General features: G+C 45.0%; 1 protein-coding gene across 2 annotated transcripts; it reads left to right on the top strand.

Annotated features, from left to right (window-relative positions):
- The first annotated feature begins 7229 nt into the window (after window positions 1-7229).
- Window positions 7230-25492, top strand: FXYD1 (FXYD domain containing ion transport regulator 1). 2 transcript variants are annotated; one of them, XM_083369569.1, is made up of 9 exons: window positions 7230-7313; window positions 11842-11895; window positions 16068-16106; window positions 18103-18177; window positions 19175-19211; window positions 22210-22259; window positions 23628-23665; window positions 24052-24080; window positions 25111-25492. In XM_083369569.1, the coding sequence occupies exons 2-7, from the start codon at window positions 11844-11846 to the stop codon at window positions 23648-23650; spliced, it is 276 nt and encodes a 91-aa protein (XP_083225695.1). In that variant the 5' UTR covers window positions 7230-7313; window positions 11842-11843; the 3' UTR covers window positions 23651-23665; window positions 24052-24080; window positions 25111-25492. The 2 variants fall into 2 exon arrangements, with proteins under 2 accessions (XP_083225695.1, XP_083225694.1); XM_083369568.1 differs by lacking the exon at window positions 24052-24080 and having other exon boundaries at window positions 25107-25492.
- Window positions 25493-53833: the final 28341 nt, after the last annotated feature.

The following is a 53833-nucleotide window of genomic DNA, read 5'->3' as shown; positions in this document are numbered from 1 at the left end:
CTGCTAAACACATTTTTAAAAAACACACACACAACCCTACCAATTCACCTACGGAGGAGAGGAGAACCGATGTTCACGCCACAGTTTGCAAACCACATTGACACCCCGTGAGCATCCAGTAAAACGATTGTTTCGTTTTTGGCTCTGCAAACTAGCCATGGTGGGGATAACCTCTGGCTTAATATGTATCCAGCCTGCTAAACACATTTAAAAAAACACACACACACACACACACAACCCTACCAATTCACCTACGGAGGAGAACCGATGTTCACGCCAGGCAAGTTCATTCGGGTGCCTTTCCCCAGCCTACCTTACAGGGTGGACGCTAGGAAAAATAGGCAGCTCTCTGGGGCTGCCTCGTCCTCCCTGCAGGCTCTGAATCGAAGGGAGGAGGAGAATCAAATACATTTGGTTTTAGGTTTTATTTGGGAACCCGCTTGTAGAACAAGCCCGCAGCGCCCCGCTTCCAGCCCACGTCCGGCTTCTCCCCGCGCCGAGCCCGGGGACCGAGCCGGGGCCGGGCCGGGCGAGTGGGAGGCGCTCGGAGGCGGGGCGGGAAGGCTCGCCTGCAAAGGGACGGAGGGCGCGGGGCACGGGCTGTGGGCGAAGGGCTTCGCGTGGCCAGCCAGGAGCGGGACCCTTGGCCCGGCGCACCCGGGCTTGCGTCCGAGAGGCGGATTAACTGCAGGGGGGAGAATCGCCCAAGGCGCTCACAGCTCCGGACCTCCTTGGCCGGAGTAAGAAGTAAGAAGTAAGTCGGGGGCCGGGGGCGGGGGGAACGCGGGCGTCGGCGAGAGGACTTGGGGTTCCCCGCCCGCAAATGCCAGAGTCGGGGGAGAGGGGCAGCCCCCCCCTCGCCACCCCTTTTTCCCCAGGCCGATAGAGCGCCTGCACGGGGAGGAAAAGGCGAGTCTCCAGCCTGGCCGAGGCGAAAGCTGCTCTTGGCCGAAGTTGGGAAGCGCCCCCGAAGGAGCGCAAGTGGGGCGTGGATGCCGAAGCTGGGAGACGCGAGGTGGGGCTTTTCGGGAGCTGGGGAGTGGGGAGACTTTCCCGGCTTTAGGGACCCGCGCCTGCCAGTAGCCTGGGGGAAGAAGGGGCGGCTGAGGTCGGTCCCTGGCAGTCCTCGGGATCTTCGTAAGGAGGAAAGGAGGGGAGCGCCTATGGAGCCCGTATGGAAGACTTCGGGGGTGGGTGGGTGGGTAGGCTTTTGAAGTTCAGCCGGGTGAGGAGGGGGCGTGGAGCCCTTCGCCCTGCTCTGCGTCGGACAGTAACTTCCAGAGCTTCGGAGCACGACTCCAGTCTCGCTTTGCAAAATGTGCTGCTTCTTTAACGAGGGCGGGTCGGGTACGAGACTCCAGAGACCTGCTGTCTGCCAGAAAAGGCTTGCCCGGTTGAATTCCTGCCTGCCTGCCTGCCTGCCTGCCTTTAGTCACGGGGTTGGGGGAGGGTGGAAAAGCCTGGGAGCTGCTCGACAGAAAGTGGTGGCGGCACGTCGTGGGTGGGGGGGGGGGCACGGGGGGGGGTAGAGAAGGAGAAGAAGAGGTTTATGGAAAGCGCTGGGCGCGCCCGCGTCCGCTGCAATGTCCGGTTGGGTTTCCAAAACAACGGAGGCTTCTTCTGACGGGTTATTTAGCATCGTTCCCCCGGCCCTGCATTCCGCACTTGACCCAACGGGGAGGGGGGGGGGTCATTCGAGGCCAGGCTGGCTTTGGTTAGGACTTCTCATACGATGTGACATTAAAAGGAAAAAAAAAGGCCACCCAGCAACTTTAAATGGAAGTTTGCCTTTCCGAGTGTGCAGATGCTGGGCCCGCTTTTCTGGAGAGTTCAGGGGAGATTTCCTTTTGAGACTCTAAATCAGGGGGTTTCAAACTTGGCCCTTTTACGACTTGTGGACTTCAACTCCCAGGAACCCTCAGCTGTAAATCCAAACCTAGGCAGCACGCCAGATCCCATTTGCTTTGGATAGGGGGTCCTCCACCGTTCCAAATTACAAGAGCACTAGAAAAAGTGACTTGTGACCCTTTTCCATAGTTACAAAGTTGTAGCGCCTCCCCCCACCCCGGGGTCACGTGATCAAAATTCGGACCCTTGGCAACCGGTTCATACTTACGACGGTGGCAGTGTCCCCGGGGGTCACCTGATCTCCTTTTCCCACGTTCTGACAAGCCAAGTCAATGAGGAAGCCACATGGTGTTACTGTGGTGTTAACTGACTTATGATCTGCAGTGATTCGCGTAACAACGGAGGCAAGCAAGGTTGAAAAAAATGGGGCAAAACTCACTTAACAGGTGTTTCACTTAACAACAGGGATTTTGGCCTCAATTGCAGTCCTAAGTCAAGGACTACCAGGATTTCTCTCTTATCCTGCTTGGGAAACAGGTATGGCTGGTCTGCTGTGAGGCAACGGCCACCACCGCTGAACGTCTTTGCTTAATGGAAGTGTCTGAAGAAGGAAAAGAGATGAAATTGGTCAGGGGTCATAAAACAGAGGTCTTCAACCTTTGGGGCACCATGGAGAGAGGTTTTTCCACGGACCAGAGAGTGCGTAATTTTGTGTGCTGCCTGCATCCCGCGGATGGGGTTCTGCTTGTTTGTGCGGGCTGGTTGCTGGCATGCTGCGGCCCGTTACTGGTCCACAGACCAGGGGTTGGGGACTCCTGTCATAAAGGGTCCTGTTGGGGAAATGGGCGGGGTCTCTAGAAAGTTGCTTGGTGATTTCCAACTACCAGCCATGATCCCTGCAGACCTGGAGTTTGGTAGGTATCCTGAGAAATCTCCTCGGGATGCTTCGGCAAAGAAGTTGCTGCGGAAAAAAATATATCTCTGCAGCCAAAAGGTTTGATTCACACAGTGCATCAAGGTCTCATTTGCTTACCCCATGATTTATTGAATAAGCCAACATTGTCTGGATTAATATATTGAGCTAAACCATAAACCAAGGCTTACAAGCCACTCTTACAAAAAAAAAAAACAACCTCTGGTGAGCTTGTCTAAATGAAAAGCGGTTTCTTGAAATCGTCTGTCAGAAAGCTGAAAAAAATGTGTCTCCCTCTACAGCAGAGATCCCCAACCTTTTGGGCACCAGGGACTGGTTACATGGAGAGAGGTTTTTCCGTGGACCGGAGGGTGCGTGGTTTTGAGCGCTGCCTGCATCCTGTTTGTGCAGATTGGTTGCTGGCATGCCGCGGCCTGGTACTGGTCCACAGACCGGGGGTTGGGGACCGCTGCTCTATAGCCCAGTGAAGCTTGAATAAAATGGTTACCAGTCCCCTTTTTTATGAGTGGAGAAATTGAAACAGGGAGATAAACGTTGGCTTGAAACCACCTATTGGCTGGATTCACAAAAATCTCTTAACCCAAGTTTGGTAAAAGCAGATGGCTGCGATGCAAATTTTGGTCTTGGTTGTGCATGTAAGTTGAGGACTACCTGTATGGTGACAATCTTTTCCACTCCTGTCCTCATTTACTAAAGGTTTTTGGGATACCTTCCTGAAGAGGCGACTCTTGATGCCAACTTGATTTGATTCTAATTAACCAGACTGCTCCTATTGGCTTCACTCTGTTGGCTTCATCAGACACCAACCTCTAGCTTGCATTTAGATGGGAAGAGCAGGTTGCAGTTGGACTGAAAAGTAAAAAAAAAATTCTTCTGGAAATAGGCTTTGGCAAACCATTTCTATAAATCTACTCCGAAAGCAGTGGTGGGATTCAGCCGGTTCGCACCACTTTGGCAGAACCGGTAGCTAATTTTCTGTTGCCCAGGCCAAGAATGGACTTCTGGAAGCGGCATCCCCACAGAGAACTGGTTGTTCGCATATTTGAATCCCACCACCGCCTGAAAGCCATCGTTTCTATGCCTGGCATCAAGATATTTCAACTTTTTTTTTTTTTTATAATCCTAACGCTGTGGGCTTGAAATGCTGCGAGCTTCTGCAGTGCTGTTGACACTCTGGATCCTGAATGCGATTGTTTGTTCTAAACTTTCTACATGCCTGGATTGGCCCCAGCTACTGTTTCTCCCCATGCCAAAAAGTGTTTTCCAGTCAAGGACCTCTGTGAATGGTGGATAAGAAAGAGGTTAAAGTGTTGTGCTCTAACTGGCCGTGTATCTACTCTGTTGCTATGTGCCTCCTCTAGGAGGGCTGGTACTGAACCCCGGCGTCACTTGGGGGCTGGATGTCACAGGGACTGAGAAGGGGGAATATTTATAACTTCCAACATCTTGCCAGGTTTGATATATTTAGACAGCATGCTGGCCAATAACAAATCAGAGGCAGTGGGGCTCTGGAACAGGGTTTCTGGCTACTGTATGCTTCCTTCAGAGCTTTTCTTAACACGTCTTTCCATTCCAATAACTCATGAAGAAATAAAGTAAGGACCATGGGCCAATAAAGAGACAAATCCATTCCTTGTCCCCAAAATTATTTGACTCTTTGGGTCAAGTCTTTAAGGGGAAGAAAAACAAAAACAAACGTGGTTCAGCTTGGAAGCCAAGCAGGGTCAAGCTTAGTTAGGGTTTGACTAGGAGGATGCCAGAGAATTAGACAGTTGTTGGCTAGACTGAGAAGTTCAAAGGCGTCCTGGAAGAAGGAAACAGCAAACACTTTTTCATCTCATTACCAAGGAAACTGCATGGACGCGTCCGTGAAATCACCAAGAGACAAGGAGACTATAACTAGCATTATATGTTAGCACTGCTTTGATTTTCAGAGAAGACTTGGGGGGGGGGGGCTAAACTGTTCTTGGAAATGTAGAGATCGTAGTTGGCTTTCCATTTTTTTTAAAAATAGGTCAGGGAAGTCAAAGAAGCTGGGCACCAGCCTTGTGATCTGAATCCTTCCATCTCGGCCATCCTCAAGTGCCTAAAAGACCTGCATCTCTTGGCTTTCCTGCTCTGTTTTCTATTCTGCCCTCGATTCTTTGCAAAACACCTGTGCGAAGCTCACTTTCCACCTTCCTTCTTAACAAAGTAGAACAACAGAATAACAGAGTGGAGGGCTTCTAGTCCAACCCCCTGCTCAAGAGCCCATACCCTTTCAGACAAATGGCCGTCCAATCTCTTCTTAAAAACCTGTTGGAGCATTCACAGCTTCTGGAGGATTCACAGTGTTGGAGCATTCACAGCTTCTGGAGGCAGGTTGTTCCACCGGTTAATTGTTCTAACTGTCAGGAAGTTTCTCCTTAGTTCCAGGTTGCTTCTCTCCTTGACTAGTTTCCATCCATTGCTTCTTGTCCTCCCTCTTCTTTGTGGCAGCCCCTGAGATATTGGAACACTGCTATCCTGTCACACCTGGTCCTTCTTTTCATTAAACTAGACATAAACTAGACAATTCCTTGAACCGTTCTTTGTATGTTTTAGCCTCCAGTGCCTTAATCACCTTTGTTACTCTTCTCTGCACTCTCAACATCTTCCTCCAAGCCTTCTCTTTCACAAAGTTTGCTTATAACACGATCCTTTCTGACCTCAGTGGAAGTCAAGTCCAGATCTAGCCATGCCTTCATGTTTGTTTCTTCTCCTGGATTGCTCATTTTTTTCTTTGTTGTCTCTCCCGCCCACTGCCGAATGTGGATTGCAAGCTCCTACCTACGTGTCCTTCTCTTAAATTGGCAAAGACTCATGTGTGTTTATGGGACATTGTTGAGATCTCACTTGTGGAGTACAAACCCTGAACTTGTGGCCAGGTTTTTAAAAGTTTATTTTAATTTTTTTATCCCGCCTTTATTATTATTAAAAATACCTCAAGCTGGTGAATGTACCTATTACTCCTCCCTCTTACTGTTTTCTTCACAACAACAATGTGAGTTGGGCTGAGAAAGTGGGACTGGCCCAAAGCCACCAAGCCGGCTTTTGTGCCTGAGGCAGAACTGGAACTCACCGTCACCTGGTTTCTAGCCTAGTGCCTTAATCACTAAATCAGACCGATAGCCCATCCTAACTGGATCCTCTTAAAACCAACTCCAGCCTGGTCCAGCAGATTTTATAGTGCACATTAACTTTCTCCCAAGTTGCTGCACTCCAGATGTGCTGGATTGCAGCTCCTACAATCCTAATTCAATACAGACAGGATTGGGGGAGGCTGTTGTATAACATCAGAATAATAAGGCTGGTTGCTCACAGTTAATAATGGCTAAACTACACACTGCCTCTGTTCTCAGTGGATACTTAACCAGGTCATTTACAAATCTGTAAGCTGCATCTTCACGGCACCATAAACATGGTTAGAGGTTTGTTTGTTTGTTTGTTTTGTGGTGGTGCAGATTCAGGCTGGTAGAAACCTGGAGAATGTGTAACCTAATAAACAGGCCAAGCATGCTGTGTCCTTATAATCCTTGTGTTAAATTTCTTTACCCTTTTGTGCCATTCTGAGTAGTCAGGTTTCTCGACCGCAAAGTTTTGGTTTGTTCCCGCAAATATGTGTTTCTTACGAAAGAGTCGCCTTGGCAGAGCACAGCAAGGAGGGTGGGCTACTGGGCTTGGATCCTGATCCAAACGGTCACAACTTCCTCTTCTCCAAACTGTAGTTGCCAGTGGTCAACTGATACCCTTTGGTGGCATCACCTCAGAGGGGGCAATTTTTATGGAAGATGCATTGCAGAGAATCCTTGGCTCCTGTGGGTGTTATATAAATGCAAGATCCATACAAGATGAATGGTAAATTGCAACTAGTTCCTTAGATCACGTTGAAGCAAAAGGTGGAAAATTCCTTCCTTCCTTCCTTCCTTCCTTCCTTCCTTCCTTCCTTCCTTCCTTCCTTCCTTCCTTCCTTCCTTCCTTCCTTTTCCTTCCTTCCTTCCTCCCCAGTCCTCACTTTCCTTTCTTTTCAGATACCACTCTATCAAGAGTGACCCCTCTAGATATTATGCCCTCCAGCTAGTTAAAAACATGTCATATCTCTGAGGGATTAATTTTCAAGGCTGCATTATTGAGGTGGGTGGTGGTTGCATACATCAGCCCATCCCAATTCCTTCCCCCCCCCATTGCTTTCTTCCTCTTATTGCCTGTGTGTAGTTTGCTTGTTTTGTCCTTCACATGTTCTTTTAGCAGGCCTTGCTCTGTCCCCCTCCCACATCTGTCCCAAAGCCAAGGCAGACGAATTTAGCTCTTCTGATCTCTCTCTCTCTCTCTCTCTCTCTCTCTCTCTCTCTGTCTCTCTCTCTCTCTCTCCCTCCCTCCCTCCCTCCCTCCCTCCCTCCCTCCCTCTCTCTCTCTCTCTCTCTCTCTCTGCCACAAGTCAGTGCCTGGAGTTTCCCTGGAGTTCCTACAAGCTGTTGATTTTTTCCCTCCAAAGTATCCAAGAGAGTCCTGGGTAGGTATATAGAGCCCTGCAGAGTGGGGAGCTAAATGTTTTTTTTTGGGGGGGGGCTGAACTTGGGGGAAATGAGATAATAGCACCTCTGGCATCACGGTTGGGACAGTGAGTCTGGGAAGGTGAGTCAAGGCGCGGGTGTCAAAAAATAGCCGGATTGCACAGCTGTTGTAGCCGAGTTGGCAGCCTGGGAAAGGAACAAGAAGGGCAGAATCGGATCGGTTGCTCATATTGTAGATCTCCTAGACATTATAAGGGAGCTTGGTTAATCTATAGCAGTCAAAAATCAGAAGGAGTTTGGTAGCAACTTTTCGCACTAACTAATTTTTATTAAAAAAGTATAGGCTTTGGTGAGTCACAGCTGACTTTATCAAGCTGACTGTCACTAATAACTCTAGTCTGAAAAAGAGACTACTAGACACCTGCTGATATTTTATAGATCTAATAACTTACAGTCGATCCCAAAGATGCTTTTTCATGAGGCAACTGGACTTTCTTGATTTTCTTTGAAGACGTTTTGCTTCTCATCCAAGAAGCTTCTTCAGCTCTGATAACTATGACCTGGGTGACTGAGGATCTCCATATAGACGCTTACAGTAGATCATTAAGAGTTTCTGAATTGATGTTGTTCTAACCTATTTAGGCTAGATAGCGCTGGTGCTTGGATGCCCTCTTCATACTAATGTGGTTTCGTGTTGTGGAGCACGTTATACAAGTTTGAACATTGTGGCTTATTAGCACCAACCCAAGTTTTCCAGAGCAACAATCATCCCAGTCTTTGAAAGAGAAGCTGATGGGTGGTCTCACCCACTCACCCACTCCAGAAATGAGTGAGAGCAGGATGGACCTTTGAATTGATTTCATGTACATTAACGCTCCGTTAGAATTAATAGAATGACCATCCAGCCATGAGCTTAATTATTTCTCCCTTTTAGCACCTTAAAAAAAAACTTTAAAAACATACAGAATATTTTGCAAACACAAATGTTTGATGCTTCCTTAACAGTTTAGAATAAAGATTAAAATGATTCTTAAACTCTTCAGGCATATATTTTTTTTTTTGGCTCCAGCTGGAAGTTAGCAAGTCATGCTGGATTTGTGTCCTGGTAAAATCTTCCCATTTCTGACCTCACGATGCGAGAAGAGAGGCGAACCGGATTCCAAGGGAAAGTAGAATGTCGCTTTTCTTTTTCTATCCAGTTTTGGAAGGAAAATAGTATCTAACTCCGAGCAGGAGGCCCAGAGCTCCGAATATATAAGACGACTGCTTTTTGCACAGGGAAATATTAAGCCTGTTTTCTGTTTGTGGTGAAAAACCTTTGGGGCCACAAGTGAGCCAAAGGATGGGAGTGTTTCTATTTCCTTTCCTGTTGATTAGCAATAGAAGCCAAGCCTGTTAGCCAAAGGGATGTTTACTGAAAAAAAACTGGCTTGCAGAGTGATACAGAATTTGGATAGGAAAAAAAGGAGGGGAGACTTTCCATACCTGGACCCATCAACCTCCCTATCTTTCTCTTGAAGGAAGTAAGAACAACAACAACAACAACGACAACAATAAAGTTGGAAGGGACCTTGGAGGTCATCTAGTCCAACCCCCTGCTCAGGCAGGAAACCCTATACCAGTGACGGCAAACCTTTTAGAGACCGAGTGCCCAAACTGCAACCCAAAATCCACTTATGTATCATCGGGTGCCGAGTGGGCATGGCCCATTGGGTGGGCGTGGCTCATTGGGTGGGTGTGGCTGCAGTGATAAAGGCAGACTGGGTGGGACTAAAAAGTTCTATCAATTCCAACTTTGCGAGAACTTTTTTTTATCGCACGAGAAGTTGAAATTGATTGATTTTGTACACGGCGGTGGAGGCCTAAAGCGAAAAGTTTTTATAAAACCCATCTAAAGGCCTAGGACTGGGGCGACAGCACGCGTGCCCACAGAGAGGGCTCTGCGTGCCACCTGTGGCACCCGTGCCATAGGTTCGCCACCACGGCCCTATACCATTTCAGAGAAACGGCTGTCCAGTCTCTTCTTAAAAACCTCCAGTGTTGGAGCATTCACCGCTTCTGGAGGCAGGTTGTTCCACTGGTTAATCGTTCTAACTATCAGGAAGTTTCTCCTTAGTTCTAGGCTGCTTCTCTCCTTGATTAGTTTCCATCCGTTGCTTCTTGTCCTGCCTTCAGGTGCTTTGGAGAATAGTAGATAGATATATCTTCCAACAAAATAGATTTACCATCACACTTTTTAATAATTACTATGTTTTGATCCTGTGCCTTTGACTGGGACCCTGCAGTCGTAAAATGGGGCAAAACTCACTTAGCAGCAGAAATTTGGGACTCGGTTGAGGTCGTAAGTCGAGGACTACCTATAACGAGTGGGAAACGCGGAGGTTTCAGTGTACATTTTTCCCAGTTTGAGCTCTAACTGAAGGTCAAAAAGTGTGGGTCTCCAGGGCAGGAGTCACATGCTCTGTGGGAAAGATTTATTCAGTTGCTTTATAGTTTTGGATGAATTTAAAAATATGTTTGCTTGTAAATGTAACATTTAAAAAAAAGCCTGAGAAACAGAGTTGGTTCTTTCCTTTTAAAATGTTTCTCTTTCTTTTTTTTTCTTTGCTGGGAACTCAGTTTCGTAAGGAGAAGCTTTAGTTCAGAGCCCAAAATACAATCTTTCTGTTGGTGGGGTTGTCATTTGGCGGAATAGCCTCCCTCTGCAAACGCGGCATTGCAACTCCAGTTGTCCCTGGCTGGCAGGGATAGACTATTTTATTGTGGTTGTGGTTAACTCAGGGAATATGTTGCAACTTTGTTTTGGTTTTTTTTATAATAAATCTCTCTTGTTTTTCCATCAAAGCACCCCAGACTATTCTACGATGCCTGGAGTACTTCCCAGCTCAGCTTGTGAAGTTGCGCTTCTTTTTATTTCAACAATGCTGATTCCACCCTCCCCCTCCCCCTCCGTCCCGACTAAGCATGGTCTGTAGGCATTTGCCATCTGGAAATTGCCTGGTGGGCAACAGCTGGCAGAAAGGAAGCTGGTTGCCACATCCCTGAGCACCGTGGAGACAGGTTATCATCTGCAAACATTGCAGAAAGTTTTCAGCACTGCAAACATTTCACTGCCACAGTAATTGGCCTTTGTCCTCCCCCTCTCCAGGGCCAGCTGGGTCATTTCAGAATGTGAACTTAGCTGGCCCAGCACCAGCTGTTCCAAGCTTGCTTTGCTCTCCTCCCCTCTGTTTCCTTTCCACCTGGCTGTTCTAATCTCTTCCCCCCCCCCTCCCTTCTCCATGCAGAATGCCTTCAGCTGTTCCAGTGGCTGTCTCGCCCTCCACCTTCTGCCAGATCCTGCCCATTTTTTTTCTTCTTCAAAAATACACTGTCTTCAGATAACTATAGCTTTATTTTGGAATTTTGCTCCTTTGCAGACTCCCAGTTTTAAAAAAAAAATATCCCGAAAGCTCCCCCTTCTAATTTGACTTTCACTGGTTTATTTTGATGTTTGGATTGTTGCTGTTGACAGCTGCAGTTCGGGCTTGGGACTTGGCAAAGCTCCTGGGTTGAGCAGGAGATCTAAGGGATCCCAGCACCCCATGATGTGTTTTCTGGTACTAATAGTGCAGTGATATGGGGAGAGTTACCTGTTGGGTTTGGGGTGATTGCTTCAGCTGAGAAGCGATGCTAAAGGCCCAGAAACTTATCAAGACAAAAAAAATCATAATCCTGTAGTAATTCTAGATTTGTAACTGTAATTACAATCTGGAATTACAATCGTCATTGCAGTCATAAATCGAGGCATTATGTGACCTGACCGGATTATCCAACATTTTTTATTCATTAAATTTTCCCCAATGGGTGTTTTTTTTTTTTTGCTGGAAACTGAAAGTAAACACCAGAAGCAGACAAAAAAACCCCAGTTTAAATGATTATCTTGTGACAGTGGGATGCTGCAAATGGCTGTAAAGTTAAACCGGTTGCCAAATGCCCAACATGTGATCATACGAGTGGTGTGTGTGTATGTTTGTGCTTGTCATAACATAAAAAATGGGTCATAGATAGCTTTTGGGGGGTTGTTAAGTTGACTGGTTATAAGTCAAGGACAACCTTATTGATTGCACTTGTTGGGAATGTGCCAGAAAAGAGCCAGTTTGCCTGAGTTTGCATGCATAGAGGCAGTATGGTCTAGTGGTTAAGGCAGGGGTCTTCAAACTTGGCCCTTTTATGACTCGTGGACTTCAACTCCCAGAATTCCTCAGCCATGCTGGCTGAGGAATTCTGGGAGTTGAGGTCCACGAGTCATAAAAGGGCCAAGTTTGAAGACCCCTGTAGTTCAGCAACCCCTGGAAGGCCACAAGTCTCCCATCTAGCCATAAGGGCTGAACAATTTGCTATCTCCAGAGTGGGAACCCAGATTTCCTAGAAAGCAACAAAAAGCACAGAATATGGATTGTTTCACTGTTGGGTTGCATGCTCCAACTCGACCCCATCCAGGAACCTGACTGTCCTTTTTGTATTTTATCTCCCCTCAACTTGTAGACATGTGGATCCTTCTTCCTCTTTGTGGAGTCTTCATAGCAAGCTCAGCCGCAGGTAAGGTCAAGTCTGGACTTCAAGGACTTACGACAGAAAGAACGCTACCCTTTGGAAACACACATATACGCACAAACAAATATATCCCACTGCATCTTGCCTAGCACAAAAACTGAAGCATAAAGATGCCATAATCCGAATTCTGGATTGGCTGAGCTTTTCTAAATCCACCTTCTGCAACTTCATACTTTCGGGAGGTTAAGATATGAAGGTCGTCCTTTACCGAAGCTTCTTAGCAAGTCTCCATTTTAAATGGAGCCTTGGTGGAGCAGTGGGCTAATGCCTCCTTAAGTAACACCAGCTGCCTGCAATTAGTGCAGGTTCGAGTCCCACCAGGCTCAAGGTTGACTCAGCCTTCCATCCTTCAGAGGTAGGTAAAATGAGGACCCAGATTGTTGGGGGCAATTAAGCTGACTTTGTAATAATGCCGCTTGGGGGGCTCCAAAAGCCCTAATAAGCAGGCATAGACATAGAATGAAGGCTACTGCTAAGCTTGTAAGCCGCCCTGAGTCTTCGGAGAAGGGCGGGATATAAATGGAATTAAAATAAAATAAATAAAAAATAAATGTTTATGGAGATTCTCAGTCATCCGGGTCATGGTTATCCCAAAGATGCTTTTTCACGAGGCAACCGGACTTTCTTGTTTTTCGTTGAAGACGTTTTGCTTCTCATCCAAGGAGCTTCTTCCTCTCTGACTCCCCACCATCCAGTCAGAGCAGAAGAAGCTTCTTGGATGAGAAGCGAAACATCTTCAACGAAAAAGAAGAAAGTCCGGTTGCCTCGTGAAAAAGCATCTTTGGGATCTCCGCTTTATATAATGCATATCATATTCGGAAAGTTCTAGGTCAGCGATGGCGAACCCTTTAAAGACCGAGTGTCAAAACTGCAACCCAAAACTCACTTATGTATTGCCGGGTGCTGGGTGGGAGTGGCCCATTGGGTGGGTGTGGCCCACTGGGTGGGAGTGGCCCATTGGGTGGGAGTGGCCCATTGGGTGGGAGTGGCCCATTGGGTGGGAGTGGCCCATTGGGTGGGTGTGGCCCACTGGGTGGGCGTGGCTGCGGTGGTAACGGCAGACTGGGTGGGACTAAAAAGTTCAATCAATCAAATTCCAACTTTGCAAGATCTTTTTTTTTCCCCACGAAAAGTTGAAATTTATTGATTGATTGAACCTTTTTTTTTGCACACGGCAGCAGAGGCCTAAAGTGAAAAGGTTTTATGAAACCCAGCTGAAGGCCTAGGACTGGGACGACGGCGCACGTGCCCACAGAGAGGGCTCTGCGTGCCACCACGGTTCTAGGTAATACCCATTGCCTGCCCTCCTGTGCTTTTGAACTGTTGGGTGTCCACTCCTCCCCCAGCACAACTCCTGGTGACACATAACCAAATTGTGCCTTGTGACACCGTGAGACAAACCCTGACCTTGTGTACTTGAGTCCAGACATTGGATGCAGATATGGAAGTCACGTGGTTTGTGTTGCAAAGCATAGTGATCCCCCAGCCACTCATGGACCCTGCAACCCCTTATTCATAGATAACCTCTCTGGCTGGGCTTTTGAGAATTACAATTCAAAAACTCTTACCAAGTGCAAGCTTGTAGAATATTGATCTGATCTTTAAGGGCAGACAGGATTTTTTTTCCATCAGTCAGTTTAACTTTATATCCTGAAAAATCTTGCCCACCTTTGGGGTTGGTATTTTATTACCTGTATAATATTTATGATGGCGAATGAGTTGGTGGCAATAAGAGTGAGTTTCTGACTCCCCACTGAGAAATGATGGTTATAATTTTGAAAGTTCAGTTTTTATCCCCATACAATTAATAATAAATTGTACAAAATACACAGACTGAATGGCTAGGATTACACATCATGCAAAGCCGTGGTTTGTTTAGGTTATAATTACGATGCATTCCAGACCTGTAGCGCATGGTATATCCAAGCCAATGTATTCAGCTTTGTCAACTTTTAGATGTGTAAACGTCAATTCCCAGGATCCCCTGCTAACATGATTGTGGCTAAGAATTCTGGGAACTGAAAAGCACATATCTAGAATTAGTGGAAAAGAATATCTGTAGTTCAAAGTTGAATTGTGGAGTCCTCGGTGCTGGCTGAGCTGGGTTGTTTGTTAGCAGACATTTCACTACCCAATTAGGTAACATCTTCAGTTTAGAAGCTGACAAAGTTGGAAAATCCAGTGCTAATCCAATCACTCAATTATGATTTAGATCAATGAGTTAAATCCAGTCACTGAGCCAAACGTGTACATTAAAATGATGCTGTGAGTTAAAACTGGGTTATCCAGAATTAGTTGTATCCTAGCTATTGTAAGAGGGGTTGAACAGAGCTACATTTCAATAAAGCAAGCATGAGATCTCGTTTAAAATATTTATTTATTTACAGCATCTGACTTCAGTACTGCTTTTGACTCCCCTTAGCTAGAACAGAGGGGGAGAATTCCATGTGCCCACCACCCTTCTCTACTCTTCAACAGCGAGACATTAGTTTCTGATGAATAAGTCAGTAGAACACATGAAAAGGCAATTTACATGGACGCAGTGCCTGTTATTCAGCGAAAAGAAAAATGTCTTAAGAACAGTGATTAGTTGTCAAATAATAAAATATATCAGCCCACAGAGTGTTCAGGGAGAAAAAGTACATACAGAAACGAAAGGATCTGAAAGGGAGTCAAGCTATTTTTCAAAACGCCCGAAGGCAGGACAAGAAGCAACGGATGGAAACTAATCAAAGAGAGAAGCAACCTAGAACTAAGGAGAAACTTCCTGACAGAACAATTAACCGGTGGGACAACCTGCCTCCAGAAGCTGTGAATGTTCCAGAAGTTTTTAAGAAGAGACTGGACAGCCATTTGTCTGAAATGGTATAGGGTGTCTTGCCTGAGTAGGGGGTTGGACTAGATGACCTCCAAGGTCCCTTCCAACATTATTATTATTGTTATTATTGTTATTGTTATTATTGTTATTATTATTGTTGTTGTTGTTGTTATTATTATTATTATTATTATTTATTATGCAAGATCAGCTTTTGAAAATAAATAGGAAATGAATACAGGTAGTCCTTGATTTATAACCACACTTGTGCCCAAAATCGCCATTGCTAAGCAAGATGGTTGTTAAGTGGGTTTTTCCCCATTTTGCGACCCTTCTTCTCACGGTTGTTAAGTGAATCGCTACAGTTGCAAAGTGATGCCTTTCATTGCTAAGCGAATCCGTCTTCGCCCATTGACTTTGCTTGTCTGAAGCCAGCTGGGAAGGTTATAAATGGTGATCACATGACCCCCGGGACAGTGCAGCCGTCACAAATACATGCCAGGGGCCAAGCAGCCGAATTTTGATCATGTGACCATGGGGAGGCTGCGACGGTTGCAAGTGTGAAAACTGGTCACGGGTTCCTTTTTTCAGTACTGTGTTCACTTTGAACAGTTACTAAACAAATGGCTGTCAGTTGAAAGGCCATCTGGGGAATTCTGGGAGTTGAAGTCCACATAACTTAAAGTTGCTCTGGTTGGGAAACACTCAGTGGTGGGATTCAAATAGGTGAACAACCGGTTCTCTGTGTGGATGCTGCTTCCAGAAGTCCATTCTGGGCTTGAGCAACAAAAAAAATTAGCTACCGGTTCTGCCGAAGTGGTGCAAACCAGCTGAATCCCACCACTGGGTAACATTGATTTAAGAGGTGAGGCACGCAACACCAACTCTGCCAGACAGGGAGTAGGAGAAGATGAAGAATATAATAATTGGGTGGATTTGTATAGAACAGCTTCAGTTCTTATTGTAGTTGTCCATGGTGGAAGCCTTAGTGCAGGGGGGTAGGCAACCTTGGCTCTTTTATGACTTGTGGACTTCAACTCCCAGAATTCTGGGAATTGAAGTCCACAAGTCATAAAAGAGCCAAGGTTGCCTGCCCCTGCGTTAGTGATTGAACATATGTGCTACTGGGTTTCAAAGGAGCTAAAACTAATAACCTGCTTACGCTTTTTTTCTAATCAAGATTGGAAAAATAGATTTATTGTCATTTTTCTACTAGTTATCTATTTTTCCAATCTTGATGACAGCTGCCTCGCCTTAACTGGTTGGGGAGCATAGTTAAGGCTGTCTCTGGGTTGTTGTTTTTTTAAAATAATTCATCTCCTGCTCTTTGTTCACCTTTCAGAGTCCCCCAAGGACCAGCCTCCCGACCCCTTCAATTATGGTAAGTTAATCGTTACTGAAAGCTTGTCTGGGGCCTTGGGAGTCAATGCAAATTGCTGCAACTGGCAGAGTTACTTCCGTAGGAATAAAACACAGGGAAAAAAGGAAAAGCTCTGAAGGATTCCCCTATTTTTATTGATTTGGAAACAGGCAGATATTCTGAGGACCACAGTGATGCTTTAGAAGGATCGTTAACTCTTTTTTCCGGTCTTTCTTTGGAAAACTCCCTCCTGACTTCTGCTTAAAAGCCAGTGTTAGATCTTTGGATGCAAGACACCGTTTTCTGTGTCTCCTGAGAAAAGTACATCTTCCTTCCCTTGTCCTTACCACTTTCTACAGAGGGACGATCGAGAGCATCCTGTCACATTGCATTACTGTCTAGTTGGGAAGCATCCCTGCTTCAGACAGGAAGGCGGTGCAGAGAGTGGTGAGGACAGCAGAAAAGATTATCGGTAGTTCATTTCTTTCTATCCCGGACATGGCATATAAGCGATTCTTGAGCAAGGTCCGTAAGATTATCTGGGACACTACTCATCCTCTTCGCAACCTGTTTTCCTTGTTGTCTTCTGGGAGGAGGGGGCTTCGTGGTATCATAAGCAGAACATCCAAATTCAGTCACCTTTTATGTCTGTGAATGGGTAGATATATATATACTTTCTTTTGAGAGCAGGCAACAGAATTTCATTTTTAATGTGGGCCAGTGTGTGCTCACAGTAAAGAAATGACAATAAAGCTTCTCTTAATCTTAAAATGTAAGGAAATGCCTTTGAATTCTTTTGCCCCTCCCTTCTTGCTTTGGGAAGCTAATAGGGCAACAATGCAGAGGAAAATAAGTGGGGAAAGACATCCACAATAATTTGCTGATTTGGAACTGAAATAGAACACCTCTGGAATCCATTTTTATTTTTTATTTATCCCGCCTTTGTTATTGTATAAATAACTCAAGGCAGAGAACATACCTCATACTCCTTCCTCCTCCTATTTTTCACACGACAACAACCCTGTGAAGTGAGTTGGGCTGAGGGAGAGGGACTGCCCCGAGCTGCCTTTCATGCCTAAAGCGGGACTAGAATTGGCCAAAGTCACCCAACCAGCTTTCATGCTGAAGAAAGGACTAGATCGTTCAATCTCCTGGTGACTGGCCCAAAGTCACTCAGCTTTCATGCCTAAGGCAGGACTAGAACTCACGGTTTCTAGGCCAGCACCTTGACCTTTACACCATGCTGTCTCTCCATTTGTAGACAGTCACAACATAATAAAACCATGGTAACACATGTGCTCGACTTTGTCTCCATGGTGCTATCTTCCTCTTGTCCCCATCCATGAGAAAGGTGGCTTATGGCATCCTTGACTATTAGACACTAACCAAAGAGAACATTAAGAAGCATAAAGGTCTGATTGTGGCCTTGAAAAGTCAGAACCCTCTTAAGCACACCGATGTGCTACAAATCCATCGATGGTACCCATTTTGCCCTCCAAATAGATGGAGACCTAAGCCTAAGTGGATTTCCCCCCCCCTCCCAAATGGGATTTCCCCATGTATTTTACCAGAAATGTAGATAGAGCTGCCTCAAAAGCAATTGATAAACTACTAATCCAGGGGCCTTCAAACTTGGCAACTTTAAGACTTGTGGACTTCGACTCCCAGAATTACTCAGCCAGCATGCCTGGCTGAGGAATTCTGGGAGTTGAAGTCCACAAGTCTTAAAGTTGTCAAGTTTGAAGACCCCTGAACTAATCCATTGGTGATATCCAGTTTGCTCTCTGAATTTGTGGAGAACTAAGCCTAACTCTAAGGCTTAAGGGTTGGGCAACAAAGCAGGCAGGAGAAGGAATCAGTGATGGAGATAAAATAATTTTCTGCTGGTCCAGGGACGGGTGGAGAGCACTCTTATCTCTTCAGTGGTTTAAGGCCTATAGAAATAGGGTTTCTTGTTTTATTTCCAAACTACTTTCTATTCCTTGCCTGACAAAACCATTTTTTTCCCCCACACCAGATTACTATTCGCTGAGAGTTGGAGGCTTGGTGTTTGCAGTTGTCCTGTTTCTGCTGGGCATCCTCATTATCCTTAGTGAGTAACTACCAACCCATGGTTGCCCAGGAAGAGGGCTTAGTGCAGGGGTCAGCAACCTGAAACAGTGAAAGAGCCACTCGGAACCGGTTCCCTCACAAAAGGAAAAAATGGGAGCCACAAAAAATGTGTGCACATGTGCGTACATGCGTGCATGCGCAGAACAGAGTTTGACTGAAGAGTGGAGCCAAGGCGAGAAATGCACCTACCCTGCATATTTGAATTGATTGGTTGAACTTTTTTAGTCCCACTTTTTTTTTTGGACTGCACATGGCAGAGGACTGGGAGCCGCATGCGGCTCCGGAGCCGTGGGTTGCAGACCTGTGGCTTAGTAGGTTGGGGTCAGAACACCCTTGAGCTATACCGAGTGTGTTCATGCATCATGGAAAAGCACTGATCTGGTTTGGTTGAGTCTGACTTCTCTCTGGTGTCTGAACCCAACTACTGCACTGTGGGATTCAAGACTTAACGCCTTTCAAATACAATTGTCCAGAATAGCATAGGATCTCCTGCTTGAGCAGAGGGTTGGACTAGAAGACCTCCGAGGTCCCTTCCAAATTTGTTATTCTGCTATGTATCAGACTATGAAGATGATGATCCCTTCCGTGCAATTCCAGATCTGAGACTTTATGTTATGCTTTTTTTTCTCTATGTGCTGCAATGGATGCTGATGTTGGATTTGGGAGAGAATGATTCCTACATTACGTCAGTGTTTTTCAACCTTGGCAATTTTCAAATATGTGGACTTCAACTCCCAGAATTCATACCGGCTTGGGAATTCTGGGAAATGGAAGTCCACACATTTGAAAGTTGCCAAGGTTGAGAAACACTGCATTACGTTATGGCAGTGATGGCGAACCTTTTAGAGACCGAGTGCCTCTCCCCATGCTATTCTGTTAAACAGTCCTTCTCACCCCACCCCCCAAAAAAATCCTCATCCGTGTTCAGTTTCTTTTGAGGTCCTGGCTCAACTCTTCTTCCTTTCTTCCTCTCCTAGGCCGGCAGTGTCGCTGCAAGTTTAACCAGCAGCAAAGGTAATAAGCCTCTCCTAAGGTTAATTTAGGGGACGCGGTGGCTCAGTGGGTTAGGACGCTGAGCTTGTCGATCAGAAGGTCGGCAGTTTGGCGGGTCGAATCCCGAGTGCTGCGTAACAGAGTGAGTGCCTGTTACTCGTCCCAGCTTCTGCCAACCTAGCAGTTCGAAAGCACGTAAAAATGCAAGTAGAAAAATAGGGACCACTCCGGTGGGATGTTAACAGCGTTCCGTGCGCCTTTGGCGTCTAGTCATGCCGGCTACATGACCACGGGGACGTCCTCGGACAAGCGCTGGCTCTTCAGCTTTGAAACGGAGATGAGCACCGGCCCCTAGAGTCGGAAATGACTAGCACGCATGTGCGGGGGAACCTTTACCTTTACCTAAGGTTAATTTGGGGAGTGGGGGGAATGTGGAACGGTGGTTATCTGAGTTGTTTTCAATAGACAGAGGGACAGTATGAAAAAAGGGGGGACAAATAGCGTGACGTAGTTTTGCATGTTTTGCAATGTGGTTCGAATATCTTAATTATTTGGAGACCGTTGAAGTGCCCTGCTCCTTCTTTGTTCTCTTTTATTTCCATTTTTTAAAAATCTCCCTGCTGGGGAAGAATCTGGCCAGCACAATGATTCATTCTCTGAATTAGTACATCTGCTGATAATTGCTTTCTTTCTGGGATGCGGGGATTGGAAGCAGGGAGAGACGGGGCATTAGAAGGCTAAGTTGTAAGCATGATGTCGATAATTACTCAATAAATGAGCTTTTAATTTTGACCCTTGTAGAAATATTCAAGTTTTACATGCAAAATGGAGATTTGGAAGCTGTGGGGTGCTAGCAGCTAATAAGAGTTCTGAAAATTGGGAAGGAAGGAATGCCACAGATTGTTTAAAGGCTAAGGACTGATTAATCAACTCCCTAGCTAACTTCAGTTGTCATGTAAACTATTGAATCTACAACAGCCTTCTCGCATCTGGCACCCTTCAGAAATGCTGGCGCTGTAGTTGCAGATATTTGGAGGGCACGCTTGACGACTCACATTTATGACAGTTGCAGTGTCCTGGGTTCATGTGATTCCCTTTTGCGACTTTCTGACGAGCAAAGTCAATGGGGAAGCCGGATTCACTTAACAACCATGTTACTAACTTAACAACTACGGCGATTCACTTAACAGATGTGGCAAGAAAGATCGTAAAAAGGGGACAAAACTCACGTAACATATGTCGCACTTAGCAACAGAAATTTTGGGCTCAGTTGTGGTCGAGGACTATCTGTAATCAGTTTCACATCTTCTCCTTTGCCTCCTCACCACTCCTTCCCCCTTGGGAATCCTCACCTTGGCACTGGGATAATTAGCAAGAAAGCAATTAATCTTTGAATCTCCATTCATTGGAGAAGAAGGGGCTACAAGGAAGTAAGCTTGTACACAGTAAGCAATGCGGCAGCTCCAAGTGTTCTATGCAAACAGTTGGATATTTTATTTAATTCCATTTATATCCCGCCCTTCTCCGAAGACTCAGGGCGGCTTACAAGCTTAGCAGTAGCCTTCATTCTATGTATATGCCTGCTTATTAGGGCTTTCACACACACACACACCAAGCAGCATTATTAGAAAGTCAGCTTAATTGCCCCCAACAATCTGGGTCCTCATTTTACCTACCTCGGAAGGATGGAAGGCCGAGTCAACCTTGAGCCTGGTGGGACTCGAACCTGCACTAATTGCAGGCAGCTGGTGTTACTTAAGGAGGCATTAGCCCTCTGCTCCACCAAGGCTATATTCCCCATTGTGTCCTGGCTTACTCTCTTGTAATCCCTTCTTCTCCAATCTCTTCACTCTGTTGGGGGGGGGGAGGGAGAAAAATAATAGGTCAAGCACAGGAAAATCTGTACTGACTGTAATAGTGATTGCGTGACTTAGGGACAGTGAAGGTTGTAAACACAAGCCTTAGTCATAAAATTATTTTTAGCATTGTCATAACTTTAAATGGTTCCTGAGTGAGGCAATTGGTAAATTAGGACTACATGTATTTAATGGGACTTCTTTTTCTGGCAGTACATGGCATGAGTACCAGAATGGGTTGGCCATTTTTTACAATTCTCCAGTTGATGTTTCTCTTGTATGAAATGAAGCACACAAACAACATGGTGTTAGGAGGAAGGGAAGGCAAGAATTCCCACTGCAGCGTTTTTACTGATGTGTGCTGCACCCATTTGCGCATTCAGGCTCAGCCAATCTCAGTGTATACATGGTTGTACTTTGACAATAAAGGTTCATTCATTCATTCATTCTACCTTATAGTTTATCATTACCTTTACTATGCTGAATCGTTATTCCTTTTGGATGTCAGCAAGGGGCGCTGTAGCACAGCTTTTATACAGAAAGCTTTCTATCCATGTGCAGTCCTGCAACCACTTATACATGCATAGTGACATCATCCCAGATCCGCCTGCATTGATACTCAGCCGCTCTTTTCAGCCAGAACAATTCCCAGCACGTTGCATTCTGATGATTTATCAAGGCAAGATTTTTTTCAGCCTTACTGTGGGAAAAATGCATGGCATAAAAGAATAGAGCGCAAGACAGGAAAAATAAAGAACTCAGCGTGCCAGTTTCCAATGTTACAAGGTTCTTCTGGGGATTGTTTGCAAGGGGCCAAATTTGATAGCGCAACCGTTTGCAACCGGGGTTGTCCAAGCTTGGCAAGACTTGTGGACTTCAACTCCTAGAATTCCTCATGCTGGCTGGGGAATTCTGGGCGTTGCACAAGTCTTAAAGTTGCCAAGTTTGGACACCCCTGGTTTTGCAATCAGCTAAAATAGTTCCTCAAAAGGAAAACAAAAAAGAAAAATATTGTAAAGATGGGAGCTGCAGAGCTTGAAGGGATTTGGGGGTGTACAGAATACAATGCAAGGTAGCCCTCTGAACCTGTTCTGCATGCAAACAGTTTTTCACTGGCAGGTCTGATGATAATTCAAGAGGTGATAGTTTTGTTTTGTCCCCAGGACTGGAGAACCGGATGAAGAGGAAGGAACTCTGCGCAGCTCAATCCGGCGTAAGAACCAATCTGTGGCCACGTGTACACACACACACACTCAATCCGGCGTAAGAGCCAATCTGTGGCCATGTGTACACACACACATACACTCAATCTGGCGTAAGAGCCAATCTGTGGCCACGTGTACACACACACACACTCAATCCGGCGTAAGAGCCAATCTGTGGCCACCAGTGGCGTAGCGTGGGGGGTGCAGGGGGGGCCGGCCGCACCGGGTGCAACATCTGGGGGGGCGCTCACACTGAGCTGCTCAGGGAGCCCCAAGGGCTGCACAGAGTCGGCTTGGCTCCGCTCTCGAGCTGCTCTTTCTTGCAAAGCGAAACGAGTCCGGCAGGTGAGATGGGCGGCCACATAAACTGAATAAAATAAATAGAAGCGCCCAACTCTCTGCCCAGGCTCAGGCCAGCCGCAAGCGCCCCGCAGGCGCCCTGGCAGGCTTGGACGAGCGAAGATGGACCCGCCGGCCGGCCTAGCTTTGTGCGCATGCGTGGCTTTATTTAGCGGGGTTCACGTGCAAGCTTGAATGCAGTGGCTCTTGCAGGTCGGAGCCCCGCCCAGCCGCCCTCGAGAGGGACCCGGAAGCATCCCGCATGCGCGCGACTCTTCTTGGAAAGTCTACGCTGCTGCGGGGCGCGTCTTTTCAGCGGTGCCGTGACGTCACTTGCCTTGCCCCGGGTGCTGACAACCCATGCTACGCCACTGGTGGCCACGTGTACACACACACACACTCAATCCGGCGTAAGAGCCAATCTGTGGCCATGTGTACACACACACACTCTCAATCCGGCGTAAGAGCCAATCTGTGGCCACGTGTACACACACACACACTCAATCCGGCGTAAGAGCCAATCTGTGGCCACGTGTACACACACACACACTCAGTCCGGCGTAAGAGCCAATCTGTGGCCACGTGTACACACACACACACACACACACACACACATATGCAAAGAAAGAAAACTGAGCTTGCTTTTATAGCATCATATCCTGGCATTAAGTTTGATAATATGTAAGAAAATCTCTGATCTCTTAGAAGTCCTTGAAAAGGCTGATTAATTTGTGCAACGTGCAGACTTCAAATTAGGGGTTCCTTTGGGACAGCACAGAACTGGGCAGTGACAATTAATGAATCTTCTACAGGATGGTGAAATGGTTGCCTATTTATATACGTTGCCCATTTATATTTGCTGCATCTGTCATTCTGAACCAAGATGGTCTTTAAAGCTGTTTGGGTGTATAATGCCTCAGACACTGGAGGAAACAGATTATCCTAGCTTAAGGTGTGTTTGCTGAAGGAGAGAGAATAAATCGCTTCAGGAAAAGGCCTTTTAAAAACTCAGACTTTTTTTTTTAAATTCCCACTAGGTTTATCCACAAGGATGAGATAGAAGACATTGGAACTGGTGAGTTGCTTGCAGATTAAATGAAAAAAAAATGACCCTTGTGATCTAACCTCAGTTTGATTTTTGTCTCTCTTGTGGTTTTACCATCCGTTGCCGCCTTCGCGGCTCTGTGCAAAATGCAACATTTAGTTCCCTTTTTCTTCTGTGAGACCCAAGTGGTCTTGAAAACAGGATTTGTTTGTCTACATACTACATTGATCTAAAAGGAAAGCTAGCTTTGTTTGGGCTTTGTTTGTTATAATGTAAATAACTCATCTGTTTAAAAAAAAGAGGGGCACCTTGCTTTCTTGATAACATGACATTGGAGGTAGGCAAGACAGGTTTTTTCCCCCTGTCTAAACTTCCTATTTTGGGGTAGAAGTGATTGGCTTGTCTTTAATTTTCAGGGTTATCTTCTTTTGAGCCTCTGAGGTAAGTGTGCCATTTGATGACCTCAGCAATAATCAAGCAGAAATTAAGCATCCAGTGGAGTTGAAGGTCCAAACCTCGGTTCACACAATCGTGCCATGAAAAACCAGGATCTCACTGCAACTGCTTGACTGTAGCAACAATTCTCATTTCAAAACTGGATGAGGAATTGTACTAAAGGATCCATGTGAGAGGTGAAGAACAGGGCCATGTTCTACAAAGTGGACAACAGGCTCTCAAAGGCCCCATCTGGAGTCACCTTTTTCAGCTGCAAACTGCCAAATTTCAAACTGTGTATGCGCAAACGCGAACCTATCCAAAGTGACATTCAATTTGTTCCACGAAGGTCTCGCTGGGATGTGAAATGGAGGCTCCGATCTATGATCCAGCCAGTGGAGACTGATAAAATAAATAAAAGCAGGCTCAATATGGATTAAAGCACTAAGCTGTGCGTTGTTCCCTGTTTGAAGCAGGTAATTGTCAGCGAGCCAAGATCAAAGCAGTATAGGACCAGGAATTTAAGCTGTATCAAGCAAAAGGACCGGCAGCTGAGCTGTCTGATGTTTTGAATAAATCTGGAAAACAAGTGACTTGAGGATAACTCCAACAGCAACATGGCATTCATAACCACGATAAATTTATTGTCTGGCTCAGTGGTGGGATTCAAATACCTGAACAACCAGTTCTCTGCATAGATGCAGGACTGGGCCTTTGAGGCCTAGAATGGACTTCTGGAAATGGCATCCATGCACTTACAGCAGGCCGTTCTAGGCCTGGGAGACCTTGTCCAGTCCTCCCAGGCCTAGAACAGACTTCCGGAAGCAGTGTGCATTCAGCCAGTTCTCCAAACTCAACAACATTTAGCTACCGGTTCTACCGAACAGGTGCAAACCAGCTGAATCCCACCACTGGTCTGGCTGGAAATGGGGATCTCTTCACAGGTCATTTGGGGTCCTGAGCTTCTTCCTTTTTTATTTGAATGTCAACTTTCTCCGACGTGCCTCACTTCTTTCCTTTTCTCCCCTTCTCCTAGGCAGCTGCATCCGTCATTCTCCTGGATCTGGAGCACCCCCCTCTTTCGTTCCGCTTGGCCTTGGTCCTCCCAACAAGGCCCCATTGCTTGCCGCAGCTCCAGTGAATTCCAGAGCTGGTTGCCTCTGGGGTCATCCCAACCCAAGCAAGCCCCACCAAGGCCTTCCCCTTCTGTTTTGGCTTGCTGCTTGAAGTCCACTGCCTCTCTTGAGAGGGAAGGCAGCCTTCTAACCATTGTCCTTCAACCAAGTTCTAGCGACCACATGGGATTCTAACTCAGGGGTAGGCAACCTCGGCTCTTTTATGACTCATGGACATAGCTGACTCAGGAATTCTGGGAGTTGAAGTCCATGAGTCATAAAAGAGCCGAGGTTGCCTACCCCTGTTCTAACTCATGAGCTCAGCTCAAGCTGATTTACAGGAGAGCCCTGTCTGAGCCCATCTTCTTTAAAAAAAGTTCTCCTTGGGCTTCTGGAAATAAAAGTCCCTTGAGTCAAGCTTCCTCTCCTGGTGGCTGCATCCGTGCAGTTCTTTCGGCAGCTTTAGAGAAGTGGTTTGCTGTCGCTTGTGGCTCAAGTTTTTCAATCTAGTATATTCTCCTGAGTTTCACAGATGGTTCCTAGCCGTTCAGAACTAACCATGATCGCTACCACGAGATCAGTATGGGGCTCCCACCAAAGCAATAGTTCTAAAAACAACAAGCAGGGAGAGATCCCGATTCTTTCCTTATCACCTAAGAAAAGCACACGTGAGCTTCACCCGGCCTAACGTGCTATTTCATTGGTGTTGTCTATTGTTAATAATAGTGCCATTTGAGATCGCACAGCCAATCTGAATCGTATTCATAGAAGGGGACTTCCCCAAACCGTGCTTTTCCCCTCTGTGTCTTTCCTTAAAATTGTGGATGGATGGATGATGGGCCACTAAGTTGGCATTGACTCTTAGCAACCTTTCTCCAAGACGATCTTTAATTGTAGGATTGATCATAAATGTGCCAGGAAACGGAGGTAGGATTGAAATCAGTGCTCCTTGGCAAGTGTTGTTTTTTTTAGCCATAGTTCTATTAGTTCTGAAAACAGGATTTTAGGGCGCACAGTTGGCTTTTAAAAGTAGGAAGGAGAATTTGCCCACTGAGAATGATAAGAGTTTGGTGGTTCTCCCCATTGCGAGAAGGTAGATATTTTTCTTATCGGTTTGTTCTGACCCAACCATCGGACAAAGAGGTGGATGTTATTCTAGCTTACCTATACAAGTATGGGAGAAGACAAGGAGTGGAAATGGAAGGGGAAAGGAATGGAAAGAGCAAATGGGAAAGAAGACGAGGAGGACATTATGATTACCTTCCCAAGAGACCTTGATTATTAGTTTCCAGCCCAGCATGACCAAATGCATTCAATGAATGCCAGGAGAGGGGAGGTCTATAGCAGTTCCTTGACCTTAAACACAAGTTTAAGATATGTGGACTTCAACTCCCAGAGTCCACCAGTTAGCATGATGGCTGAGGAATTCTGGGAGTTGAAGTCCATGCATCTTAAAATTGCCAAGGCTGAGAAACATGGGGCTACAGGAATGGGGAAGTAGTACAAGAACTTGGAAGTACCAGAACTTCAGCATTGGACTTACTTAAGAGGCTACCAAGATCTTCAGGAACTGGTGAAGTAGAAGACGCTAGGCCTGAAATAAATTTAATATTCCCTTAGGTCAGCTTGTGAATGGGTAGCCAGCAAAAACAAATCTCTGGATATCCACAGAATCTTTTGAAGCCAGTATTGTCTGCAATCCACCCTCTCAGACCATTAGTTGCTTTTCCCATTTTCTGCTGCTGGAGAGTTGCCCTGCAATCTTCTGCCGATCCTTTCTTGCCGCATGTGATCTCATCAACAGATTCACCCGGCTAATGAGGCCCTAGAGGAGCTTTGCAATGTAACAAGTTGAAAAAGCTTCTTCTTTCTTTTTTTTTTGGTGGGGGGAGGGTAGAAATTTGCTGAGGAAGAGCAACTTCCGTCTTTTTTTTTTCCCTGTGGCCACTTGAGGTCAACAGTGTTTCCCGCTGAGCAGAGATGAAAGGGCTATTTTAAGTCCATGTGGAGAAAAAGTTCAACGAGGAGAAGAGTGGGGATGGGGAGACAGGAGGGACGATGGTCTCTTGGAAGTGATGATAAATAACGCAATCTTCATAGACTGGCAGTGATTTCACAGTTTCCCCAAAGGCTTGTGGTTTTTAAATAGCTGGAACCAGTGACGTAGTCAGAAATCTTCATGTTCTTGGTGGCTGCCAGAAGGGAAGTTTCTAGCATCATCAAATGTGTGATGTCCCATTGGATATACTGCAGAAGGATTATAGCAGGGGGCCTACAAACCCAGCAACTTTAAGACCTGTGGACCTCAACTCCCAGAATTCCTCAACCAGCCATAATGGCTGAGGAATTCTGGGAGTTGAAGTCCACAAGTCTTAAAAGTGCCAAGTTTGAAGACCCCTGGATTATAGGGACTGTGTCTTGTTAGAAATAAGCAGCATTCTTAAGGAAAATTAACTGCTGCAAGGGTCAGCTTGAGGGTGGAAAGAATGGGACCTTCGCTTTGGGGTGGGGTGGGGTGGGGTCTCTGTTCCTGCCTCTTTTCAGCCATGAATTTGGTCCTGCTGGCTAAGAATTATTACATTTGGAAGGCCAACCAAACTGGAGCCATCACACTGGGGGAGGTTGATGGATGCTGCCCACACGCACATTTGTGTGTTGCGTGTGTGGGGAATCCAATCTGGCCCACGAAGGCCCCACCTTGATTATGGTACCCAGGCAGGTATTTGCTTCCTGTCTTCTGAAACGGTGACACCTCCTCTGACTTTAGTGGGTGGAGCTTCAGAGAAAGGGTGGAGTTTCAAAGAGCCCCTAGCCCTGATATCACTGATACAAAGGGTACCTGTAGGACAGGGCTCTTCAAACGTGGCCCTTTTATGACTTGTGGACTACAACTCCCAGAATTCCTCAGCCAGGCATGCTGGCTGAGGAATTCTGGGAGTTGAAGTCCACAAGTCATAAAAGGGCCACGTTTGAAGACCCCTGATATTAAGTCTTGGATCAGTGTTTCTCAATCTTGGCTGCTTGAGGATGTGTAGACTTCAACTCCCAGAATTACCTGGCTGGGGAATTCTGGTTGAAGTGCACACATCTCCAAGTGGCCGAGGTTGAGAAACTCTGTCGCAGGTTTTCCCCATGGTCAGTTTGGCTTCTCTCCAGCAGAGGGTGGCACCAACTAACATTCACCTTGCAAAATCCAGCCTGCTCAAGACTTGTCTATATATATAACCATGTCTGACTATAACCACGTCTGCCGAAGTCCTGCTACTTCCATTAATATCTTCCATGCAAAAAAAAAACTCTTCAATCCAGCCTCATGGTTTATATGTTTATACAGTTAATCCTTGCAGCAAGTGCCTTTTGTAAGCTGAAGATGCTATGTAGCAGACTGATTTTGATCCTGTAGGAGTGCCCAAACACAGGTGCACAAACAGGGAATCTAGGTAGCTGGGCATAGGCACCTGTTTCTTTTCTGGGAGTAGATCCCAGTTCTTTTTTCCTCATTAAAAGATCAGTGAAACTAACTGACGTAAGGGGAAGTGTGTGTTGGTGTGTTGATGTTTAACGTCTGCATTCGTTCATGGTTTTCTTCCAAGTTTTGCAGGTCATTTAAATGTGAAATCTGGGGTTCTCCTTTGCATGGAAAAAAAAGGCATGCTTAGGAGGAATCTTTCTAGAGTTCACTGTCCTCCTAACCAATTAAAGGTGTTTCCTAATGTCACTTTTTTCCCACGCTTGCAGTGTTATGACTAAACTCTTAGCCTTGTGGGCAGTTGCTACATTAAGAACAAAATGCTTTGGAAGGGCAAAGATCAACAAAATGATCAAATGGATCTAATTAAAAAACATGGAAAATGTGTGCAACCCCATAATAAATAAGACTTTTTAACGGGGAAAGGCGTCGGGATCCATTGAAGGAGCAGAAGATATTAGAAACGACTTTGTTGTTATGCAGTCTGCTGTGTCATGCTTTCTAACTGCCCTTTTCAATCAATGGATTAATTTTCTTTCACTCTGAACTCTCCCTTATACAAACGCGGAGCATTAAAATCAGTGAAGAGAGAATGTTTGTGATATTCTTCATTATCTGGGGCCTTTCCTTATGAGATGACATGGAGAATGAAGAGGTATTTTACAGTTTGTGGAGCACTTGGTGTTAAAAATCTTCCATTTGGGTGATATTTCTGTTTTAAAAGAGTAGATCATGTTTCATTTGTTAAATGCAGTCCAAAACTGCTTTTGTTCTGTACCAGCCTACTACCGGCCCTGCAGATAAGGCAGGGACAACCCCTTTTACAAGAAGGCAAGAGGCTGGAACTAAGCCTGCCAAATTTATGGACACAAAAGCAAACAGAGCAAAAAACAAGACAAGAACCATGAAATAGGAGCTATTCAAACGGTTGCCTTCAGCAAACCAGTCCTCCCACGCATTCCCCTTTTAAACAGTTCAGGGCGTGGCTTCTCTCTGCCTCCTTCCAAGGTGCCCCATTGCCTTCCTCTGTTTACTCCTGATTGACTGCCTCCTGCATCGGGCGTCCTTGAACATCTTCATCCACGCTGTGAGGCTCACATAGCTGGGTCTGCGTCATAACCAGGTGGGAGGGGCCTGGCTGAGGGCTCTCATCAGCAACCTCTCCAACACCCCCCTCCTCCTCCTCTGAATCATCCGACCCAAATGCCGAACCCACAGGCTGACCCTGTATCACAACAGCTTTCAGAAAAATAACCACAAGCACATTAATCATAGAGTAAATATTATCCATGTAAAGCTACAACAACAGAATTAAAACTGGTTAGAGTCTGGCAATTTAAATTGCCAAAGAAATTGGAGAAATATTTGATGAATACTTTTAATATGAAATATAAATATGAAATGCTCCCCAGAGAGGATTCACCCAATGAATGTCTTAATATACTAGACTGCACTGTTTCTCAATATCAGCAACTTTAAGATGTATGGACTTCAATGCCCAGAATTACCCAGCCACATGTTGGCTTGGGGATTCTCGGAGATGGAGTCCAAACATTTTAACTTTTCCAAACCTTTGAATGTGGCTGTAACTTTTACTTCCTATTTGAAATTTGGAATTGCTTTTTGAATCTCATTCCAAACTGGTTTGTTTAAGAAATACTGTAAGAGAGGCCTGTTCACTGCTGTATTTCAGATAAGGTGCAAGGCTCACTTTTCAAACACCAATAGAAAATGTAGGCAGCTCAAGATTGACTCACAGGCCATAGAATAACAGGGTTGGTAAACACCTTGGGAGTCTTCTAGTCCAGGGGTCCCCAATCCCAGGTCTGTGGACCGGTACCGGGCTGCAGCATGCCAGGAACTGGGCTGCACAAACAAGCAAAGCCCCATCTGTGGGGTACAGGCAGCACACAAAGAGACACCCCCTCTGGTCTGTGGAAAAAAACTCTCTCCATGTAACCAGTCCCTGGTGCCCCAAAGATTGGGGACCTCTGTTCTCATCCAACCTGAACTGTTGGCTTTTTGGTGTTTGCTGAATTTGAACTGTTGGCTTTTTGGTGTTTGCTGAATTTGCTGATTGGGGAATTCTGGGAGTTGAGGTCCAGGCATTTTAAAGTTGCCAAGGTAGAGAAACACTGCTCTAGAGGTTTCGTTACCAGGCTAGGTAACATAAGCAGTGTAAGGGTCAACGGTGTCTGTAATAAAACATTAGCAGGAAAACTATCGAGCGCAACAAACACCAAGAACTATTCTCAAATTGTAGCCATCCTGCTGTAGGTATACCAAATTCTCTCCTTGGCATCTTCACACCTGAGATCATGTGGTGGAGAAGACCACACTGCAAAGATCTCAATTCGCCAATAAATTCCACACTCCTGTGGTAGCAGATTTGCACACAGCTTTATTATCCCTGCAGTTCACACTATTTATTATAATAATCTGTGAGTTATTTTAAGCCAATTTCCCCCATCATCATTGGCTGGCCTTCTTGGAGCAGTTCCTGAAAGGACAAATAAGCTTGGGCTATGTATCACAAAGCAGGATATTTTAAATCCCTCTTGCTCAGTATGAAATCTCAGAAGTTAAAAGATATTAAAAATCAGGCATAATGAAATGTTTCTGAATGTGCTTTCAAGCTATCCGCTGAATGCTTATCTTTAGACAGATGTTTGGCTTCTGATGGTGGTTCGTACTTCTGAAGAAAAATCTTCATTGCGTGAAGATTGTTTAAAAAATAATTATTTGGATTTATATCATCTGGTTTACTAAAAAGATACTTCAAAGTAGTGGTGGGATTCAGCCAGTTTGCACCAGTTGTTGCCCAGGCCCAGAACGGATTTCCGGAAGCGGCATGCATGCCGCAAACCGGTTATTCACATATTTGAATCCCACCACTGCTTCAAAGTATTTACAACCCCCTAAAAACTGAATTCTTATTTGCATCGCCGATGGAGTATTTCTCTTAAAGGCATATACACTAATGTTTTTGGCAATCCAAATTTTTTTTTTCTTTTTTCAAATGTTGCCCTGTGCTTCTTGCACATAGCCTCTGAGGACTGAGGCATTGCGTAGCTCCCTAAAGTTTTAAATAAATCGTCCTTTGGGGTTTCTCGTTCAGCCTCCTTGAGCTGTACCATGAAACCTCTGGTTCAAATGGAAACATTGTGAAGACGTCACAAGGGGAAACAGAATGCCATTTTGTGTGCCCGAAGTCCTGTGTGCTGGGACTGCCAACCTTGGATGTTGACTTCCAGCCATGTTATCTCTTGGCAGCCAAACAACAGGGCTGGGTGGAGTGGAATCAGAGGGTGATGAAATGCAAAAAAAGATGGAAGGAGATTGTACTGTGGAAAGCCTAAGAGAGAGTTTGGCAGGAGTCCTTCAGTACTGCATTTGTCATCGACGTTGACATAAACCAATCAGATTGCCAGTTTGGTTTAGTGGTTAAGGCACCAGGCTAGAAAGCCAGGACCATGAGTTCAAGTCTTGCCTTAGTCATGAAAGGCAGCTGGTGACCTTGGGCCAGTCACTCTCTCTCAGCCCAACTCACCTCACAGGGCTGTTGTTGTGGTGGGGAAAATAAAAGGAGGAAGGCATGTTTGCCTCCTTAAATTACGTGTAAAAATAATAAAGGCGGGATTTAAATAAATACACAAATAAAATAAATATCCATCCCAAGGACAAAAAGGAAGCTTCTCCATCACAGTTTCCATTGTTTAGAAGACATAATTCAGTTAAGGTAACCTGCAACTGGGTTATTTTATTTCCCCTGAGTTCATTTTCCCCCCACTGATAACATGACGACAACCTTACTTGAAAGATAACCTCTGTTCCCTGATTCAAAACAAGTTATTGGAGTGACTTTCAGCCAGTTGTTCTCTTTTAAGGCCCAACTGGCATGGAAATAAAAATGAACGGAGATGATTTCCCCTTGTCATTTATGGGGACATCAACCGCTGAAAATGAAAAGCAGAATATAATGCAATAATAGAGGGTCCTGTAAATTTGGGGTTACTCCTGAGAGATAAATGATTTCCACTGTTCTTGTTTGTCCCTTCTACTTTTGAGTTGGGACTGTTGGAAAACCATGCCCATCACCCCCAACCCCTGTGACTAATGAATGATGGAGCTTGTAGTCCCACCCCCCCTGGAGAAGACTGGGGTGGAGAAGGAAGGCTGCATAGGCCAATGTTTCTCAACCTTGGCAATTTCAAAATGTGTGGACTTCAACTCCCATGGCTATCTGGGGAATTCTGGGAGCTGAAGTCCACCCGTCTTAAAGTGGCCACGTTTGAGGACCCCTGGGTTATTGGAGTTAGAGGGCTCCGCTATTTTTGGTCCACTCGTTTTGTTTAGCTCTTCACGTACATTGGCCCTAACTCCAGATTTTCAGCAGTGGGAGGAAAAGTCCCAAGGAGGGCGTGATGGCAGAAATCAAGCATGGCGAGGATATATGCAGGTATCAAAAAAGTCAAGATGGCAGCTACAATGGCATCATCAACCACCCACCTGCAGATATTGAAAGGCTTTGATTGGTTTCAGCGCCATTTTTACTGTTCCGGCATCATTTCCCTCCACCTGACCGAAAACGTTCTCGAACTGCAGAATCTCAGTCCCAGTTCAAAAAAATCTGCAGGATATCCTCCAGCATAAAATGAATAATTTTTTTCAGGGATTAGCATTGGACACAACATACAGGTAATCCTCGACTTACGGCCACAAATGAGCCCAAAATTTATGTTGCTCAGTGAGAAATTTGTGAAGTGAGACTTGCCCTATTTTACGACCTTTCTCGCCACAATTATTAAGTGAACCACTGCCGTTGTTAAATGAGTCACATGGTTGTTAAATGAATCTGGCTTCCCCCGTGGACTTTCCTTGTCAGAAAGTCATAAAAGGGGATCACATGACCCTGGGACAAAGAGAGAAGCAACCTAGAAATAAGGAGAAACTTCCTGACAGTTAGAACAATTCATCAGTGGGACAACCTGCCTCCAGAAGCTGTGAATGCACCAACACTGGAAGTTTTTAAGAAAAGACTGGACAGCCATTTGTCTGAAATGATATAGGGTTTCCTGCCTGAGCAGGGGTTGGACTAGATGACCTCCAAGGTCCCTTCCAACTTTATTATTGTTATTGTTATTTTGTTGTTGTTAGTTGCAAAGTCATGTCCGACCCATCAGGACCCCATGGGCAACGTTCCTCCAGGCCTTCCTGTCCTCTACCATCTTCTGGAGTCCATTTAAGCTCACACCTACTGCTTCAGTGACTCCATCCAGCCACCTCATTCTCTGTCGTCCCCTTCTTCTCTTGCCCTCAATCTTTCCCAGCATTAGGCTCTTCTCCAGTGAGTCCTTCCTTCTCATTAGGTGGCCAAAGTATTTGAGTTTTAGCTTCAGGATCTGGCCTTCTAAAGAGCAGTCAGGGTTGATCTCATCTAGGACTGACCGGTTTGATCGCCTTGCAGTCCAAGGGACTCGCAGGAGTCTTCTCCAGCACCATAGTTCAAAGGCCTCAATTCTTTGGCGCTCAGCCTTTCTTATGGTCCAGCTTTCACAGCCATACATTGCAACTGGAAAGACCATAGCCTTGTCTATACGCACTTTTGTTGGCAGGGTGATGTCTCTGATGATGATGATGATGATGATGATTGTTATTGTTGTTATTATTATTATTATTATTATTATTATTATTATTATTATTATTATTATTATTATTCAGTTGTCAAGCATCTGAATGTAAATCCCCTGACCATGGGGATGCTGCAATGGTCATAAGTGTGAAACATAGTGATAAGTCATTTTTTTCAGTGCCGTTGTAACTTTGAAAGGTCACTAAGTGAATGGTTGTAAGTCAACGACTACCTGTAAATATACCTTCTATTTTAAATAATTACATTTTAATTTTTACTTCACAGGACTGCTCCAACTTTGCAGTAGAGTAATTGGGGGTAATAATCTCCCCTGGCCCATACTTTGGGAATTCCTGAAATTAGATTAACCTAGTGATCAGGGCGAATATGGTAGTTTCAGAACCAGCAATTATGTTTAATAGTTACTCTCAGGGATGTGGATAATGGACGTTGTTTTCAAGCAGGTTTGAAAGCATCCCAGGTTAAGGAAGACTAACCGAGTAAATGTGCTTCAATATAGAACAGGGGGCTCCCAACGGGGGATGCAAGACAATATTCCAGGGGGGGCCGAAACCTTGAGTTTTCAAAATTATAGTGTACTGTATATGCATAATTCATTGCCATTATTTCAAACTTTTGTAAGGGGTGCAAGAATATATCAGGATTGTTCTAGGTATGCGGGGTATAGAAAAGGTTGGGAGCCGCTGATATAGAAGAATGTTTTTCAACCTGGACAACTTTAAGATGTGTGGACTCCAACTCCCAGAATTCCACAGCCAGCATATAGGATTGGGCACCAGGCACCGGGAGAGAGGTTTTTCCCTGAACCGGAGGAGGCTTGGTTTGGCCTGCTGTCTGAATCCCAAAGATGGGGCTTCACTTGTTTGCACGGCCCAGTTCCTGGCATGCCACAGCCTGGTGCCAGCCCACAGCCCTGGCGGTTGGGGAACCCTGCTGCATGAAAGGAGTATTTTTTTTATTGTTAAGTGTTTTTCTGACCATGATGTTCGCTTACTTGGGTTTGAGAAAATGGCTGTGTTCACCCAACAGTCTTATCAGGTCAGAACAAGATTTAGCAACTGCACAGCCCACTAAATTCAGTTTAATCTTGGCTAGATGTTTGGTGTGTGGCATCAGCCCACCTCTTTATTGCTCAGTGCATTGTGTGAAGGCAGGAAACTGTTCAATGATCAGCTTACATCACTTGTGCTCCGCAGCCACTGAGGTTTTTTGCAATTCTTTGCTCACTGTAGGTCCTCACGAATGAATGATGCTCACCAATGCTAAAGGGACCCGTCTATATATTGGCATATATACCAAAGGTGCAAGAAAAAGGAAAAATGTAGCCTTAAGTGCTGTGCATTGAAAATGTTGTGAGCAAAAGAGGGGCCCAGGGTCTTCTTGGTGTCGTAGCCCCAATACATCAAGAGGAAACCTGGTTGGGTAACGGGGGGGGGTTTGTTTCCCAGAAGGACACAGGACTATTCTAGCACCCTTTCTCCAAAAGCCAGTCGCCCCCGCAGGTCACCGCCGCCGCGCCGAGGAGGTAGCCGCGCCGCATCTTTTCAACCGACAAGCAGAGGTAGACTGCCCTTGTGCAAGGAAGCTCCCCCGAACTCTCCGGCCGAAGGAGAAAGCCGAGAGGCAGCCCCCGCGGACCGGTTCCCATCCCGACTTATTGCGGAGCGAGTCGGGGAAACCCCCCCCCCCCAAAAAAAACCCCAGAGGGGTCCTTGGGAAGCAGCAAGACGCCCCGGCGCCTTCTTCGCCAAGGCAGGGGGATGCTTTGCCTTCTGCAAGAAGCGGAGAGCTCAGAGGCCAAAAGGTCTGAGACTGGCCCCCTCCCTCCGTAAAGACGACCCACCTCTCTCCGTTTCCACTGGTTCTTCCCTTCCCACGTGAAGCAGAGAGAGAGAGACAGAGAGGGGGGGGGGAGGAAGGAAGCGCTGGGAAAGAAAAGCCACCCCCACCCAGACTCGCATCTTAGCTCCCGTCTTATTGCTCGCCCGCCCAGCCTGGCCGTGCCGCATTCGCTCTTTGCTCCGGATCAACCTGCTCGGCAGTTGCCGCCTCGCCAGCCTCTCCCCACCATGATCACCCCAGCACCGCGTCAGGGTGAGCCGCCCCCTCCCACCCCCCCGCTCGGCAGGCAGGCAAGGAGGGGGCCACCGGGGTTCCCTGGAGGGGGGGAACCCCCACTCAGCTCCGCCAGACAGCCAGGCCACCTAGCCATTCATTGCGGGGGGGGGGCTAGTGAGCAAAAGCGGGGAGAGGAGAAGGGGGGGCCCTGGAGCCTCATTTTTTTGGGGGGGGGAGGGGGCGACAATTCCGATCACTCCAGACCCGCTTTATAGGCGTCTTCTTCTCCAGAATCCGGGGTGGTGGTGGGGGGGGTAGGGGGGAGGGAGAGAAGCAGTGGCATTTAGGCACCCCTGCGGGGGTTAATCCGGAGGAAGGCTCGCGCTCTCTCCGAATGGCCGGAGTCGCGGGATGCTCGTTTCGCCGCTGCTCCGAAGCCACTCCGGAACGGAGCCTGCCGATAGCGCGGTTTTCCCATTTGGGTGATTTTTGTTCTTTCATTTATTTATTTATTTATTTATTTATTTATTTATTTATTTATTTATTTATTTATTTATTTATTTATTTATTTATTTATTTATTTATTTATTTATTTATTTATTATTTATGGATGGATGGATGGATGGATGGATGCCGATGTTTGCATGCTAATTCCATCTACCTGTAGTTTTTCTTCCCTCCCATTCCTTAATTTGGTTTTTTTGGGGGGGGGGTTTACCCCCCTTTTCTTGCAACTTTGCAGGGTTTTTTTTTAAAAAAAATAAAATAAATAAAATAAAATAAAATAAAATCTCTGCAGCTTTCCGTTGTGCCCCTGGAGGGGTGGGAATGATCGCTTGGGACTGAGTGGCGGCTTTGCAGACCTGGCTTAGGTGTGGTTTGCCTATCATGGCTTACCTAATTGCCTCCGGGTGTGGGTCCGCGTGGTGCAGTGACCCGTAACTGGAGTTCCCCTGGGATTGGCTCTGTGCTGGGCAGATCTCTGTCATTGGAGGGGCCCTTCCCAGCAATGTTCACACAACATATTTAACCAAGTCAGATTAAAGACTGGCAGCTGCTTTTGCTCACTGGGCTAAACTGGGTTAATTCTTTTGCACCTTAGCGTCTGACTTGTCAGATGACTGTTCAGTATTTTATATAGAAGCAGACCATGGGTTAAATTCAAAAACTGGGTTATGCATGTTGTCGGTATGCAGACAGGTTGTGTGCAGGCAAGCAGGGCTTATGCAGCGAACACTGGGCAGGTGTGGCCAGTGGTGTATGTGTGTGCAAATGCATATAACTACTTACTTAAAAAAAAAACTGAGGGTGCTTAGCTGTTTGTTCCTTCACAGGTAGCTGCAGCAGAGGCAGGTGTGCGGCGGTAGCTTTCACCTTCCTCCGGCACCTCCAGGGAATTGCTGCAGGGGCTGAGTTTGCTGGATGTGTTTGCAGGCACACTCTGGTTCACTGCAGAACTGAACAGCCTGAAGTCATTTCTTCTGCAGCTGCTACTTGACTGACAGGCCCACAGATGCTGCCAAGAGCAGAGACTGGAAGTGGAGGGAGGAGGGGAGGTAGACACACCTTGATGGCGCTTGGTTTCCAAAATGAGGAGATGCCCCCACCTGTTTGGGCAAGGATTTGGGCAGAGCCAGGCATATGGGGCTCAGCCTTGGTCTGTGCGGCCTGCTCCCAGCGCCAAAGTTACGGTTATGTTTTCGCTGTAGAGGGGGGTGTATGAGAGTTGAAGAGACCAGAGGCAGTTGCTAGCTGATATGGCACAGAGGTGAGCTGCGCCTATGAGCAAGGCGCCTAGGGCAGCAGGCACAGAGGTGGATTCCCTTAGGAATCTGGCATGATGGGCTGAACGGACAAGGCTCAAGGTTGACTCAGCCTTCCATCCTTCCATAAAATGAGGAGCCTGATTGTTGGGGGCAACAGGCTGACTCTGTAAACCGCTTAGAGAGGGGCTGTAAAACACTGTGAAGCGGCATATAAAGTCTCAAGTGCTATTGCTGTTGCTATCTTCTGCACGGGCCAACACATTTTTCTCCCAAAGGTGCTTTTTCACGAGGCAACTGGACTTCCTTGCTTTTCTTTGAAGACGTTTCGCTTCTCATCCAACGTCTTCAAAAGAAAGAAGAAGAAAGTCCAGTTGCCTCGTGAGAAAGCATCTTTGGGATAACTGTGACCTGGATGACTGAGAATCTCCATAGAGACCAATACGTTTGCCTGCACCTGCAGAGCTTCAGTGCAAGGAGAAAACTAAGCCCGGAGTGAGGAAGCTGCAAGCTGCTATATGCTGTGACATCCGAATCAAGGAATCCTCTTTTGCAAGCTAGGATGCAATACCGCAATGTGCTTGGAAACCCAAACTGTGCTGCCTGCCTTGTGATTCATGCTTTGATGAATGGTATTTTGTCACCCTTCCTTAACCGGGAGAGTTGAACAGGCCAGAAAAAATCAAAGCTGGCAAATGGCTCTGAACCGCAGATGGGGGTAGGTGGGACTCTAGAAGATGAAAACGGCAATTGGCTGCACCTCCGAGGTTTCACCCAACCAAACTCTACCCGTTCCTGTTCAGATCTGGTGCAGTTGAATCTATGTGCATATAATCTGCTGTTTGTATGCGTTTGTGAATGGCGTTCTTGCTGGCTTGTGTTTTCATGGAGTGGGTGTTTGTGAAAGAATGAAATCTGTGCTTCTCTCTCTCTGTGTGTGTCTCAGTTTATATGACTTGCTGCCTATTTTGGGCTGGGTCCTCATGCCTCTGTATTCATTGTTTATCTCATAAGTGAGACATTGCAGGGGAACATAAAGACACCACACATCTGTTGAATGAGTCTCGGTGAGGTGGGTGAACACTTGATATCCACGGGAGAAGAGTCTAAGATTTAATTCTCAGGCAGCCTTTGGTCTGAGATGGAAAACATCAGTGACTGCATTCCCACAATAGGCTATATCCTATTGCAGGATCCGCTTGTTTTTTTATTATTGATTTATTAATCAAACTGCCAATTTCCCCCATAGGGTGCACAATAAATAAAGCAGTCAATATAGAACAGATAAAATCTAAAACCCACACTTGCACAAAACTACCTCTTCTGCTTTGCAAACCGCTGTTAATGGCATAGTGTGCTATGGGAATCCAGATGGTTGTGGTCTTTTCAAGAATTTGTGGGTTACAAAATTAGGGGCACGGTTTGTGATCCAAGCCAATCCCTTTAATGAATTTCCGTTCTCCATTTTCCCTCAATTTTTAGTCAAATCAGGTAGCCCTCCCCTGCCCCCACAGTTTTTAAAAATAAGTTATGAGTTGTATCCATGTAACATGTTTATGTAGGTCAGTTACAAACTAACAGTTGCATTCACAAAGGAAGTAAGCCAGATTAGAGTTGACCTTCATTTGTTTCATGATAGCTTAGGGCAAGGTGGCCCTCAGACAGCTTGAGAAATGTATGTCCGTGCTGTGCATGGCTAATGTGACGTGAGCAGAGGTCTGTAGGGTACAGTCAGAAATGTCAAAGTGGCAACCACAGTAGTGTCTAGTATAAACCATGTGGTTAGTTTCTACTGCACAAACTGGGACAATAGGCTAATTTAGCAACTAAGGGAATTGTTTTGGATGAACAGGGTTTATTAGAAGAGTGAATAGGATCTTTTTTTTAACCCCCACAATTCATTTTTCAGGCATTATCTGTGAGTATAAATATGCACATTTTCCCCCCCAAGTGATGCATGGTTAAGGAGAATATTGGGATTGTGCGAACACAATCCATCTTCACACTCACAAACCCACTAATTCCATATTGGTGGGGCCACTGAGTTTATCAGACTTATGAAGGGATTGTTGCCTTTAACACTGGAAGGACTTTGGAGCCTCTGATGTTAGGAGCCCCCCACCCCGGGCATGGCCCCAGTTATGTCAGAATGAGGGGGGACATGATAGTAGTGTTCCAATATCTCAGGGGTTGCCAAAAAGAAGAGGGAGTCAAGCTATTCTCCAAAGCACCTGAAGACAGGACAAGAAGCAACGGATGGAAACTAGTCAAGGAGAGAAGCAACCTAGAACTAAGGAGAAACTTCCTGACAGTTAGAGCAATTATTCAGTTGAACAACCTGCTTCCAGAAGCTGTGAATGCTACAACACTGGAAGTCTTTAAGAAGAGATTGGACAGCCATTTGTCTGAAATGGTATAGGGTTTCCTGCCTGAGCAGAGAGTTGGACTAGATGACCTCCAAGGACCCTTCCAACTATTGTTGTTGTTGTTGTTATTGTCTTATTTTATTTATTTATTGAATTTTCATGCTTCCCTCTTACTAAAAGGTTTAATGGCCAACTAGGATACTAGTCACAGAGTGGGTAAGTTGCAAGGGAACATATCTAACATATCTACTCATGACAAAAGTGTGGCTACATTCACATGTCACCCATATAACGTGGCTCCAGTGTTAACCTACTTGCCGGGTTTGTATAGTGCAATCCATCCATCTGTAAACTAGCCAGTTGATTGGTCTCACACAGCAAGCCCAACCATAGAAATGTCCTCCTAGGACATGGGTGTCAAACTCACCACGTCACGTGACGTGTTGTGACGTATCATGACTCTTTTTGCATTGCTGGCAATGGGGTGGCGCGGCTTTAGTATAATGAATCTGGCCCACAGGCAGTTTGACACCCCTGCTAACCAAGCTTGCTATGTTTTAAGATGGTATCCACTAGTTTTTAACTATCCTGGCAAAACATCCCGTTTACTTCAGAATGTGGTTTCTGAAGTAACCCATTCTTGAAGCAGGCATGTTCACTTAATCATCTCCTAAGCAAAAAGCTGAGCGGTGAAGAAGCCTAACTATGTTCAGCGCTAATAATTACACTTCATATATTGTGTGAATGCACTTGCAGTCCAGTCACAGTTGCACAGCTTTGTGCACCATGTAAAATAGTTTGACTCTTCTGCCAGGACTGATAAATACATATTTTTGATTTCTTTTCATTTTACCAGATTTATATCTTGCTCAACTCAAAAGATTCTAGCTACAATTGCAAATGCTACAGTAAAATACATCAAAATGATTAAAACAGTAACTTAAGTAAAATCATAATTGTCAATCAAACCTCCCCAAAGATAGATGTCAATAAAATTTGCTTGGGGTTTTATTAGGCTAATAGCCAGTCCAAACAAATTAATTTGGAGCAGCATATTTCCCAGTACAATAATCAAATTAACACAAATGCATAACAATAAATGATCTAAAATGCAGCCGGTGAGTCTCATTCTCCCTGCTTTAGTACCCGTTTAATAATAGATGTGATTCCCCACAAAGATGGAGGAAGTTTAAACAGCTTATTTTTTTTAGAATTTGCTATCCATTGCATGGTTTAAAGCAGCTGAGTAGCTCCATTAGTGTCACCAGAATATTTCTTTTATTTTGTATCACAAATGATGAGCCCCATTTCAGGAAAACAGCCAGGAATATTCAATCTCTCCCTCCTTGAAGTGGTGGCCCCAGTTTAAACTGAAATCCCAAATGCTGCTTTTAAAATAAAATAAAAAATAAAAAAAGAGGTTAAGCTGTTTTCTTCCAACCTTACTGTAGAACAAATAGGAGCAAGAAGCTCATTTCTGCCTTTTGATTGACAGGTTTCAGACAAGACATTCATTCCAACTACCCATCTTGCGATGTTCATTCTGTAATTTTCTAGGCATGGTGGCCCACATACAGCTTGTGAAATGTATGTCCGTGCTGTGCATGGCTAATATGACGTGAGCAGAGGTCTGTAGGGTACAGTCAGAAATGTCAAAGTGGCAACCACATTAGTGTGATCAAAACCCTGCCTGCTTTTTTTTTTTTTTTGAGATGCGGATTTTAAAAAAAACCCACAGAGTTTTGATTACACCATCAATTGACACTTTATGACTATACTCTGTGATGTGAGAACTGGTGCTCACCCCACAATCTTTCCACACATCCATGGAACATAGTTTCTTGTGGTATATGGCAGCAGCCCCCAACCTTTTGGGCCCCAAGGACTGGTTCTGTGGAGAGAGGTTTTTCCGTGGACCGGAGGGGGCGTGGTTTTGTCTGCTGCCTGCATCTCATGGATGGGGTGTCGCTTGTTAGTGTGGCCTGGGTTTTGGTATCCTGCGAACCGGTGCCAGTCCATGGACCGGGGTTTGGGGACCTCTAGTGTACGGTATTTGGCTTTTGTGATTGGGGAGTTACTGTCTCTTTACTCCTTTTGTACTGTAAGTTGCAATACCTGGTGCTGCTGTACACACAAAAATTAAGGTGGCCATGCCAGTGTGATAAATGTTATGCCCAGACACCCTCATGTATTATCTTTCTCGAACAGATTCCTGTACATATAATCGACCAATTTCTACAATTCCTTATTAGTAAAATAAACTCTAAATACAGGTAGTCCTCAACTTACAACAATTCATTTAGTGACCATTCAAAGTTAAAATGGCACTGAAGACAGTGGCTGATGCGCATCCCTCCCCCCACATTTACGGCCGTTGCAGCATCCCCATGGTCAAGTGATTGAAATTCAGATGCTTAGCAGCAGGTTCATATTTATGATGGTTGCAGTGTCCTGAGGTCATGTGATCAGCTTTTGTGGCCTTCTGACGAGCAAAGTCAATGGGGAAGCCAGATTCACTTAACAACCATGTTACTAACTTAACAAATGCAATGATTCACTTAACCACGGTGGCAAGAAAAGTCATAAAATGGGGCAAAAGTCACTTAACAAATGTTTCACTTAGCAACATAAATTTTGGGCTCAATTGTGGTTGTAACTTGACGACTACCTGTATATGTGAGGTAGGGAGCGTGGTGGATCCGCGGTTAAAGATGCGGAGCTTGTCAGCTGGAAAGCTGGTGGTCCATGTTTCAGACCGGAGCAATGCACAACGGAGTGAGCTCCTGTTATTTGTCCCAGTTCCTGTCCACCTAGCACAGGAGTAGGCAACCTTGGCTCTTTTATGACTCATGGACTTCAACTCCCAGAATTCCTGAGTCAGCATTCCTCAACCAGGGGACAAAGTGGAGCCAATAGGACCTCTTACGTTGTAATTCTATACCTTCTTATCAAGAAGAAAGAGCTTCTTATTAACCTCAGTGAGATAGACTTTTAGCAAGAAGGGGCTCCATGCCATGGTGGGATTCAAATATGTGAACAACCAGTTCTCTGTGTGAATGCTGCTTCTGGAAGTCCGTTCTGGGCCTGGGCAACAAAAAATTAGCTACCGGTTTTGCCGAAGTGGTGCAAACCGACTGAATCCCACCACTGGCTCCATGTTGTTTTCCCAGCAATTGTGTCACCATTTCTGCAAAAAAAAAAATCAACATATAAATGGAAGGCTGTTCTCTGATAAATCATTGGTCACTGTTGTTTTTGCTTCAAAAAGATGGGGGCCTGAATATTAAGAGTGTAGGACATCTGGGCAAGGGGGACAATCTGTTTTGTGGCTGTGTCTTCTCTGAACATCCTCTGCTGCTCCATTTTTTTTTTGGTAACACAGAAAACAGATCCTTGCTATTGTTTGGTCTTCCAAACTATCCCATTCATGACCAGGTCCTGTGGTTTGTGCAGCAGGGAAACTATTTATGGTGAATCTCGAGCAGTTGCTGAAACTATAGGTGGTCCTCAATCTCTAACCACAATTGGGACCAGAATTTAGGTCGTTAAGCAAGTTGGCTATTAAGTGAGTCACACCTGATTTTATACTCTCTTTTGCCAGGGTTGTTAAATGAGTCGCTGCAGTTTTTAAGTTAATCATGTCGTTAAGTGAATCCAGCTTTGTGCATTGACTTTGTTGTGCCTGAACTTTGATCACATGACTGTGAGAATGGTGAGGAGTAAGTGTTTAGGACTGATCATAAGTCACTATTTTTCATTGCCGTTCTAATGTTGAATGGTTGCTACACAAGTAGGTGTAAGCCGAGGACTACCTGTATCACAAGAAATAGAGAAATCTATTGATCAAGGATTCAAGTTTTTGTCTGACTTTGCCTCTTATTCATGATCTCTGTGTGATTAGGAAGTTTGTAATCAAAGTGGAAGTGTTTGTTTGTTACCCATACCAGAGTACCTATTTAGTTATATTTGTGTATACCATAGCAATTTTCCAGGTCTTCAGAAATAGACTGGAACAACCATTTGTCTGGGATGGTATATAAGATCTCCTGCCTTGAGCAGGGGGCTGGATTAGAAGACCACTAAGGTCCCTTCCAGTCCTAAGATTCTATGTTCTAAACGGTCCTGTTTTTCTGCCAAAACTATTTTTATGGTCATGGACCCTTCACCTTACAAATAATTTTCCAGCCTGCTGAAAAGTTTTAGGTAATCCTGTTGTAAGGAATAATGTTAGTTGCTCATGATATCTATTTTTAATTTAATTGGTAATCTTCATGTTAGTTCTGAAATCATTTCAGAAACCTAAATGTCACCAGAACTATGAGTGAAATGAAATTTCACATATGTATGAGTCAGTGATTCAATTTTTGTTGTTGTTGTGAAGTTCAACTGATTCTTTTTTCGCTTTTGATGTGGACATGGCTGGACAACTCTTATTTGTCAGCCTTAAGACACTAAACATTCTTACCAAATCAATATATTATTTGTACATTTTTTTCCTCTTTTTTCCCCCCATTCAATGACGTCCAATTCTTAGAGGCTGCCTAGAGAAATTCCTGAAGTTTTTTTGGCAAGCTTTTTCAGAAGGCCATTGCCTCTTTCCTAGAGCTGAGAGAAAGTGACTGGCTCAAGCTCACCCAGTTGGCTTCTTGCCTAAAGTGGGACTAGAATTCACAGTCTCCCAGTTTCTAGCTTGGTGCCTTAACCACTACCTTGGAAATTGGCTCTCATTTCTACCTTAAAAACCTTAAATCCTCACTGTTTGTAAGCAAATTCAGGTGAAGGCGATATGGGAACAATTCAGCCTCAGGTCCCTTCAACACACTAACTTCTTTCAGTCCGAATCTGAACTCAGCTCTTTCTGAAGCCCATCGTCTTTCTGAGCAATCAATCATAAGAGCTATATCTGAATATGGACTAAGAACTAACGGGTTTTTAATAACAAAAAATAAAGGCAAAGGGAATTAAGTTTTCATAGGTGAAGAGGCAAATTATTTCAAGTGGTATACAGGCAGGTAGTCCTCAACGTGCAACGATTCGTTTAGTGACTATTCGAAGTTACTGAAAAATAAGTGATTTGTGGCTGTTTTCAACATTTGTGACTTTTGCAACATCCCCCCACGGGTCACCGGATCGAAATTCAGACCCTTGGCAACCAGTTCGTCTTTGTAATGGTTGCACTGACCTGGGGTCATGTGATCGTCTCCTGTGACTTTCCCACAAGCAAAATCGATGAGGAAGCCAGCCAGATTCACTTCACAACCGTGGTTACTAAGTTAACTAACTTCAGGGATTCATTTAACAGCTGTGGCAAGGAAGTTTGTAGAATGGGGCAAAACTCGCTTAACAGCTGTCTCGCTTAGGTAAAGGAAATCTTGGGATCAAGAGTGGCCATCAGTTGAGGACTATACCTGGCACCTTTATCGTGCAAGGGAGAATCACATCTCTTTTAAACCTATAAGCAGGTGTTAACCCCTGGGAGTTGCTTTCCCCCCTAGAGAAGCTATCCAGGTTGTTGTCAGATTCAAGACACACATTTTCTGACTACCAACATCCACTGCTGCCTTGTGTTCGGCCAATCAACATGCCAGACATCAACAACAAAAAAACCCCGTCAACAACGTCTCTTTTTAATTTCAAGGAGGACTTCCAAAGGGCTGTCCTGGAGTCACCTCTCCCAAATCCGGACCTAGAACCCATCTTTTGAACCCAGTTCAGACTTAGCCAAAGCGTGAAGCGTTTTGCAGCATTGCAGATCAGCTTTTTTTTTTCACTTGAGAGGCAGAGATAATCGAACTGCAGTGAAACGATGTGGCATCACGGAGGAATGAAATGAAGGGGGCAGGGTAACACCAGTGGACTTCCCTGGCCAGGCTTTTAACAGCAAAATAAAAATAAAATAAACATAAACATAAAAATCAGCTCTGGGAAATGCCACTCCCTTTTCTTCTCTCTCTCTCTCTCTTTGCTGCTGCATCAGTCTGTCTGCAGAGTATAATTCTGGCCCGCTTCCAGATCCCTCTTGTTTGGAAAGCATTGCTGCTAAAACTGTTAGGGCAAACTTATCCCACACCGAAGTCCATCTGACTCCTGGGTTCTGGGAGAAGACAGACCACAGATGACAGGAAGAAAAAACAAACCAGAAGGTTCTCTAGATGTTCCAGAACACATTTCAAGACAAGAGTTGAGATTTGGGAGGGGCGGGTGGTGGGAGGGCCACCCAAGGACCAAGGTGGGATAAAAGAGGAGAGGAGATCGATGTTTGATGGTTAGAAGGAATAGGACCCTAAGTTGGGGTGAAGTTTCCCCATAAACATTTTGTCTTGGAGTCGTCTCTGGGAAGAACTTGAGCATCCTGCTTTCTCCTGACCTGCCCACTCCGAACTCTGGCAGTGGATTAAGACGCTGCGCCTGCTTATGCAGTATCCCGTCTCCATGGCAACCCCCATCCTCTGCATTGGAGTTTGCATCATTCAACCGCAGTCCCAGCTGCTGCAGCTTGCCCACAATCTTGTCTTTGGCACTTGGAGGGCTCTCCTGACTTCTTATTTATTAATTATTCATTCATCAAATTTTTAGAGCTGGCCCTCTCACGAAAAGTGACTCTGGGCGGCGTACAATAATTATATAGGCTGCAGTTAGGGTTTGGGGAGGGGACAGTCTCTCTCTCTCTCTCTCTCTCTCTCTCTCTCTCTCTCTCTCTCTCTCTCTCTCTCTCTCTCTCTCTCTCTCTCTCTCTTTGAATGAAGCAAATCCGGTGGGGTTAAAATGAGAGGTTCTAAAGGGCGGGGGTTGAGGGCAAGCCAACTATCTAGTTTTCTCTGCAAGAACGGTAAACCAGCATTGGTAAATGCTTCTAAAGTGTGGGGTGGAGGCGGGTGCAGGCTGGTGTCTAAGAGATGGGGTGGCTTTGATTTCTCTTATTTGACTTACAACAGTTCCTTTAGGGATTGTCCAGTTACAACGGCGCTGAAAAAAGTGACTTACGACTGTGTTTCGCACTTATGACCATTGCAGCATCCCCAGGGTCACGCGATTAAAAATCAGACGCTCGGAAACTGGCTCGCATTTATGATGGTCGCAGTGTCCCGTGGTCATGTGATCCCTTTTGTGACCTTTTGACAAGCAAAGCCAAAGTCACTCGAACAACTATATTACTAACTTTAACAGCTGCAGTGATTCACTTAACAACTTTGTCAAGAAAGGTGGTAAAATGGGGCAAAATTCACCTAACAAATGTTTCACTTAGCAACAGAAATGTTGTGCTCAGCTGCGCTTGTAGGTTGTATTTATCGGCGTATAACACGCACCGGCGTATAACACGCACCTCATTTTAAAAAGGAAATTTCAGCTGCAGCTTTGGATAATGGGTCATTAACTATGGGTCATTAACATTATATCGGCGTATAACACGCACACATCATTTGCCCCCTATTTTCAGGAAGAAAAAGTGCGTGTTATACGCCGATAAATACGGTATTTATTAAATTGTTATGCTGCCCATCTCTTTTATCAAATGACTCTGGGGGGCTTAATGAAGCCTTGGGTTTTACCATAGATACGATTCCTGCCCCGGACAGGGGGTTGGACTAGATGATCTCCGAGATCCCTTCCAACTATTCTGTGAAAGGAGTCTGAAGAGGGTCATAAGGTTCCCAGATCAATCTGACCCAAAGAAAGGGTGCTGTGTGGCCAAATTGTTGTTTATAATCATGGCTAAGGTAAGATTTCCCCTACTTTTGGTGAAAGGTCTGTGTGTGTGTGGGGTGGGGGAAGCTGTCTCTGCTGTGAGATGCAAGAATTCCAAGAGAGAATTTTTTTTTGGCTTGGCCTGAAATTAGGATTATGTCTGAAATGTTATGAATGGGGCAGGGACAGTCCTGGTGGGGAGAAGACAGACAAAAGGCAAGCAAGGCTAGACATCCGGCCAAGAAGCCTTTGGTAAATGTCAAGAATGTTCTTTTCTATGCCCTTATATAGGGATGGAAGAAAAATGTTGGCAAAATAAATCACAAACTGTAGGAGTTGAGAGGACAGGCGTGGTTGATAAGGCTCCTTTGCCCAGAAAAAAAAATGGTTGCAAGAAATAGGATGGAACTGGGGAACAGGAGAATTAGAGTAGGGCTGCTGATGTGCCCCAATTAATTCTGGAGTTGTTTTTTTTCTTCCCCATTGGAAGGAAAAAAATCATCCTGACTTTCCCATTAACAGGCAGGCGCATAGAAAACAAGCTGTCCAACCAAGTGAGTTTAGGTAAAGGTAAAGGTAAAGGTTCCCCCGCACATGCGTGCTAGTCGTTTCCGACTCTAGGGCCCGGTGCTCATCTCCATTTCAAAGCCGAAGAGCCAGCGCTTGTCCGAGGACGTCTCCGTGGTCATGTGGCCGGCATGACTAGATTCCAGAGGCGCACGGAACGCTGTTACCTTCCCACCGTAGTGGTCCCTATTTTTCTACTTGCATTTTTACGTGCTTTCGAACTGCTAGGTTGGCAGAAGCTGGGACGAGTAACAGGCGCTCACTCTGCTACGCGGCACTCAGGATTCGACCCGCCAAACTGCCGACCTTCTGATCGACAAGCTCAGCGTCCTAACCCACTGAGCCACCACGTCCCTTGAGTTTACAGCTGGCTAAAAGATACCACAGTTATGTCTGTGCAACCCACCGAGGGAGGGCAGTTAGCAGTTGCATGTTTGGGTAGTTAGAAGGGGGAGAAGAGGAAGAGGAGGAGGGGGCTAGCCTAGGATTCACTTTACGGTGCAATCTCAGAAAATGAGTTAATTCAAAAATAGATTAATTGCATGGTGAAGGTGCAAGTCACTACGGTTATATCCCCCAACGGATATAGATGTCAGAAGATGACTTTTAGATTAGAAATATTTATAGGATTCTCTGGTTTCCCTTCCTCAGCTTGGTTGCTTTGAAGTGCGTTAGATAAAGATTGTGGGAGGCTGATTTGGGTGAAAAGGGCACCAAAAGGAGATTTTTGTATTTTGAGATGCAGCAATGGCTCAAATGAGGAAAATGGGATGGATGAAGGATAAATTGATAGGTAGATAGGTAAATGATAGATAGATAGATAGATAGATAGATAGATAGATAGATAGATAGATAGATAGATAGATAGATAGATAGATAATAGATAGATAGATAGATAGATGATAGATAGATAGATAGATAGATAGATAGATAGATAGATAGATAGATAGATAGATAGATATTGGATTGGACTCTCTGAGTGACTTTGAGCCACTCATTTGCTTCCAACTCAGTGTGCTCACAAGATTGTTGTGTTAAATTAGGAGAGATTCTCCATGTGTAAATTTTCCCCAAAATAATAAATTTCTTTATTTAGAATATAACATGTTATAATACTCAGTTGTTGCTCGTTAACTTGGATTTAGGGTTAAGCAGATTATCTGAACCTAGTCAATGCAATGGGAATCCAACTCATTGTAGGTCATTCAGCCGGCTGTGATTCATGCAGACTGTGGCTTAACAGAAGATGCAGTAACCTGCAGCTAGCTATGATCACGTCAGAAAGCTGAGAGGGGTGTTATGATGTCATGATACATGCTCAGCACTTTTGACTTTGCAATGTTACACGCATGAAGTTGCAATGAGCATTCTCTCTCTCTCTCTCTCTCTCTCTCTCTCTCTCTCTCTCTCACACACACACACACACACACACACACGCACACACACACACAACAATGTCCCAGTTTCTGTTTTCTTTCCATTGCTGCTTCTGGGCACAGATTCCAGGCAAAAAAGTTCAATAAATATTCCTGGGCATATTCTACTGTGCAAGATGCCTAGTCTTCTCCTTTCCTTTTCTCTCATGGTCAATATTTGGATCTTGTACAGCAATTTTTTTTGTTTCCTCTTCCTTCTGCTTCAACGCTATATCAGAACCTCTCTATTATCTGTCCTTTTCTCTGGTTGCTTACAGCAACCCAGTTTAGATTCAATGCGGGTTAAGTATCCGGTGTGAATGCTGCCACATCATCATGGCTGCTATCTAGACTCTATCTCTCTCTCCCCACCCCCCCACCCCCCACCCCCGATGCTCCTGGCTGGTTCTACATTTAGGCAGGAGGGGCCGTCAGATGACCGATACCATTAAGGGGTGTCACATGGCCAAACTATTTCCTCTTTTCTTAGTATGAAAAAGAGGCAGCATAAAATGATAAAATGTTAGAAACGAAAAGGTCTTCTTAGCATTGGCACCCCCTCTAGAGAGTGCCCTTTTCCCAGAGGCCAAATAGGTGCCAACATAGTTTTGTTTGGACACTGGAAGTTTTATTTATTCAGGATTTGGTTCTCAGTAGCAATAGCTCAAGCTGGAAATGTCACTAAACGAATGGTTTTAAGTCAAGTCAAGTACCGCTTCTATCAAAGCTTATAGAGCCACCCATTAATTCTGTTCTCAAGTGTAAAGGTGACCAAAGTGGAATGTCTAGAGTTAAGCAGAAATATTCTGCACTGCAACATTTTCTCAAAAGTCCCATTTCTGTAGGATATTGGCCAACTATTTCTTAACTTCATTGCAGATTTCCAAAAGTGGATTTTATTAGCTGGCCTCTTCCAGCAAGTCACTTAGAAATGACCTTTTAAGACCACACTTAGGGGAAAAAAAATCTTCAACAAGATGAAAACTATTTAAGCTTACCGGCAGCCACTAGATTTTTTTTAACTAACTAGTTAAATAACAATAGCACTTAAACTTATATACTGCTTCACAGTGCTTTATAGACCTCGCTAAGTGGTTTACAGAGTCACCATATTGCCCCTCGACAATCTGGGCCCTCATTTTACCGACCTCAGAAGGATGGAAGGCTGAGTCAACCTTGAGTGAACTTGTCAGGATCAAACTCCAGGCTGTGGGCAGAGTTAGCCTGCAAGACTGCATTCTAAGCACTGTGCCACCTCTGATCTTTTAAAATCTACTGTGAGCCAGTTTGATGTTCTGGTTAAGGCATCAAACTAGAAACCAGGAACCTGTGAGTCCTAGTCCTGCATTAAGCATGAAGCTAGCTGGGTAACCTTGGGCCAGTTACTCTCTCCTAACCCTAGGAAGGGGGAATAGCAGACCACTTCTGAAATCTTGTCAAGAAAACTGCTGGGACTTTTCAGGGCAGTCACCAGTAGTCAAGATTGACTGGCATGACACATACACAAAAGTTAATTCTATTAGGCAATTGAAGCCATTGTATTGTTGTACTCCTTGTATGTTGTCATATCCAAGCAAGAAAGCATTGCCAATATCTAGCCAAAAGTAGTGTAGATAGCTACCAGTACCTCTGGATCTTTAAAATAGTCATGTCCCTTTTGGCTAGATACTGACTGCATCCTTACACAAATGTGACAACAACTGTTGAAATACAACGAGAACAGCAATACTGTGTTTTGTTAATGTAAGCTTAGGGTTTAATGCAGTATTTCTCAGCCTTGGCCACTTGAAGATGTGTGGACTTCAACTCCCAGAATTCTCCAGCAAGCATGGCTGGGTGGGAAATTCTGGGAGTTGAAGTCTATTCATCTTCAAGCGGCCAAGACCGAGAAATATTGCTTTTATGCATTGTGTCAATCTACCCTAGTGAAATAAAAGAACTTAGTTTTTTTTTAAAATTGTACAGTAGTTCATATTTAGATGGATAGCAAACATATTTGGGCTTTAACAGGTCAGTTGAAAACCTAGGATTGATTTGCATGGCTTGCAAATCTTCATTAATGTTAACCTTGGGAAGATTTTACAGCACTAGCCCAGTGCTCTTAATTAGCTTCTAATTCAATGAATAGCATGAATCTAGCAGAGGTGCTAATTCAGTAAATAAGCCAACATTGTTATAAGAACTCGTTCATTGAATAGCTTTAATATTCTGGGGGAGTGGAGAACTGCAGAGAACAAACCCTAGATTGAATGATTGAGCAAAATTATATTAGCTGCCCAACTCATACACAGTGACACACACATCACACACATATGAGATTAAACCTATTTTAGGACGTACAACTTGGCCTTTTTATGTTCCCACTTCAGTGTGGTGAGAACACTGTTGTTGGTTTTTGACAATCACAGTCAGAAGTTTATTTAGCCTGTGAGCTTCCGAAATTCAACAATACTGTTGACCCAGCTCAGCCACGAAATCTCATTTAGCTTTGTTTGATCGAGTGGAACTGTCTTAAGGTACATGACAGAAGTGCTAAAAGAATTCTGCCACTTTGTTTTATGTATCGTTTTCAGAAATTTATTTATTTCTTTATCGAATGGCCACCCATCTTATGAGAATATCTAAGACTACTGAATATTTAAGACTAATGTGCCCACTAATTTGGGGGAAATGGCTGCTTTGGGCCTGTCATATTGTTTGCTCATTCTTTTTGTGTAGAGACTGGCCAGATTGTTCAGTCAAGAAGGTAATGGAGCATTGCTGACAGATGATTGAACTGAATGATGAATGAGGCTAAATGTTTAATAGTATTGCTGTAAGGGCAGAGCTGTGATTTGGATCTGTTGAAAGGTTTGGATTATGTGCTTTACTTCTGTGAATCAAGAATATTGAAAAGGTATGAAAAACTAATGAATCCAACCAGATATGATGGACTCCAGTGCCACCTAGCTACTAACCTATGGTAATGCACTATCCATGCAAAGTGGGTGAATGAACACAGAAGAATGGTGTTTAAGCCAAAGTTTGTAGTAAAGTATAAGGAATGACTTCACCCAATCAATATTCAACAAAAACAAAGTTATTGAAATAACATACCCAGCAGCTTTGCCTAATCACTGTATTTTGACTCTCTGCTCTCTTTGCTCCCCAGAGACCAGCCAACCTGTCGACCCCTTCAGTTATGGTGAGTGGTGTTAATTGAAAGGTTGCAGATATTGGTCTACGTGGGTGGAATGAAGTTTGGAGTTTCTTTCTTCCAGGAATGAAGAGATGTGGTGATGGGTGGGCATCCAGGGTGTTCCTGATATAAATATGCTGGAATGGTCATGAATATCTGACTTTTGAACCTCCATATTTCCCCTACAGACTATGATACATTGCGCTTGGTGGGGATGATCCTGGCTTCCGTCATGTTTGTGCTGGGAATCTTGATAGCACTGAGTGAGTCATCTCTTCTAGATGCCTGCATCTTTTATGCATGCTTAGAATCTAACTTTCATTGGCCCCTAGAAATCCCATCCTGAGTTCTCCTCATATTCCTAACTCCTGGATTCCTTGGAAAAAGATCCTACTTTGTATGGACGTGTTAATGTGTACCGTTTGCAGACTTATTACTGACGTACAAAATTGTTGCCCAGAGTCCCTTTCTTTTGTGTTTCTTATTAAAAGAA

Source organism: Vipera ursinii, assembly GCF_947247035.1.
Source record: "Vipera ursinii genome assembly, chromosome: 9".
Lineage (NCBI taxonomy): Eukaryota > Metazoa > Chordata > Lepidosauria > Squamata > Viperidae > Vipera > Vipera ursinii.
Note: the sequence above shows the minus strand (reverse complement) of the source record. Positions and strands in the feature narration are given on the sequence as shown.

Coding starts and splice junctions, on each gene's coding strand:
- FXYD1 (XM_083369568.1), top strand. CDS start 11,844: ATGTGGATCCTTCTTCCTCTTTGTGGAGTCTTCATAGCAAGCTCAGCC. Junction 18,178..19,174: donor GGGCATCCTCATTATCCTTA/GTGAGTAACTAC, acceptor TTCCTCTCCTAG/GCCGGCAGTGTCGCTGCAAG. Junction 22,260..23,627: donor TCTGCGCAGCTCAATCCGGC/GTAAGAACCAAT, acceptor AATTCCCACTAG/GTTTATCCACAAGGATGAGA.